Source organism: Triticum aestivum, chromosome 7D (assembly GCF_018294505.1).
Source record: "Triticum aestivum cultivar Chinese Spring chromosome 7D, IWGSC CS RefSeq v2.1, whole genome shotgun sequence".
In the NCBI taxonomy this organism is placed as follows: Eukaryota; Viridiplantae; Streptophyta; class Magnoliopsida; order Poales; family Poaceae; genus Triticum; species Triticum aestivum.
Window position 1 is genome coordinate 364328480 of NC_057814.1, and position 71826 is coordinate 364400305.

General features: G+C 45.7%; 2 protein-coding genes and 1 pseudogene across 4 annotated transcripts; 1 reads left to right on the plus strand and 2 right to left on the minus strand.

The window, feature by feature from the left end:
* The first annotated feature begins 28180 nt into the window (after positions 1–28180).
* Positions 28181–31517, plus strand: LOC123165489 (acyl-CoA-binding domain-containing protein 1). Of its 2 annotated transcripts, XM_044583148.1 has the most exons (4): positions 28181–28345; positions 30342–30465; positions 31163–31225; positions 31312–31517. In XM_044583148.1, the coding sequence occupies exons 1-4, from the start codon at positions 28334–28336 to the stop codon at positions 31395–31397; spliced, it is 285 nt and encodes a 94-aa protein (XP_044439083.1). In that variant the 5' UTR covers positions 28181–28333; the 3' UTR covers positions 31398–31517. The 2 variants fall into 2 exon arrangements, with proteins under 2 accessions (XP_044439083.1, XP_044439082.1); XM_044583147.1 differs by lacking the exons at positions 28181–28345; positions 31312–31517 and adding an exon at positions 28993–30201.
* Positions 31518–31762: 245 nt separating this feature from the next.
* On the minus strand, positions 31763–32807 carry LOC123163945 (uncharacterized; annotated as a pseudogene).
* A 7806-nt stretch (positions 32808–40613) lies between these two features.
* On the minus strand, positions 40614–42307 carry LOC123169153 (uncharacterized). Of its 2 annotated transcripts, none has more exons than XM_044587006.1 (6): positions 42078–42307; positions 41810–41995; positions 41378–41544; positions 41173–41257; positions 41026–41094; positions 40614–40908 (listed from the first exon to the last, which is right to left on the minus strand). In XM_044587006.1, exons 1-6 carry the CDS (start codon positions 42237–42239, stop codon positions 40738–40740), a joined length of 840 nt encoding a protein of 279 aa, XP_044442941.1. In that variant the 5' UTR covers positions 42240–42307; the 3' UTR covers positions 40614–40737. The 2 variants fall into 2 exon arrangements, with proteins under 2 accessions (XP_044442941.1, XP_044442942.1); XM_044587007.1 differs by having other exon boundaries at positions 42082–42289.
* Positions 42308–71826: the final 29519 nt, after the last annotated feature.

Genomic DNA, 71826 nt, shown 5'->3' on the forward strand with positions numbered 1-71826 from the left:
AAATACCTTCTAGTTTGATTATCAAAGACACAGTTTTACAGTTTCCTAAATGATTGTTGTTTCTTTTTTATATGTTTCAAATCCCCCAATGGGTGCCTTAGATGCGAATCCGTTTCGCCTAGGCTTAAAAAATCCTACCGAGTGGTGAGCAAGCCTCTCACTCAGAGGCTTAGCTGTAGTCCAGTACTCGCCTAAGTTTTTAAAAATCCTACCGAGTGGTGAGCAACCCTCCCACTCGGGGGCTTAGCCGCAGTCCAGTACTCGCCTAAGTTTTAAAAAATCCTACCGAGTGGTGAGCAACCCTCTCACTCGGGGGCTTAGCTGCGAATCCGTTTCGCCTAAGTTTAAAAAATCCTACCGAGTGGTGAGCAAGCCTCTCACTCGGAGGCTTAGCTACAGTCCAGCACTCGCCTAAGTTTTAAAAAATCCTACCGAGTGGTGAGCAACCCTCCCACTCGGGGGCTTAGCTGCAGTCCAGTACTCGCCTAAGTTTAAAAATCCTACCGAGTGGTGAGCAACCCTCCCACTCGGGGGCTTAGCTGCAGTCCAGTACTCGCCTAAGTTTGAAAAATCCTACCGAGTGGTGAGCAACCCTCCCACTCGGGGGCTTAGCTGCAGTCCAGTACTCGCCTAAGTTTTAAAAATCCTACCGAGTGGTGAGCAACCCTCCCACTCGGGGGCTTAGCTGCAGTCCAGTACTCGCCTAAGTTTAAAAATCCTACCGAGTGGTGAGCAACCCTCCCACTCGGGGGCTTAGCTGCAGTCCAGTACTCGCCTAAGTTTGAAAAATCCTACCGAGTGGTGAGCAACCCTCCCACTCGGGGGCTTAGCTGCAGTCCAGTACTCGCCTAAGTTTGAAAAATCCTACCGAGTGGTGAGCAACCCTCCCACTCGGGGGCTTAGCTGCAGTCCAGTACTCGCCTAAGTTTTAAAAATCCTACCGAGTGGTGAGCAACCCTCCCACTCGGGGGCTTAGCTGCAGTCCAGTACTCGCCTAAGTTTGAAAAATCCTACCGAGTGGTGAGCAACCCTCCAACTCGGGGGCTTAGCTGCAGTCCAGTTCTCGCCTAAGTTTGAAAAATCCTACCGATTGGTGAGCAACCCTCCCACTCGGGGCTTAGCTGCAGTCCAGTACTCGCCTAAGTTTAAAAATCCTACCGAGTGGTGAGCAACCCTCCCACTCGGGGGCTTAGCTGCAGTCCAGTACTCGCCTAAGTTTGAAAAATCCTACCGAGTGGTGAGCAACCCTCCCACTCGGGGCTTAGCTGCAGTCCAGTACTCGCCTAAGTTTGAAAAATCCTACCGAGTGGTGAGCAACCCTCCCACTCGGAGGCTTAGATGCAGTCCACTACTCGCCTAAGTTTGAAAAATCCTACTGAGTGGTGAGCAACCCTCCCACTCGGAGGCTTAGCTGCAGTCCAGTACTCGCCTAAGTTTGAAACACATCCCTATCCACAAGGACGACGAGGTGCAGGTCGACTGCAACCTTCTCCTCGGAGCTACGCCACAAGTATAACGTATGCTCCATCCCTATCCACAAGGACGACAAGGTGCAGGTCGACTGCAACCTTCTCCTCGGAGCTACGCCACAAGTATAACATACACTCCATCCCTATCCGCAAGGATGACGAGGTGCAGGTCGACTGCAACCTTCTCGTCAGAGCTACGCCACAAGTATAACGTGCGCTCCATCTCGATCCGCAAGGTCGACGAGGTGCGGGTCGACTGGAATCTCCTCCTCAGAGCTGCATCTCAAGTACAAAGATTATTCCGAGTGAAGAACAAATTCCACTCGAAGGCAAACACAATCATATTCAGAGATAAACCAAGTTCAGATAAATCCTAAGGTTCCGAACCACAGATCAAAAGTACTCGAGCATCAAGCCCGAAGAAGTTTAACGATTACACAATCACTCGGCATTCCGAGGCAAATAAAGGTGGAGCATAATGTTTTTTGGTCACTCATCGGGAGAAGGACTGGCTGGATCACAGAAACTGTCAAGGTCTATGCTGTCTGCGGTGCGAGTGGCAGCGTCAAGGAAAGTGTCCATGAAGGACTGGAAAGTGTGCCTTTTTGTGTTAGCAACCTTGAGCTCCGCCAGCTTGTCTTCTTTGACATCCTTGCAGTGCACTCGGACCAGGGAAAGGGCGACATCAGTGCCGCAGCGAGCAGATGACTTCTTCCACTCTTGCACTCGGTCAGGTATTTGATTCAGTCGAGCCATCAGAGACTCAAGGTCTTGAGACAGTTCCGCCTGAGGCCAGAGAGCATCAACCCGAGTCATCGCCGCCTTCAGGCGGGCAAGATAAGCAACCGCGCTTTCCATGCGAGATTCCAACCGCAGCACATTCATTGCGACGTCATCTTTGACTGGGCAATTTATGGGATCGAGACCCGTCTCGACCCGCCCAGTTTCCGCTTCAAAGTCCTGGCAAAGTTCTGCACAGTCGAGTAAGTGGTGAGTCGACAATATAAGAAGACCTGTCAATCGACCATAACAAGTCACTTGAACTTCAGTACCTTCAAGATTTAAGGCCAGTTTTGCAGCAAGCTGGCCCAGATAAGATTCCAACTCGCCCTTCTTGGCTTTGAGGCTCCCAATCTCGTCAGTCAGCTTGTCCTTGTCTTTCTTCAGTCGCTCGACCTCCCGATTGGCGTCAGAGACAACAGTCTTCAGTTTGGAGTTCTCTTCTTCTAACTTACCGACTGAAGCAAGCTTCTTGTCAGCAAGTGCCATTTTCTCTCGCGCTTCCTTCTGCGCGGCAGCAAGATCCAGATCCTTCTTCTCCAGAGCCTGCTTCATTTTCTCTAAAGAAATAACATTCTTCAGACGAGCTTGGAGTTGACGGTTTTCACTACATACATCTGCTCGAGTGGAGTCACTCGGTTCAAAAAATGGAAAGGAAAAGTGCCAGTCGTAAGATGGACAGTTGGCGATTGGTTACCTCCCATGGCAGCTACTTCGTCACGAGCAGTCTTGAGATTCTTATGGGCCAGTTCCAGATCAAGGTTGAGGCTGATTTGCTGCTTGTTCAGCGTAGAAATTTGAGCCCCAAGATCACAAGATTTCTGCAGTCAATATATAAGACATATCAGTCGACAGAAACAAAAAAACATCACAGTGAAAATTACTCTAAGACTACCGCTTAATCAAACATTCAACGACAGTCTCGGGGACTACACCCAGTGGGTGCACTTAGCATGCCCCCACTGGTTTGATTAAACACTCGGCATGGTCTGCCCAGCGCGAGTCATAAAAAAAAAGTCGTTCTCAGACCATAGTCGACTGCCTGCAGTCGACCACGGTCTCGGGGACTACACCCAGTGGGTGCACTTAGCGTGCCCCCACTGGTTCCAGTTCCACTCGACCTGGCCCGCCTAGGCTGAGTGACAAAATTCAGATTCTCAGACCACAGTCGACCGCCCGCAGTCAACTATGGTCTCGGGGACTACACCCAGTGGGTGCACTCAGTGTGCCCCCACTAGTGCAAAGACTCAATCGACTCAATCCAAGTCGACTCAGATTGACTTGTGCAACTTTAAAACAGTCACACCCCAGTGGGCGATCGGATGAGAAATAAGATCAGTCGAAAATCAACTAACCTGGACATTGGTCTGCAGAGCAGCGCCAGCGTTGAAGGCCACCTAACTGGCCTCATGCACCACTTTCATCTGCCCCATCACAAGATTCAACTGAAGAAGAGCTTCCTTGGCGGCACTCGGTGGATCGTCTGGAGTTTGATACGCAGTGAAAAGCAATGATGGCAGAGCAGTCGAAGCAGCCGTTGGGTCTGATGCGTGGAGTTGTATTGGAGCGGCAGGGGTCTGAGCAGTTGATCCTGACGGACAATCAGTCGACAGGGGGATAGGGAAAGTGACGTTGGTGCGAGCCGGATCTGTCGATCGCTCGACCGCCATCCCAGGCATCAGTGTCGACTGAGGAACCTGAACCTCAGGCGCTTTCCCGCTCAGTCCCTTGTCCCTCCTCCTCCTTTCCCTTAGGGGCACTTCTTCTTCTTCATCCGGAAGCACAACAACGTCTCGTGGAGCTGCAGCATATAGAAAAAATCAGAGAGACAACTGACGAACCATCCAGTCGACCAAATGAATTCGAGTCGGACATGCTTACTGGCTTTGGAAGTAGCTGCGTCATCGGTTTCCTCGTCGTCTGGGACCTTGTCGATATCCATATCAGTTGCGGCAGAGGCCGGGCTGGAAAAGTTCATCATCCACTCGGTCAGGACAAGAGAATCAGTCGGAACAAGAAAACACGGGAAGAACATTTACCCAGAAGCAACAGGAACATCCATCTTGATCTTAGGCAAGGTCTTCCGGGCCTACGAGGGATTGATCTTGGGCTGCTTGGTGACCTTCTCAACCAGTTCTGGAGTCGAAGACCGAGCGCGCTTTTGAGATGGAGCACCCGAGGCCACAGCCTTACCACGCCTGCCCGCGGGATCATGGTGCTGCTTGGATCGACGTTCTGAACGAGGCGGTGAGTCTACTACCTCCTCGTCGTCTGACTCGTCGCCCTCATCTTCATCATCGTCGTCTGGTGACTCCCATTCACCACTCTCCTCCGCGCTGTCCTCGCCCTCATGGTCCTGCTCCAGAGCTTGTTCACCATTGGGCATTGAGTACATCTATGTGTAAATCTACAAGACAAGAAGTCGAGTGGAAATCAGTCGGATTAACAAATAGTCGGAAAACGCATCCAAATGCAATCGGTTATAGGGGCCAAACCTTGTCTGGCTGGTTGCTGTCGCTGAAAGGGTCGACTCTCCTGGCGCCCCTGGGGTTGTCCTTGTTCCCGGTGATGCTCCTCAGCCATTGGGCCACTGTTTTGGCCGGCACCTCCTCTGGATGAACCCGAGCGGTGTCGCCGGCTCCGGAGTACATCCACATGGAGTGGTCACGGGCCTGGAGCGGTTGAATGCGCCGACTGAGGAACACCTCCAACAAATCCATGCCGGTGACGCCTTGGTTGATCAGCTGGACCACCCTCTCGAGCAGCATGCATGTCTCTGCCTTCTCTGCGGCGGTCACTTTCAACGAAGAGGGAGTCTGAACACGATCGAAAGAAAAAGGAGGAAGTCCAGTCGACTGGCCTGGAGTCGCGACGTCCTGGCAGTAGAACCAGGTCGACTGCCAGCCTCTAACCGACTCAGTAAGGGTCATCGAAGGGAAAGAACTCCTCTTCCTCTTCTGGATACCCAAACCCCCACACATCTGGATAACGTGGGTTTTCTCGTCGTTCGAATTTGCTTTCTTCACCATCTGGGATCGGATGGTAAAAATGTGCTTGAAAAGACCCAAGTGCGGTCGACACCCCAAGAAATTCTCGCACATGGACACGAACGCAGCAAGATATGTGATGGTGTTGGGAGTAAAATGATGGAGTTGGGCCCCGAAGAAATTCAAGAAACCCCGGAAAAAAGGATGCGGAGGAAGCGAGAAACCACGGTCGACATGGGTGGCTAGCAGAACGCACTCACCCGGCCTCGGCTGTGGCTCCGTCTCCCCCTCCGGCAACCGGGCAGCTTTGTGGACGATCAGTCTAGACTCGGCCAGCTCATCCAAATCTTCCTGCCGAATCGAAGATCGGATCCAATCACCTTGGATCCAACCTGACGGCAGCCCCGAGCGCGACGAAGATCCCCGATTCGTCTTCTTGCCTTTCGCCGCCCCCGTCGCCTTCTTCGCGCGTTCCAGCGCCTCCGTTTTTTCCTTCCCCATGGCGGTGGAGCGGCGGCGTCGAGAGTGGAGGAGCCGGATGCGGTGGAGGAACAAGAGGAGGAAGAAGGAGAATGGACGCGCACAGTGCAGATGCCTCGGCCTCGCCGCTTTTTAAAGACCCACTTCCGAGTGGCTGACGCATGGGCCCGGGTGATCCTGTCATATCCCTCAACAGTCGCACGCGGGATACATGGCGAAAAAGGTGGCGCGGAAATCGAAGCGTCCTGTTTATCCACTCCGCTTGCCACGGCGCGCTCCGCCTAGCGCGATTCCCCCAAAATTTCGAATCCCGTGAAATCCAGGATCTGTCGTAACCAATCACGCCAAAGATTTCGCGTCAAAGACAACACTCGATGGGTGACGTTATAAAAACCAATCGACAATTTCGGAATCGATCAAGGCGACTGAAACGAAGCCGAAGTTCCAACGCTGGTCTCCGTTCAGAGATGAATAGTTGAGAAACACAAGAGTCAAAGCAAGATCAACTTCAACCTTCTTTTCACTTGGACCTCAATCCATTCGGGGGCTAATGATGAGGACATAGACCTGGGGTAGGGTAATAGGCCTGACCTATACGTCCTACCCAAGGTCGCTATCTTAGAAACAAAGAAGCTCAAGAGAGAACAGGGAGGGGCCAGCAAAGGTGTCGAGTGCAATCCACTCGACCTACCAGTCACTCGAAGACCCCTCCTTCTTTAGGTCACTCGACCACTCGATCACTCGACCATGCAAGAACCCATTCAACCTGTTTGAAGACCAGGAGCCATCCAGAATAGCAACGGGCAAGTGTCCACTCTATAGTCTTTAAGGCCATTAAGGCATTTAAGGCTGGCGTTACCAGTAACGCCACCTCTTTATGTACATTGAACTCTTGGTAACGGAGGATGGCCGGGGTCCTGGTGCACTCTATATAAGCCACCCTCCTCCTCTAGCACAAGGGTTCGCACCCCCTGTAACACACACGCATAATCCAGTCGACCGCCTCCGGGCCGAGACATAGAGCTATTACTTCCTCTGCGAAGGGCCTAAACTCGTAAAACTCGTGTGTACAACTTCACCATAGCTAGGATCTTGCCTGTACATACATACCCCCCATTCTATTGTCAGTCTTAGATCCACGACAACACCCACAGCCCCTGCTGCTATACATACTGGACCAATTACTAGAGCTCGTGCATGCCAATTAAATTATCAGGTACTTTCGTTTCTTGGTAATAATTCTAATGTTCACGAGAATATGATGCTGCCTAAATTGGATACATTTGTTTTGCTTACAAATGAAGGGCCTGGCATGGATAAGAGGGATGAACACTGGAACAAGACCAAGCATGGAGATGATGGCATGCGCAAGGGGAACAAGAACGGACTTACAAGTGATGATTCCAGGACTTTGAAGCCACCATAAGGAGTGCAAGAAGCCTTGGACTAAATATACAAGATGCCACATCATAAATTTCGTCCAGAGGCTATTATAGGTGCTGCGTCACCTTATTATTGCGCAAGGCCCATGTAATTTCGAAATACTTAAGTATAGGCTGTTTTTAGACTCCATATGCGTGGGGAAACAAGAGTTAGGGTTGGTTTCGGACCCCTCCTCCAAGGGCCACGAAATTCCCCCCTCTTCCTCCATATATACAGCCCTTAGGGCGTCATTTAGACTTTGGGTTTTGTTCAGATTAGAAGTTCGCCATAGCTGCAACTTCACGTACTTCGTTTGTGTTCAACGACCAGACCAAGACGTCACAGAACCCCACTTGATCAATAAAGCTTTCCTCATTTATTCGCAATTTCCAGATTGCAAACTTAGTTTCTTGCTTGTTCTTCGTTGCTTACAGGAAATAAACCATCGTGGTCAGGTTGATCGTGCTCCGGCGTGGTCAATAACCTTGCGTAGTTGGTTTAGCGATTGCTAAGGCACGATGTCCTCGCACATTCGTAGTCAGATTGTCAAAGTCTACTCCACCCAAAACGATAGCCACCATCTCATCGGAAGACGGGACACCTTTGCCTCTATCAGTGTGTCCAAACTTTCGTCAAACATGCCAATTTTTTTACCAAATCATCTTGGTGGCATGACATTATATTACATCAACCAAGGTTTCATGTTTTCTGATTTTTTTTAATTTTTTCGAATTAAAATGCCATGTCACTCCATGCATACATATGCATGTGTCCATGTCGTGAGACAAATATGTTTGAAAATTCCTTCTAATTTACTGCACATGGAATTAACTCGCACGCAAGTACACAAATATGATTTTTCAAACCGTTATGGTTAGCCGTTGCATGTAGATGTAGTTCGAATTTGAATTACGGTCGTTAAATCGCTAGAAAATCACTTAAATGCCTTTAAAAGGTCAAATGACCCCTAGAATTTTCTAAAATTTCACATTACAGTTGTAGTAGTGCATGTTAAACATATAAAAAAATTGAAGGCCGTAAGAGGAAGCTATCTCCCGTTCGTCATCAACATGCATTGTTCCCTCTCGGAACCACGAGGATTCTCGTGAGTTGCTCCGGTTTGTGAGGGGTGTGTGTCCAAACTTTCGTCAAACATGCCAATTTTTTTTACCACATCATCTTGGTGGCATGACATTACATCAACCAAGGTTTCATGTTTTTCTGATATTTTTTAATTTTTTGGAATTAAAATGCCATGTCACTCCATGCATACATATGCATGTGTCCATGTCGTGAGACAAATATGTTTGAAAATTCCTTCTAATTTACTGGACATGAAATCAACTCGCACACAAGTACATAAATATGATTTTTCAAACTGTTATGGTTAGCCGTTGCATGTAGATGTAATTCAAATTTGAATTACGGTCATTAAATGGCTAGAAAATCACTTAAATGTCTTTAAAAGGTCAAATGACCCCTAGAATTTTCTAAAATTTCACATTACAGTTGTAGTAGTGCACGTTAAATGTAGAAAAAAATTGAAGGCCGTAAGAGGAACCTATCTCCCGTTTGTCATCAAACATGCATTGTTCCCTCTCGGAACCACGAGCCTTCTAGTGAGTTGCTCCGGTTTGTGAGGGGTGTGTGTCCAAACTTTCGTCAAACATGCCAATTTTCTTACCACATCATCTTGGTGGCATGACATTACATCAACCAAGGTTTCATGTTTTTCTGTTTTTTTTATTTTTTGGAATTAAAATGCCATGTCACTCCATGCATACATATGCATCTGTCCATGTCGTGAGACAAATATGTTTGAAAATTCCATCTAATTTACTGCACATGGAATTAACTCGCACACAAGTACACAAATATGATTTTTCAAACCGTTATGGTTAGCCGTTGCATGTAGATGTAGTTTAAATTTGAATTACGGTCATTAAATGGCTAGAAAATCACTTAAATGTCTTTGAAAGGTCAAATGACCCCTAGAATTTTCCAAAATTTTACATTAAAGTTGTAGTAGTGCACGTTAAACGTAGAAAAAAATTGAAGGCCATAAGAGGAAGCCATCACCCGTTCGTCATCAAACATGCATTGTTCCCTCTCGGAACCATGAGCCTTCTAGTGAGTTGCTTCGGTTTGTGAGGGGTCTGTATCCAAACTTTTGTCAACATGGCAATTTTTTACCACATCATCTTGGTGGCATGACATTACATCAACCAAGGTTTAATGTGTTTCTGATATTATTTTTAATTTTTAGGAATTAAAATGCCATGTCACTCCATGCATACATATGCATGTGTCCATGTCATGAGACAAATATGTTTAAAAATTCCTTCTAATTTACTGCACATGGAATTAACTCGCACACAAGTACACAAATACGATTTTTCAAACCGTTATGGTTAGCCGTTGCATGTAGATGTAGTTCAAATTTGAATTATGGTCATTAAATGGCTAGAAAATCACTTAAATGTCTTTAAAAGGTCAAATGACCCCTAGAATTTTCCAAAATTTCACATTACAGTTGTAGTAGTGCATGTTAAACGTAGAAAATAATTGAAGGCCGTAAGAGGAAGCTATCTCCCGTTCGTCATCAAACATGCATTGTTCCCTCTCGGAACCACGAGCCTTCTAGTGAGTTGCTCCGGTTTGAGAGGGGTGTGTGTCCAAACTTTTGTCAAACATGCCAATTTTTTACCACATCATCTTGGTGGCATGACATTACATCAACCAAGGTTTCATGTGTTTCTAATATATTTTTAATTTTTTGGAACTAAAATGCCATGTCACTCCATGCATACATATGCATGTGTCCATGTCGTGAGATAAATATGTTTGAAAATTACTTCTAATTTACTGCACATGGAATTAACTCGCACACAAGTACACAAATATGATTTTTCAAACCGTTATGGTTAGCCGTTGCATGTAGATGTAGTTCAAATTTGAATTACGGTCATTAAATGGCTAGAAAATCACTTAAATGTCTTTAAAAGGTCAAATGACCCCTAGAATTTTCCAAAATTTCACATTACAGTTGTAGTAGTGCATGTTAAATGTAGAAAAAAATTGAAGGCCGTAAGAGGAAGCTACCTTCCGTTCGTCATCAAACATGCATTTTTCCCTCTCGGAACCACGAGCCTTCTAGTGAGTTGCTCCGGTTTGTGAGGGGTGTGTGTCCAAACATTCGTCAAACATGCCAATTTTTTTACCACATCATCTTGGTGGCATGACATTACATCAACCAAGGTTTCATGTTTTTCCGATATTTTTTAAATTTTTTGGAATTAAAATGCCATGTCACTCCATGCTTAATTGTGTCTTAGCCGTTAGACCAATATGTTTGAAAATTCCTTCCAATTTACTACACATGGAATTAAATCGCACACAAGTACACAAAATATGAGTTTTCAAACCGTTATGGTTAGGTGTTGCATGTACATGTAGTTCAAATTTCAATTACGGTCATTAAATGGCTAGAAAATCACTTAAATGTCTTAAAAGGTCAAATGACCCCTGAAATTTTCCAAAATTTGACATGACAGTTGTATTAGTACTACAAAATTTCTCATACATTTAAAACACCATCCATTGCCACTTTAGTACAAATTCGTCTTTCACAGCTAATAAAAAATATCTACAACATCACACACAGTTGTTTTCTAGGAACGGTTTGCGATGAAAATATCTGGGTCTATTTAAGTCTCCCTCCTTAAGCTTCGCCGGCTTGTTTGATCCAGTGTCGGCAACCCCCGAATCCACGAATCCTGATCCCCATTCCCACACCCCCTTCTTGCAAAGATGACGCCGTGGAAACGCTTCGTGAAGGCCCGTACGGTGGCGGCGTCCCCCCCCCCTCGAGCGCCCCCGCCTGCGCCGAGAGCGCGGCCGCCTACGCCGAGAGTGTCATCGCATCCGCATTGAGCGCGGCCGCTTCCGTGGAGAGGGCGTCTGCGGCAGCCGACAAGGCAGCTGCAGAAGCCGAGACGGCTGCAGCTGTTGTTGCGACGGCAGCTGCAAACACCGAGAGCGCTCGAGCAGCCGTCCGTGCCGCCGATGTCGCCCTGGCCCGGGTCGAGGCCATCCACGCCAAGATCGAGGATGGACACTCCAAGATATTCGAGGCCACCTCGGACTCCAGCATGCAACCCACGTCCGAAAAGGCGGCGGTGGCCATGGAGCACCTGCTTCCTCATGAGGTCGCCGAGCGGGAGCTGGAGATGCAGGAGGCGGCGGAGATCGAGGAGCACCGGGAGGAGGAGTTGCGCATGGCCGAGGTCGAGGTAGATAAGAGTCTATCCGTCGAGGAATTGGCGGTGGAGTACCAACGCGAGCTCTGGTGCAGCCACTACTACAATCACTACAACCTTGAGGGCGGCGCCGAGGACGAGGATGAGGACGTGGTCGACTTTAGCATGGGGGACGCGGAGTCCACCAACGGCGGCATGTCGCCAGGACAAGTCATCGACATCTCATCTCACACCGGCGATGCATAGGCCGGCGCAGCGGCGGATTTGTTAAAATTATGCATACTTAGGCTTTGTTTTTAATGATGGTCTTTTGTTAGAGCAATGTTTAGGTCAACTGGCTCTGTTTAATTACTAAAATTGCTCGATTCAGTATGTGTGGCCTGTCAGCTGTACGCTCTTTTGTGTGCCCAAATTAGCAAGCGATGTTAAATTATGCAATTACGTACCCAGGGAAATTTCCACCAAAATTTGAATTATCAAACTCATCCCATGCGCGTAAAGCAGAAGAATCATTTGCAATGCACACAGTCGTTCAAAGTGAATGGTCCGGCGGCACCGCGCGCAAAGTTTCCCTCCACATTTCCAAAATTTTGGCCTACCGCCAAAATATCTACCCCCGCCCCCTCCCCCCTTCGCCACCCCCTTTTCTCCCCAACCACAAGTCACATTTCCCCTGTTTCCTCCTTCCTTCCTTCCTTCCTAAGCTATAGCCGCTTCCTCGCTCTCGCCGTCTCACATCCTACCGCCGGGGTCGCCATGGTCTTCTTCAAAGACCTCTCCAGCGGTTCCTCCTCCGGCGATGACTCCTTCACCACCCGGGTATGCCTCTCTTCTCTCTCCCGGGCTATGACTTGGAATGAAGGATTTTTACCCGGCGGTCGATTTGAGTCATTTCTTCCTCTTGTAGCTCCCTAGGACCATCAGTGGCAACGAATAGAGCGGGGTGGCTGAAGATCTGTCTGCTCGTTGTCACCATCAATCTCAATGCGTGAAGCTAGTTGCGTTTGATTCTTTGGACAGTGGGAGGAAGTTTCTGGCATGTGCAGAGAAGGTTAGACCCTCTTTCGTTGTTACAAATCATTTGTTAGATGTGATTCAGACACTGTCACGGTGCCAACCCATTCATACCACACCTTCAACCAAACGCATCCTAAGACAGTGTCACAGTTTGTACCTAGTATCTTAAATTGTTGCCATCTCATCAGCGGTGCCATTAGAAAATTATTTGGCACCGCTTCAGCAGTTTGTGCAGCCAACTTTGGTCCACACATTCGAGCAGCCAAGCAGTAAAATACTAAATCTTTATGGCATGAAGGAACTGGGCATCGGAGCAACTACGTGCTCCGTAGTCCGGGTCCCTGTTTTTTTCGCTGCATCGGCTCGCCAGTGCAGGGCACCGGTGCGAGATGTAGCAACAGTTGTCTTTACCCCAGTTTTGGCATACATAGTGGACGGCCTTAGTGCTATTAGTTCTATGTTACTAAATTTGTGCATGTACACACCTGTTAGTATCAATTTGCTGTCATCCAAACACTGTCGCTATGCTGTTGCAGTTATATTTACCTTCCTCATTTGTTATTTATTGTACATGAGTAAGAACTTGTAGTGTTGTTGTAGTTAATAATAACTTCTGATGTTCCAGAATTTGGTTGTTGTCTCAGTAGCAATTAATTCATTTGCACATTGATCTTTTTGAGAAGATATGTCATAATTAACATGTTTCTTTAGTTTTTCAAAATAAGCATTGGTGATTTTCTATGTTGCTATAAACCCATTTCCCCTACAATTGTTACTGATCTTGTTTTAAATATTATAGGATGAATGGAAGTGTTCTTACTTGGAGTGGGTTGATCAATAGTGGCCACAGTCTTTGAAGATGTGCCTAGCGAAGCTCTGGAGCATGTATGAGGAAAAGAACAGACGTAGGCTTAGAGAAACTATTGTCAACGCTGAAGAATATTTGAAGATGCGGAATAAAAAGTTGAAGGTGGAGAATGAGCTCAGATTTTTTAAATCAGACTTTGCTAAGATGGTGTTGGTGAAGGAGGAGGCACTTTCCCAGTTGGCCCGTGCAAAATAGGTTCTTACTGAACTGAAAGCAGAGGTGGATAAGACGAGCCTGGATGATCTCGATTAGGGAAATGAATATATTGTTCTAATATTGTTCTTATGAAGTTGAACTAGCTGTATGTTGTATTGTGTTGTTTTCATGTAGCTATCGTACTGTGATGCAATAATATATTTACGTGTCTGATATGAAACTGGCAAACAGCTGTTCGATATGAAATGTGAATTTGCGAAATACTGGAATTATTATTTGTAAACTAATAAACCTGCTAACTGTGTCATGGAACTTTGCTAAGGGTTCTAGCAGTAAATGCGCTTGTGATGGATAGCCCAATGCCACACAGTTTTCTTCATCAAATCGTGTGTGATGTAGTTGATAAAAGCAAACAGTTAACCAAGGCAGAGCGTGTGTGATAGTTACACCTTTCACACACGAGCCTACACATAAAACTGTATGGGATGTACATACGAACGGAAACGTTTTCCCTGGATTGAATGTGTGGGATGTACATAAGAACGGAAACATATTCCTTGGATTGGCTGTGTGTGATATACATACGAACGGAAACGTTTTCCCTAGATTGACTATGTGGGATGTACATAAGACCGGAAACGTATTCCTTGGATTGACTGTGTGTGATATACATACCTACGGAAATGTTTTTCTAGGATTCACAATGTGGGATGTACATACCTACGGAAATGTTTTTCTGGAATTCACCGTGTGGGATGTACATACCTACGGAAATGATTGGGTTTCGATGCCTCGCCCGATCGCACACTGCCCCAGCCTGTGTCCCAGGAGGGCCTATCCCCAACGATTTCTCGGTCGTGTGGGAAGGACCCCCCCCTATCGCCCACACTCACTTGGCGACGGTTCCAAATGTCGTCGCGGAAAGGGGTTAAAAACCGTTCGTATAGCACCGATGCGTACCAGTGATCCTTAAATTATTTCCTTTCTTATTAAAGGGTGATGCTAAGTTATGGTTTAATTCTGTTGCTCCTGGTTGTGTGTATAGTCCCCAGGATATGATTTGTTACTTCTCTGCAAAATATTTCCCTGCTCATAATAAACAAGCTGCTTTAAGGGAAATATTTAATTTTGTGCAAATTGAAGAAGAGAGTCTCCCACAAGCTTGGGGGAGGCTTCTCCAATTACTTAATGCTTTGCCTGATCATCTTCTCAAGAAAAATGAAATACTTGATATCTTTTGTAATGGACTAACCGATGCTTCCAGAGACCACCTGGATAGTTGTGTTGGTTGTGTTTTCAGGGAAAGAATTGTTGAGCAAGCTGAACTGCTATTGAATAATATATTGAGTAATGAAAATGATTGGACACTTCCTGAACCAACTTCGAAGCCAACTCCGAAGAAGATGGGTATTCTATTTCTCAGTCCTGAAGATATGCAAGAGGCAAAGAAATCTATGAAAGAAAAAGGTATTAAAGCTGAAGATGTTAAGAATCTACCACCTATTGAAGAAATACATGGTCTTGATAACCCGACACAGGTAGTAGAGGTAAACTCTCTCCGTAGATTGATGAAGGTGATATTCCTCATAATAAGTCTGCTAGTCAATGCTTTGATACGTTTGATAATTTTATTGTTAAAGAAGAAAACTTCAATGCTTATGTTAGTAGACAATTGAAACGTAATGCTTACATGCTTGACCACTTGAGTAATTATATGAATAGTACTGTTAATGATCTTAAGCTTAAGATGATTTGCTTAATGAGTTGAATAGTAAGAATAATGATAATGCTATCAGGGTTATGACTAGAGGTGGTAAAATGACCCAGGAAGCTTTGTATCATGAGGGCCATCATAAGAGAATTGAGCAAGATTCTCAGAGAACCAATACTGATGCACCTAGTCCTCGTACCAAAAAGAAAAAGAAAACTGATACGACTTTGCATGCCAGTGAACCTGCTATAGACATACCTGAGAATCCCAATAATATTTCTATTTCTCATGCTGAGACACAATCTGGTGATGAACATGAACCTAGTGATAATGTTAATAATGATGTTCATGTTGATGCTCAACCTAGTAATGATAATCATGTAGTGATTGAACCTGTTGTTGATCTTGATAACCCACAATCAAAGAATCAACGTTATGATAAGAGAGACTTCATTGCTAGGAAACATGGTAAAGAAAGAGAACCATGGGTTCAGAAACCCATGCCCTTTCCTCCTAAGCCATCCAAGAAAAAGGATGATGAGATTTTGAGCGCTTTGCTGAAATGATTAGACCTATCTTTTTGCGTATGCGTTTGACTGATATGCATAAAATGCCTCCTTATGCCAAGTATATGAAAGATATTGTTACTAATAAAAGAAAGATACCGGAAGCTGAAATTTCCACCATGCTTGCTAATTATACTTTTAAGGGTGGAATACCAAAGAAACTTGGAGATCCAGGAGTACCATGCTCCATTAAAAGAAACTATGTTAAAACTGCTTTATGTGATCTTGGAGCCGGTGTTAGTGTTATGCCTTTCTCTTTGTACTGTAGACTTGATTTGAATAAGTTGACACCTACTGAAATCTCTTTGCAAATGGCTGGTAAATCAACTGCTATACCCATCGGTATTTGTGAGGATGTGCCAGTTGTGGTTGCAAACGTTACTATCTTAACGAACTTTGTTATTCTTGATATTCCCGAGGACGATAGTATGTCGATTATCCTTGGTAGACCCTTTTTGAATACTGCAGGGGCTGTTATTGATTGCAACAAAGGCAATGTCACTTTTCATGTTAATGGTAATGAGCATACAGTGCACTTTCCAAAGAAACAACCTCAAGTTCATAGTATCAATTATATTCGAAAAATTTCAACTATTACTATTGGAGGTTTTGAATTTCCTCTTCCTACTGTCAAAAAGAAATATGATATTCTTTTTGTTGGGGACATGCATATCCCCGTTGAGGTAACCTAGTGTTATTCGAAAATTCTCCGGTTTCATGTCATTCAGAAGAAGTTTGTTAATAAGACATTATCAACCTTATTAATGGATTCCTTTTGATGAGCATGAGATGGATGAATTTAGAAAGCACAACTCTCCGTACCCATCTTTTACTTTCTATTAATTAGTTTAAATAAAGAAAAAATAGTATTATCGGTCTGTTTACTGAATTATCCATGCAATAAAAAAATGTCCAAAAAAAAAGTTCTCCAAATGCCTTGAAAATTGGATATGATTTTTTTGGAATATTTAAGAATTTCTGGTGCAAAGAATATACCAGGGGGCCTCACCAACTGGCCACAAGGGTGGAGGGTGCGCCCCCTGACCTTGTGGGCCCCACATGGCCCCCTCCACTTATTCCAGCACCCATCCTCTCCTTCTTCCTCCAGAAAAAATCACTCAATAGCTCAAACTCGTGTTCTTGCTCATCTTGCTGCCATTTTCGATCTCCTTGCTCAAAGATCCATTCACAAAACTGCTTTGGGGGATTGTTCTTCGGTATGTGACTCCTCCAATGGTCCAATTAGTTTTTGTTCTAGTGCTTTATTCATTGCAAATTTTTACTGCTGTGGTGACCATGTTCTTGAGCTTGCATGTCAAATTTATATGGTCCAAAGTTGTTTTGATGCATGATATAGCTTCTAGACACTTGTAGGAGTAGTTGCTAACAATTTTGTTGAGTTTGGTTCACTTTTATTTTGAGTCGCTAAAAATTTCAGAAAATTTCAGAGGAAGAAAATGTTGATGAGATTGTTGAGAGGCTCCTCGAGCTGAGGTTTGAAGGAAAAGGAAAATGAGGAGAAGGAAAAGCCCAAGTATAATCTTCCTCGCGCCGCGGAAATTTGGCCATGCGAATGGCCATGCGATGCGTTCTTACAAGCGGCCGGAATTTATGAGGATTTATATTATTTGGCTGGGAAAGCAGGCATCACCGACTTCCTCCTCGACCGGTGCAATCAGTATCTCTTACTCACTAATACTTTCGTGCAAAATTTTCACTTCCATGCTAGAAAATCACCACCCACGGTAGACTTTCACTTATATCATGAGTACAAAGAAATGATGCTTTATGACTTTTTTGAGGTTTGTAAATTACCTTCTGAAGGTGGCGTCGAGGAACCACGTCCTAGCGATGTGGAAGGACTTATTCATGAAATCACCATAGAGGAAGGTAGAGGAGTGTCAGGAGCGAGAGTGTCTAGTATTCATCATCCTGCCATACATTATTTTGCTCTCTTTATCGGTAGATGTATTAATGGTAAACATGAGCTTTGCCATGTTTGCGTCCCAGATCTTAGTGTCCTCAAGTGTGCGGCGTTAGGTGATAAACGATATAATTTGGGGGCCATCATTGCTAGAAGGCTACATCTTAATGCTAAAGATGGAGATTTATTTGGTGGGATTTATGCAACTCGTTTAGCTAACTATTTGAATGTACCTATTAGAGGTTATGATATGGAGTTGCCACCTGCTTTTCTGGATTATGAGGCTATGGTACGCCACCAGTTTCTTAAGAGGAACGAACATATCCTCCAGTACCGACTAATCTTTGATAGACGGCGTGCCGTCCTTGTTACTCTTCCTGCTCCTGCCCTCTTTAACTTTCGGGCAAATGGACGATATTTTATAACTAGAGAGGAGGCAAGCGAGTATGAGAGGACAGCTGAGGCTGCTCGTCTTCAGGAGGCAGCTCGCCAAGTGGTAGCTGCCGCAGCACAGTACAACCCCGACTTCAACTTTGGATATCCACCAGGCCAGCCATGGACGTAGACCAACTTAGGCCAAAAGCCTAAGCTTGGGGGAGTACGTATTTCTCACCGACATTACATCCATGTTCACACACTCATTTCAGTTGTCGGTGCTCATACTTTTTCATTGTAATATCCATGTTAGTTTATTTCTTTTTTTCTGCTTTCTTCTTGTGTGTTTGATAAACCCTAAGAAAAACCAAAAAAATGTAGTCATTTTACTTTCTATGCATGCTTAGTAGTAATATTAATAGAAAACCCAAAAGGATTTCTCGTTCTTCTTTTGCTTGTTGGGAGCTTTGCCGTGTAAATAGTTTTTTCTCGTTCTTTTTCTTCTTTCTTCAGAAAAACAAAAACTCCAAAAATATTTCAGTGTGTTTCTTTGAATTTCTTTTCTTTTCTTTGGGGGTCGAGAGGAGAAGACCACGATGAAAATGTTGAGTGGCTCTCATATGCATTATTGTTGATCTAACAAAGAGCCCATATTACCTTGTCTTCTCCATTAACTAAATGTTTGCAGATTCCAGCTTAGTCCAATGCACGTGCACTATTATTATTATCCACACCGTTCGGTCGTGCGAGTGAAAGGCAATAATGACGATATATGATGAAATGATTGAGATGAGGAAAAGCTAGCATGAAATCGACCTATCTTGTTTTCGTAAATATGATTAGTTCACCGTTCTTGATTCAGCCTATTATGAATGAAGCATGTTTGCAATGACAATTAGAGATTATAGTTACTCATGCCATGCTTAATCAGCTAGGAGTGTATAATGGTTTACCTTGTGTGCCAACATGGAAATTAAAATAGTTGTGATGTAGTATGATAGGATGGTATCCTCCTTTGAATGATACGAGTGGCTTGACTTGGCACATGTTCACGCATGTAGTTGAAACAAAATCAACATAGCCTCTACGATATTTATGTTCATGGTGATTTATATCCTACTCATGCTTGCATTCAATGTTGGTTAATCTCAATTCATGTTTATGACTATTGTCGCTCTCTAGTTGGTCGCTTCCCAGTCTCTTTCTAGCCTTCACTTGTACTAAGCGGGAATACTGCTTGTGCATCCTCTTCCATAAACCCCAAAGTTGTTCCATATGAGTCCACCATACCTTCCTATATGCGGTATTTACCTACCATTCCAAGTAAATTTGCAAGTGCCAACCTCTAAACCTTTAAATGATAATCTGTTTTGTATGCTCGAATAGCTCATGTACCAACTAGGGATGTCAATATCTTCCATGCTAGGTGGGTTATTCTCACGATGAGTGGACTCCGCTATCATTCACGAGAAAATGGCTGGTAACCGGGATGCCCAGTCCCATCGTCAAAGCAAATCAAATCAAAATAATTGCAAACAAAACTCCCCCAAGATTGTTGTTAGCTGGACGATACCCGTTGTTTCGGACCAGTCGTGGAGTGTGCTTGTTGGTGGTGGGGGAGTATAAACTTTACCGTTTTGTTTGGGAACCGCCTATAATGTATGTAGCATGGAAGATACCGAGATCTCTTAGTTGTTATGTTGACAATGAAAGTATACCGCTGAAAATATTATTCAATCTCTATTTCAAAACTCGAGCTCTGGCACCTCTGCAAATCCCTGCTTCCCTTTGTGAAGGGCCTATCTATTTACTTTTATTGTTGAGTCATCATCCTCTTATAAAAAGCACCAGTTAGAGAGCACCACTGTCATTTCTATGCATTGTTATTAATTTATATTGAGTATGACTGTGACTAGATCTCTTTTACCATGAATTACAATGTCTAGTCAGTCCTTGATCTTCAGAGGTGCTCTGCATTTATGTTTTGCGGTCTCAGAAAGGGCTAGCGAGATACCATCTTGTTATATCATATCATGATTGTTTTGAGAAAAGTGTTTTCATCCGAGATTTATTATTATTGCTTGCTAGTTGATTATGCCATTGATATGAGTAAATGTGAGACCTAAATGTTATTGTGAATATGATTAGTTCATAATCTTTGCTGAAAACCTGAATGCTGGCTTTACATATTTGCAACAACAAGATCAAACAGAATTTGTAAAAGTGTTTTCTTTATCACTTTCAGTTTATCAACTGAATTGCTTGAGGACAAGCAAAGGTTTAAGCTTGGGGGAGTTGATACGTCTCCAACGTATCCACTTTTCCAAACTCTTTTGCCCTTCTTTTTGGACTCTAACTTGCATGATTTGAATGGAACTAACCCGGCCAGATGTTGTTTTCAGCAGAATTGCCATGGTGTTATTTTTGTGCAGAATAAAAAGTTCTCGGAATGACCTCAAAATCAACGGAGATTATTTTTGGAATTAATAAAAAATATTGGCGAAAGAATCAGCAGCAGGGGGGCCCACACCCTAGCCACAAGGGTGGGGGAGCGCCCACCCCCTGGGGCGCGCCCTCCGACCTTGTGGGCCCCCTAGACCTCCACCTACCTCAACTCCAACTCCATACATTCACTTTCGAGGAGAAAAAAATTAGGGAGAAGGATTCACCGCGTTTTATGATACGGAGCCGCCGCCAAGCCCTGTTCTTCCTCGGGAGGGCAGATCTAGAGTCCGCTTGGGGCTCCGGAGAGGGGAATTCGTCGACATCATCATCATCAAGCATCCTCCATCACCAATTTCATGATGCTCACCGCCGTGCGTGAGTAATTCCATCGTATGCTTGCTGGACCGTGATGGGTTGGATGAGATTTACCATGTAATCGAGTTAGTTTTTTTAGGGTTTGATCCCTAGTATCCACTATGTTCTAAGATTGATGTTGCTATGACTTTGCAATGCTTAATGCTTGTCACTAGGGCCCGAATGCCATGAACTCAGGTCTGAACCCTTTATGTTTTCATGGATATATTTGTGTTCTTGATCCGATATTGCAAGTTATAGTCACCTACTACGTGTTATGATCCGGCAATCCCGGAGTGACAATACTCGGGACCACTCCCGGTGATGACCATAGTTTGAGGAGTTCATGTATTCACTAAGTGCTGATGCTTTGGTCCGGTACTCTATTAAAAGGAGGCCTTAATATCCCTTAGTTTCCAATAGGACCCCGCTGCCACGGGAGGGTAGGACAAAAGATGTCATGCAAGTTCTTTTCCATAAGCATGTATGACTATATTCGGAATACATGCCTACATTACATTGATGAACTAGAGCTAGTTCTGCGTCACCCTATGTTATAACCGTTGCATGATGAATGCCATCCGACATAATTATCCATCACTAATCCATTGCCTACGAGTTCATTTCATATTGATCTTTGCTTCGTTACTTTTCCGTTGCCACTGTTACAATTGCTACAAAACTGCTACTGTTACTTTTGCCACCATTACCGCTATTTCCATACTACTTTGTTACTAAATACTTTGCTACAGATATTAAGACTTCCATGTGTGGTTGAATTGACAACTCAGCTGCTAATACTCAAGAATATTCTTTGGCTCCCCTTGTGTCGAATCAATAAATTTGGGTTGAATACTCTACCCTCGAAAACTGTTGCGATCCCCTATACTTGTGGGTTATCAGCGGACGTCTTCCTTCCTCCTGTCCCTCAATACTTAGTGTTGATCTTGGTGGAGAGTCGTGGGTTAGATGAGGCCATTGACGCCTCATCAGGGTCATCGACGTCTTGGGGTTGATGAGCTCGCCGTGGTTACCCTTGGGTGGGCTGCCGCGGAGGGGACTGCACTATGGGCGTGGTCCTCTCAACTTGGCCACCAGCGAAGGCTGCCGGCGTCGCTTGTGGGCGCCGTGAAGACTCCGCACGCGGTGACTTGTTTTCTTCAGCAAACCCAATGAGACTTTGGATGGTAGCTCTCCATTCGTCCATCTTGTCTATTGCCGGTGGGAGGTTCAACAACAGCTGAGCCCTGTCCATCGCTTCCGCCACCGTCCCTCGCATGGCGTGGGAGGCAAAGCGCGACACCGCTCGACTCCTGGACGAGCCAAAAGGAGTGTTGTTCTGCTCCTGCCGTCTTGGACGAGTTACCAAGGTAGTCTGGCTCGGCGGAAGCTGTTCTTGAAGGCCAGGTTCTTGATCAGCTGGCCCTTTCCCATGTGGACGCGGTCGTTGTGGATCGACGGTGCCGCTCGTGTTCTTGTCGCGCTCGCCCAGTGTGGGATGAGGCGCGTGCTTTGACGTTGGCCCCTGCCGGCGCGGCTAATGGATCTTGGCTTGCGCCGGAGTGGGCGTCGACACTATGTTGGTTGCGCTCGCTGGTCCAGCGGGGAGGCAGAAGCTGGTCGTCGCCTTGGCCCGCGCCACTATGACCATGCTCACCAGAGGGATGGGGGAGCAGGGACGTGTTAGCGGCCCCGGTCCTTGCTCCAATCACAGCGGGGACGACGGCCGCACCATCGGTGTTGGTAGCGCCGCCCACAACATTCGCTCCACCCATCGCCGCAGCGGTGCTTGCGGTGCTTGCAACCGCGAGCGGTGGAGCTTTAGAAGCGGACGGTTGTCCCGTCGCGCCGCTCTTATTCTTGGGAGTCATCGACGGAGTAGTTGGTGATGAAGATCGACACTCTGGTTGCTGCTTCAGGTTCATGCATGCGACGCCCCCTACCTAACGCGCCAAAGATGTCAGCGTAGAAGCACGATCACCTATGGGGCAGGGGTGCCCCTTTGTGGTTCAGCAAGGGGGCGGTCACATTGCACAAAGGTCAGAAACGGCAGGCGCAACGCGGTGATGAACAATTATCTTTTACCTAGGTTCGGGCCACTTTGCAGCATAAAACCCTACTCCTACTGTGGTGGATTGATCCGGAGGAACATGAACACACGACGTGCTCTAGCCCGGCAAGGGTGCCTCGGGGGGAGCAACATGTACGTACAAGTGTTGGGGGATCTAAAATTCGAACCCCTTCCTAGGTTACCTCGGGCCTACTTTCATAACTTAAGGGGTGACCACAGTGGAAAAATAGTCATTCTGGTATGATTAGATAGCTAACAGTGTTATCATACCTAACTCTGGCAGTTAGGACAGATTGCATTAAAATGCACTGCTAGGTGTCATGCTGAGGTTGAAACCCGGCAAACTTGCCGTGCCTCTTATCCATCTTCTTCTTATTAGCATGACACCCCTTCAGGATGGGTGTCAATAAAGCTAATCGCCTCTCCACCATGCTGCTATGTGCCTAACAGGATCCACCTAGTTACTTGAGAGCTTGACACCGCATTAATCAGCGGTCAGTGTGTGATGAGGTGGAGCGATGTCGTCTTGGTGAAGGCCTTCCGGCAAGGAGCTTGGCGGGTTCTGATCTTGACGGCCCCGAAAGCCTTGTCGGGGCGAATCTGGTCTCGTCCCTTAGGTGCAGCCTCGACCCAGCCAGGCTCTCCTTCCCGGCAAGGGAGGCCTCCCTAAGGTGATCTCATGTCAACTTGATCTTCTTAATGCTCTCCTTGATCTCATGAAGAGCGGTTTCTCTGGCTTATCCTTGTGTATGCATTGGTACTGGATATATGATCGACAACACGCCTGTGCACGAGTCCGCGCAGCAAATATGAATGTTTGTTGCACTGACACCAGATGACTGATGATCCACTAGTGGCCATGCCGTTTTCCTTGGTGATAATCTAGTTGCATGGAATTCTCGGAAGCAACCTACTGTTTCTCGATCAAGTATGGAGGCCGAGTATACGTCCGTAGCAAATGTAATAGCAGAGCTCATGTGGATACATGAGTTACTTGGAGAACATGGCATTCTAGAGACCATACCACCGTCCTTGTGGTGTGATAATATTGGCGCGACGTATCTATCCATGAATCCAGTTTTTTATGCTCGCATAATGCATATCGAGATTGATTATCATTTCATACGTGAAAGAGTTGCGAAAAAGGCACTTGAAATTCAACATATCTCAACTCATGATCAACTCGCAGATATACTGACCAAACCATTGATGACGCAGCAATTTAAAAGGTTCAGAAGCGATCGCAATGTGCTCCTTGCATTTCGATTGAGGGGGGATGTTAAGATAACTAATATGAGGTAGTGCTGCTATAATCATGAAGTAACAATGGGAAATTAGTGCTTAGTGCTAGAATATAGAACGACTAGAGTCCTCTCTTGATTATCCATGATTTATTCATTTGTAATTGATGTTGTAATTCAAGCTATATAAACAGAGCACTGGCCAGGAAGGTTGATCACTGCTTAAACAACAACACTAGAGTTTACATGGCTTTCATGCCTTATCGGAGGCAGTTCAGTTCCCGTTCGGAGGATATGGTATGCAGGTGTTGCGCCCATGGCGATCTTGTTGTCCCAAACGGTTCATCCCCGGAGACGGCGAGGTATAATCTGAGCGAAGGCTATGAAGGACCCGGTTGCATTTTTATTTTTTACGACTTTTGTTGTAAATTTTTATTTTTTGGGTCCTGATATAAAGTGTGCTTTGATTTGTATCTATACCAATATAAAAATACCTAGTGAGGCAGATCCAACAAATCTCGGTCATTCATTCGCCTTAATCCAACTATCATTATTGTCCTGATGGTGAGCGACTAAACACGTTTAGCGCTAACCAATCATCTCTCCATCCTGATCCCCTCCCTTCCATACCCTTTCGTAGAAAGGAAACTGACACAAGTGAACCGCCGCAATTATTGTCCTGATGGTGAGCGACTAAACATGTTTAGCGCTAACCAATCATCTCTTCAACCCGTTCCCCTTCCTTCCATACCCTTTCGTAGAAAGGAAACTGACACAAGTGAACCGCTGCAAGACGCATCACATCGAGCCGCCGGGGACGCCCCCTAAACCGCCTGGGGCCCAACCGTCCGGGACACCGCCTGTCTGACCGTGCCAGCTGATGGGGACTAAACCGCCTAGGGCCCGGCCATGCCGGCCATCGGGAACGATGGCTGCAAGGTCGCGAAGAAGATCAGGTCGAAGGACAAGCATGGGTGGAGAAGATCAAGGCAAACGGCAGCCTGGGTGGCCACCGATGAGGGCGAGATGGTGGCGAGGATGGCCAGCGGCCGCCCCTGACGTTCAAGGTTAAGGGCATCGTCCTGCATCTCTACAGGTGTGTTATACCTTTAACGCTCAACATTTCGTGTCATTGTTTGTCAAAATTTTAATAATGCATCTAATCGGCCAACTGCGGCACGAGGCAATCCCCTAATCGGTCAAACGCCCATAATGCATCTAATCATTCATGCCATAGTAAGTTGGTAGGGCATGCAATCGCACTCTGAAGTGGCAGTGTCCTGTTGCATATGAAAGTGTATCCTGCCATGTGAGAAATAGATTATTATCACCTCACAGCTTATATTTTGAAACCTACAACTTGAAAAGATTGGTTTGGTTTGATTACAACGAGTAAAGTAGAATAAACAAAAACAAATCTTAAGATTACACGTGCATTGCACGTGCGCATTTACTAGTCTAATAAAAGTTTTGATCCTTTGGGACCCAACCACCGTTAAAAAAATTGGTTGGCGCCCTTGGTATATCTTGTTGCAGGGATGAAAGTGAGATGCTATCCGGCACCAGCAGGGAGGGCCTTGTCGTTGTTCTTTGTGGCCTTCTGCCTTCTTTGCATGTTGCAAAGATGCTCAACCATCGATCATCTGGTCAGTTCGGTGCCATGACCTCAATGCCGAAATCACTGTTTTGATATTAAACACAAAAACTAGCACGATTTCACCCTTTTGGATTTTTTTCGGATCTGATCTTTTATGGTCATGCCAGCAACCCTGGCGTTTTGGTTGCAAGGTAAATACCATCGTCCTTGGTGTTTCCTTGTGGCCCACCACCTGGATTTGTCGATTGGCCGACCGTTGTGGCAAAGGAGGAAACGCCAGGACTCCCAACGTTTACCCCTCGACCGAAATGCCAAGCACCGTGAACGTTTGGCAATTAGACAAACCGTCTAACTCACCTAATTTTCGGTCCTGTGATCTTTAACCGAGGAGGTAAGAACCAATCTCTAATGAAGTAACAATCACTGCCAATAGTTAATTAGAAAATCAGAATTAGGAGTAGGAACCAAAGTTAATTAAAAAGAAGGACTCGCTAAACATCCGACGAGACGATGTCGACGAGTCTAAAATTTGAGAAAGAAGACGAGGAAGGCAACGTCGGCACCGCGGCAGCGGCCTGTCGCGCTGTCGGCCTGAATCCGAATTTTGATCGATCTAAGGACCAGGGACCGAGCCACCGAGGGACGAGGCATTGAGGGCCCCAGGCGACGAGCGGACGAGACGTTCCTTTCCTGTAGCGTAGCCAAGATCCCGATCCCTGTAGCGATCCAGTTTTTTTAGGTAATGTAGCGATCGAGGAGTCCAGGAGAAGGATCCCTCGTCACTCTTGCTCAATGGCCTAGTCGCCTGGGAGCAACTAGTTAACGACCGCTCCTTCGGGAGCCTCGCAACGATCAGCGCCACTTGGCGCGCTCTCAGCCATTCGCCACGTGTCGCGCTCTGGACGCACCCTTCGGATTATGGTTTTTTATTTTTCCGCACACGTTTTCGGCTTTTTAAACGGTTTTTTTGGGGGGTTTTGACGTTTTGGTTTTCCCCCGGTCTTCCTTAGCTTTTCGATCAAAAAAAATTTTGCGCGAAAAAAACACTTTTTTTTCTTTCGTGAAAGTCACGGTTTTTCTTCCGCGGGAGGCACGGTTGTGCTTCAGCGAGAGTCACGGCCGTGCCTTTCGGAAACGGAAAAAAACGCGTTTTCTGTTTTTTTCTTTCGCGAGAGTCATGGTTTTGCTTCCGCGAGAGGCACGGTTATGCTTTCGCGAGAGTCACAGCCATGCCTCTCGGAAAGGGAAAAACAAAACGCGTTCTCTGTTTTTTTTTCTTTCGCGAGAGTCACGGTTTTGCTTTCGCGAGAGGCACGGTTGTGCTTTCGCGAGAGTCACGGCCGTGCCTCTCGGAAAGGGAAAAACAAAACGCGTTTTCTGTTTTTTTTCTTTCGCGAGAGTCACGGTTTTGCTTCCGCGAGAGGCACGGTTGTTCTTTCGCGAGAGTCACGGCCGTGCCTCTCGGAAAGAGAAAAAAATACACGTTTTTTTTTTCTTTCACGAGAGTCACGGTTTTGCTTTCGCGAGAGGCATGGTTGTGCTTTCACGAGAGTCACGGCCGTGCCTCTCGGAAACGGAAAAACGTGTTTTCTGTTTTTTTTCGTTCGACGAGTGTCACGGTTTTGCTTCCACGAGAGGCACGGTTGTGATTTCGCGAGAGGCACGGGCGTGCCTCTTTTGGAAAGGGAAAAAAACCATGCCCCCGGTGCGGTTTTTTCGCCCGACTTTTTGTAAAAAAAAATTCGTCAAAACCTATTAACATGGAATCTAGTTTTGAAGATCTCGACGCGAGGTATCCAATGGCGAAAACGGTTCGAGATTTGGACGCACGGTTTAAGAGATAAAATGTTTTGAATAAACGAATCTACGAAAAATGGAAAACTCCCAGGTTGCGACAAGTGGCGCGCAACGTGTACTCCTCAATTAGTGATTTCATGGTCGCCCGGCCCAGTAGCGCTTAACTGTTACTAGGCCTATATACAAAAATTGGGGGCCCCAGAATTTTGGGCCCTGTGCGGGCCGCATATTTTGCACCACTGTGGGCCCGACCCTGGTTTGAGGAAATGTTGCACTAAGGTTATCCTTATGAACACAATGGTTCGCACGTAACACCTTCAAAAATACTATCAGGGCCCTTTTCTCACTAAAACGGCCTAGTCAGCAAGACACCTCAGCATCAGTGAGCTGTTTGCACATAAACTAAAGTCTTGTGACCACTTTATAACATTTTGAAAGATGGATGAGCAAAGTACTCATCTTGCAGGAGTTGTGTGACTAATGTTGTGTTTATCTCATGCAGGAAAGCCAAATCTGAGTCATGCTGTAAATTGCGTTTGGAATCCTAATCTGTATTTTCCTTACAAAATTTGATTTATGTAAAGACATATCCACACACACAAATATACAGGAGGGCCTCTCTGAAAAATGCTCCTGTACCGCAGGGGAGAAGTTCGTTATTTATTACAGTACAAAAGACCAGGGAGTCTGGCACTAGAAGAGTAGGCTATATATAATGAGATGAGTTGGATCTAGTCCCTCTCCCATGGTCTCGGCATCATCATCGTGAAAACCAAGAAACGAGGAAGAAGAAATTTCCTAAACCTCTTAAGCCATGGGTCTGAAGGTATAGGAATCTCTCTCCCGAAATCAGCATTGTTTTGCCTCAGTCCATCCAGCTAAATATGAAATCGTGAACCATCTCGCATGGCTTCAATCCAGCCCACCCTTTTAATTTTCTTGGCATGCATTTGATTGTGTCATGTTGGATGGATCTAGGCTGAGCGCCCCTAGGCCTTAATTTTTTTTTACGGATTTGTGGATTCGCCTAGATCTGTTAGATCGATTACACTGTTCTTGTCCTCTCGAAAATAAATAAAACAACTAGACTCTTATTGATTTGATTGCCTTGCGGTCCCGCACATGGTCTCGCCATGATGATAGTATGTGCAGTGTATTTGACTCTTTTCCGAGGAATTGTCGATGATTTTAGCTTCCCTGTTCAAGTGTCGATGCATCCGGACGGACTGTGATGCTGCGCTTAGACGCATGATCCTGGCCCAGTGGGGGATTTCCTTATTTTCAGCGAGTATTCTTCGGAGCCGTGAGGCCTGCGTTGTTTGTGCAGATCAGTTTGCTTGCTTTTATCGGGGGAAACGTTCGCAGCCGGTCGACCGGCTGCCTGTTCCGCCGGTCCCTCGCACACATGGCCTGCGTACGCAGGGTCGTCCCCACATCCCTCGCACCTTTCTCTCCCCACGCGTCACTAGTGGGCCCCGTAAACCGCTCTCGTATCTCGTTTATTTCTTTCTTCCCGTCAACGCCACACATCTCCTTTCCTCCAAATCAAACACAGATCAGGCTGCTCCGGCGAGCGACCACCTCCACCACCCCCCGCGCTGCTCGACGAGCACAACCCCATCCCTTGCCCCACGCTGCTCCGACGAGCGGCCGCCTCCAACTCCCCTTGTGCTGCTCCGACGAGCGTAAGGCCATCACTGCCCCGCTCTATTCTAGCGAGCAGCCGCCTCCACCTGCCCCCGCGCTGCTCCGACGTGCGCCGTCCTCCACCGGGTGATGGGCCGGCGGTTACGTCTTGCATGAGCAAACGAGATGCTGGAATCAGCCTCGGCGGGTGCTGCAATCGGCAATCTTTTTGCTACAACCGGTTTTTGTTTTTGCTGGAAACAGCAACATTTTTTTGCTAGGATCCACATTTTTGGAAGTGCTTTTTTGCTACAACCATTTCAAATTTTTGCTACCATCGTTTTGTTTTTTGCTACCACCATCCTTTTTTTATTTTTGGCACCCATCTTTGATTTTTTTTTTGTTGGATCCATCTTTCTACTAGAACCACTCCATTTTTTGTTACCAGAGTCTTTGATTTGTGCTACCACCGTCTCCGCTTTTGCTACTACCCCGTCTCTTGACTTTTTTTGCCGGATGCATCTTTTTTACCTTTGAACCACTCCAAATTTGCTACCACTGTCTTTGTTTTTTGCTACCAGTGTATTTGAGTTTTGCTACCATCCTTTTTTTGTTTTTTTCTGCTGGATACATTTTTTGCTGGAACCAGCAATTTTTTTGTTGGAACTGGTGTTTTTGTTAGCTACTACCCCATCTACAAACAGCGACATCGATGAACTTTCACTGAAAGGCTGCAACTGGAGGCCGATTTTGCTGGAACCGACATCACAATTTTGCTGCATCGGTGTTATTTTTTGCGACAACCGGTTAATTGTTTTGCTACATGGCGACGGCTCGGTGCAGCGATGGTGTCCTGCCAAGATCCAGCGAGGACCAATGCTGCGGGGACCGCGAGCCGACGGTGCTTCGAATCAGCGGCACGCGCGGCCATGGCGGGCTGCGTGAGCGGGGCGGGTGCACCGGAGATTCCTTATTTTTTTGTTCTGGCATGATGTGCGAGACGAGGAAGAAAAAAAAGGCCCAGATCCAACGGCAGATGAAACTGCAATCGTACGGGTGCGCGCTGACCGGCCGAAATTCGGCGGGCGCACCGGCGCCTAGTAGCGCCCTTTTATCGGGGTGTAGGTTGGGAGTCGGGACCAATTGAGTGTAGCTTGATTGAACAGTGATTTTGAACCAACCTATGTATGTTGCAGGAGGATTTCGAAGAGTATGCCGAGAAGGCAAAGGCCTTGCCCGAGACCCAGAGCACCAGCAATGAAGACAAGCTTATCCTCTATGGACTCTTCAAGCATGCCACTGTTGGGGTTGCGAATACAGGTATGCATGTTTGTTAACGCTTTATCAAGTTCTTTTGCTCTTGACTCAGTATGTGCCACAGTTCAATTCTATACGTCTGACATGATATACCGATAAATTATCGTGGAAAATTGTCCGCAAGTTTTTCAAATTACTGACTCGTGAGATCCAAATCCTACCAAAAAGATTATTAATGTAGAGTTCCTATAGCAAGCAAGTGAAAACAAAAAGGGGACCTACTTTCTACTGCATTTATTTCGTTTTACTGTTCATTCTTGAATTTGGTCTTCAAATTGCAGTATATTGCATTGAGTTTGGACTGAAAAACCAAATAAGCTAGTTTGTAAGAAGTAGAAATCTCTTCTATTCTTCAGAATCAGTCTGTTGAGTTGAACTATGGTCTATTGGAGAACTAAATGGGTGGGATGTATTAGATATAGGATGAAAAACTTGGTAGAGTTACAACAAAGTGCAACAACGGCCTCAATCATTTTTCCTTCGCCGTGCGCCAACTTCATCTAAAACTTACACCTGCTGATAAATTTTGCCGCATCGAGCTTCTAGCGAGTGTTCTTGTTGAGAGTGCTAGTTTCAGTTCTGTGCCTGAATCTAGTGGTATTAAATCACGTGCTATTGCCCACTTTACATCATATGTTCATGATGGTGCTCACCTCCCTTGTACTTATAACTCATTTTCCGTTCTTTTAATCTTCTGAAGCTCGGCCTGGTATGTGCAACATGAGGGAGAGGGCCAAATGGGATGCATGGGAAGCTGTTAAAGGTCCATTTATTTTTCAAATCCTTGTATTCTGTTGTCTACTCTGACACCCCTGCAGGGCGTTGCTAAAATTCTTATGATGTCAACAGACAAATCTAAAGAAGAAGCCATGAACGACTACATTACCAAGGTGAAGCAGCTCCAGGAGGAGGCAGCTGCTGCAGGCGCCTGTTAATTATTTGGTGCAATCAGCTATTGTCAGCGACGAACCCTTTGTGCTATCTTATTATGATAGCTATATCATTCTGTCCACCGCAGTTTACTATCATCTATGAAGACTACTAAATATTTTCTACTCCCTTCGTCCCATAATATAAGAGCGTTTTTTACACTACACTAGTGTCAAAAATGCTCTTATATTATGGGATGGAGGGAGTACCAAACATGTCTCTACTAGTGTGCTGTGATGTTTGCTTAGCAACCCCCCCCCCCCCCCCCCCCCCCCGAAAACATCATTCTTGAAAAGCAATACTAATTGCTTAGTAAACTGGATGTCAATGCAAATCAGTTCAAGGCTAGCTCCTTTGGAATCACTAGTGAACTGTTTACACCCTCACATCACAAAGTAAATTGGTGGATTCTCAAGAATAAATTTAGAAGGTCAAGAAGTTTCACTTAGGTGGCCAAGCTCTATCCGGAACAACAGAAGAGAATAGAGATACGACAAGCAAATCAACTCGACGAAGAACAAGCAGGGGACATGAGATTTTAACATGGAAACCCCTCCAACACGAAGGGGAAAAAAGGTGTCAGCCAACCAAACATCACTATATCGGGGGAGGTTACAAACGCTCGGGATTTACAACTGATCAACGTATCCCGTGCGGCGGCTTACAAGAGGTATATATAACACAGGTGACCTAGGTCAATACTGATCCGTACCGCGCCATGTTTTCAGAGGAGGGGGGCCGCCGGTGGATCCCAGGTGAGCTCGCTCGTCAGAAGTTAGCCTCCCTATTTATACTTGAATTTGAAGCATAACATAACATCTTCAAATGTATTCATAGCCTAAGACTTTGCCACCTGCGAAGAGGTTGAGGCAGAGCAGGCATGCAGCCAACAGCACCCTGGGATCCACCAGCTGCCCCCCTCCTCTGAAAACATGGGGCACAACACCAGGCAAAGTAGCAGCAGCAGGTAGAACCCCAGCCCAGAGCCTGTCCAGTCATCGTCGGGGTTGGTGAGATTGCCGCTGCCACCGTAGCCCCGATGAGGTGGGTAGTAGTATATTCCGGCGAAATACACCGCCAACAGCAGCAGGAACGCGGCAACAACGATGTTCTGGATCAAGAGCATGACCAGCACCAGCACCGTCGGCACCAGGACCACTTCCATCCGGCTGCTAGGGAGGACGACCGCGAGCAGCAGGAACCAGAGGCGAGGATGAAGATGAGGGTATTGTCGGTCACCGTCTCCTGCACGTCAGTCACCTGCACATACCACTCCATCAGGGTCTCATTGCAGATGACCCACCCAAAGGCCAGGACCACCATGAGAGGTACCATCGGAGACGGCACTGGCGAGGCACCTGGACTTCCCCGGTAGCTCATGGCAGCCTCTTCTTTCGGTTTACGAGGTACCTGGACTTCCCCAGTAGCTCATGGCAGCCTCTTTTTCGGTTTACTCTCTATGTCACTTGTTCTGGCAACTAACAAATATAGAAGATGGCAATGCAGGTTTTATAGCTTCTTCTGGTTTCAACTAATCTTAACTAGTACCTGCTTGTGTGTGATGATGTGATGTCTACTGTCCTGGAGTGTAGTTGAGGCAAGGGCCTATCTGGTAGATGAAGAAATCCTAGAGAAATACACTAGGGGGGTTGTTGGTCAGGCCACTTTCATGCATGACTCCCACACTTTGATAGATAGGCTTAGGGTTCAGTGGGGTAAATATTCTTCTTCTATTGCCCCTCCATTTAGACATAGAAAGGATGATTAAGCAGCTGAAAATGATGGCTGATATGATGAACTGGACCAGGCATTACATCACATGCCTCAAGTCCTTAACCACACAGAAGAGTAAATTGCAGAAAACCACCAGTTTGAGGGCTAGGTTAGCAGAAATCACTACGTTACAGTTTCTTGGCAAAAAACACCAACTCCCTCGTAAACAATTTGCAAATACCAATGATCGGCGGATCGGGCACCGATAAGTGGATTTATGACAGGTGGGGCCCGGTTTTTGCCGACGTGGTGCTGTCAGCTGGTCGGACAGCCGTTAGACGCTGTTAGACGGCGCTGTTCGTTCTGTTTCCTCTTATCCCCCGTCTTCTTCCCCCGTTTCCCCCTTATTCTCCCCTGTTCCCGGTCGTGCGGCGCACCGTCCCCGCCCCCCGTCGCAGACATGAGTCCGGCGAAAGTCGAGCGATGCTGGCGGCGGCGCCCAGCCATCCACTGGCGAGATGTGCGGGAGCTCGAACCCTACGAAGGCGACGGCAGAAGAAGAGGAGGAGGAGGACCCGCAGTACTCGGTGGAATTCAGGGCGGCCAGATCATTCGCCGCGGCGGTGAAGGCAAATCCAGTTGGAAGCCAGCACATTGCTTCAGCTTTCGGCGGCGTCTAGTGAGATCCCAGTCCCATTCCCCTCCCCAATCACATTCCCCTTCTGTTGCTAGGGTTAGGGTTAATGTAGTTCTAGGGTTTGTGTGTGTTGTAGTTCTAGGGTTTGTGTGTGTTATAGTTCTGTAATTAGAATGATATAGTTCTTTAATTAGATGCTTACAACGAGGGTTTCTGTAAATAGAAGGATATGAATTGTTGCACTCAAATGATGTTCTGCTCTGGTCTATACTAGCTTGCTTCAGTTTTCCTTAAGTACTTATAGTGCACTATTGTATTATTATTTGCAGTCTTGAAGATGAGGTTTGGGAATTGAGGATGCATTTTCATGACAGAGATAATATTGAAAGGAGTATGATGATGTCAGACATCACATATTACAATTTGGTAGCACTTATGGAGACAGAAGGGTATGGTTTTAGAGATTATATGTATTATGTGAGGGACCCTGGGCTAGGGATTGAAGGAATGGAAGAAATAGATGATGATGATAAGTTAGAGGAAATTTTAGACCACATAGCAGAGCAGAATAACAAGATATTGAATGTGACAATAGTTAGGGCCAGTGCAGAGAAAGTTCCCAATATAAATACCAGTGTTAATGTCATTGAGATGCAGACCCCAATAGAACAAATTGGAGAGCCCAAACTGTATCAGATTGATGATGAAGGAGTGTTGTTCAATGCTGAAAATGTGCATGTAGAAGCTGAGAGTTGTGATGCAGGAGGAGAACAAGAGCCAATGCCCTTGCAGTTTGACACACAGCAGAGCAGAATAAATGTGAGCCTGGAACCTGCTTTAGGTGATGCAGTAGTGGAAGAATACCATGTGACTGACAATTCAGAGGAGCAACTGTTAATAGAGCAAGAAATGGAGGAGAAAAGGAGAAATGAAATTGAAATGTTTAGGAAGAACAAGAAGGAAAGAGCGAAGGAGACTTGTTTGAACAGGAAAGCAGCAGTGATGGACAATGAAGAGGATAGTGATGATGATGATCTGGTAGAATATGGTGATATCTTAGCTAGGCTTGAGGAGATGAGAAGACAGAGGAATGACCCAGAACTTCATTTTGAAGGGGACACAGATGTTGAGGAAATGTGTGACTCAGAGGTGGATGATGAGCTGTATGTGCCACAAGGTGAAGAAGAGGATGTAGAGGAGGAAGAGGAGGAGGAAATGGAGGAAGAGGAACAAGAGGATGAGCTAGGGCAAGATGTACCAAACAAGAGAAGGGCCAAGAGACAAAGAAAAGGCCCAACAAGCAATTCACATGGGAGTATAGAAGACATGTTTGAGGAGGACTGGATTCCATCATCTGATGAGGACAAGAAACCACAAGACCTTGGTGTGGAAGATGATGATGGTGCTGAGGCATTGGCATATGTGTTGCCCAATGGTAGAAAAAGCAGAGCAAAGAAGATGAAGAAGAGGTTATGGTTTGATGAGCACAGAGCTCATCCAGAGGAGCAATTTGTGAAGCATCTTTGCTTCTTAAATGTGTACCAGTTTAGAACTGCACTTCAAACCCTGCACATTGCTCAAAACAGGAACTTTGTCTACCATAGAAACTGTAGTGATAGGGTGATAGCACAGTGCATAGATGAGCAATGTCCCTTCTATATAGCAGCTTCTCAGATTGCAAATGAGAAGTCATTTACAATTAGGAAGGTGTATTTAGTGCACACATGCCCTTCTATGTTAGAGAACACTAAAGTCACTGCTAAGTGGGTTTCAAAATTCTGTGAGGAGGCTATCAGAAATGACCCATGCACAACAATCACAAGTATTATTAATACTGCAAAGAGCAAGTATGGTGTGGACATATCAACACACATGGCATACAGGGCAAAGAGGGCAGCAAAGGCTGTTGTGTTAGGAGACCAGAAAGCCCAGTACACCAGGATTAGGGATTATTTACAGGCTGTGTTGGATACAAATCCAGGTTCAAGATGCATTGTGACAACAAGATATCTGAAGGAGCATCCAAGCACTAACCCTAGGTTTCATGCACTGTTCATATGCTTGAATGGATGCAAAGAAGGGTTTCTCAATGGCTGCAGACCATTCATAGGTAAGTCAATAGTATTTGTGCTAAGTGCTACTAATGTTTGATTTCATGTGCTAATCAATTGTGATTTCATTTATTTGTTGTAGGTCTAGATGGTTGTTTCATCAAGCTCACTACTGGTCAACAAATTCTAGCTGCAACTGGAAGAGATGGGAAAAATAATATTTTTTCCATTGCTTTTGGAATTGTTGATAAGGAGGACACTAACTCCTGGACCTGATTTTTATACGCAGTTGAGACAAGCATTAGGTGGAGAATCTGGGAAGTTTGGGAACTACACAATAATTTCAGATAGGCAGAAGGTAATCAGTTGTAATTACTTTCTTTATTTACTTTCTTGTATTTACTTTCTTGTACTTACTTATTATACTATCACACACGCAGGGCCTTTTAAAAGCCATTACCAGAGTGTTTCCCAATTGTCCCCAAAGGTTTTGTCTTAGACATATCTACCAGAACTTTCAAAATGCTGGGTTTAGAGGGCCTGAATTAAAGCAATACATGGATGCAGCTAGTTATTCATACACTGAACATGGTTTTAAAACTGCAATGGCTGAATTAAAGAATGAGAGTGAGGCTGCTTGGGAATGGCTAAGCAAAATACCTAAACACACTTGGGCCAGACATGCAATGGATATGAACTGCAAAACAGACTTAGTTGTTAACAATCTAAGTGAGGTTTTCAACAAGTGGGTTCTAGATGTCAGGGCTAAACCAATTAGGACCATGGTGGATGGAATTAGGACAAAGTTAATGGTCAAGTTCAATGCAAATAGAACAAAGACTGAGACTGTAAGATGGGAAATTTGTCCAACATATGCTGAGAAATTAGAGGAAGCAAAGAAGTTTGCAAGGAACTGTCATGCTTTGATGGCTGGGCCTAATCTTTACCAAGTCACTAGTGGGGAGAGAACTTATGCTGTGAACCTACAACATAGGACTTGTGGGTGCAAGAAGTGGGATATGACAACAGTTCCTTGCAATCATGCTGTTTCTGCCATACACAAGGCTATGCTTCAGCCAGAGGACTTTGTTCATGATTTCTTCAAAAAAAAGATGTACCTGGCAGCTTACAATCCCATTATATATCCTGTACCTGGACCTGATATGTGGCCAAGGACAGACAGTATGGACATTGAGGCTCCAGTTTTCAAAGAACACAAGGGAAGGGCACAGACTAAGAGGAGAAAGGGCCAATATGAGAAGCCAGCTCCCAAAGACACCTCAAGAATGGCCTCAATTACCTGCTCTAATTGCAAAAAGGTTGGCCATAGATACACCAACTGTAATGTTGCTTTGAATCCATCACTGGCAATGAGAAAGAACATGCATGAGGTAACCAATGTCCTAATATTGACTATTTGATGTTGCTTTGAATTCATCTTCCTGTTCTTACACTATTTGATCTTTTTGTAGTCAAGCAGCAGCTCCTATGAACCTGATGCAGCCATACCAGCAAGGAGGGCCTCTTCTGCTGCTGGTGGTGCTGCTACTGCACCATCACCAGCACAGAGGGCATCTTCTTCTTCTGCTACAGCACCTGGACCAGCAAAGAAGAGGGCCTCTTCTGCTTCTGCAACAACACCTGGACCATCAAAGAAGAGGGCATCTTCTGCTTCTGCAACAGCACCTGGACCACCAAAGAAGAGGGCCACTTCTGCTGCACCACCACAAAGGACAACTGCTGGTAGTTCATCATCTGCTGCAAAGGGTAAAACAGCAGTAACTAGATCTTCAGCTGCTGCAAAGGGAGCAAGGGCATCTTTCTTGCCTCCAAGGACAACTGTTGTTTCCCAAAGAATCAGGAAGCCCACCCAGAAAATTAGAGATTACTTGACTGCTTCAGGTGCTCCATGGGAATGATGCATTTTAGGTGTGTGAAAACTCTTGTGATGATGGTCAGTTTGGTTGTGTGTCAAAATACTGTCAATTTGATTGTGTCAAACTACTGATGAGATGTTTGGTTGTGTCAAAATACTGTCAATTTGGTCAGTTCGGTTGTGATGATGGTCATGTAGTTGAGATGTTTAAGTTAAGTTGTGATACTATAATGCTTCAGATATCTTTTCTGGTATTTTGTGATGATGAGTTTATCATACATTTTGTGATGATGAGGCTAGATGTCAACAAAGCCATCAAAGATGCCAAAATACCCTAGGTGATGGCTAGATGTCGACAAAGCCATCAAAGATGCCAAAATACCCTAGGTGATGGCTAGATGTCGACAAAGCCATCAAAGATGCCAAAATACCCTAGGTGATGGCTAGATGTCGACAAAGCCATCAAAGATGCCAAATACCCTAGGTGATGGCTAGATGTCGACAAAGCCATCAAAGATGCCAAAATACCCTAGGTGATGGCTAGATGTCGAAAAAACCATCGAAGATGCCTAAAAACCCTAGTGAAGGCTAGATGTCGACAAAACCATCCAACATGCCTAAAAACCCTAGGTGATGGCTAGATGTCGACAAAACCATCAAAGATGCCTAAAAACCCTAGTGAAGGCTAGATGTCGACAAAACCCCCAAAGATGGCTACAAACCCTATTTGATGGCTCAAATACATAAATTCTAAACAGATCAGATTTCATCCAAATACTCTAAATACCATCACATTTAGCATTAATTCAAATCCATACATAATCATAGTACTAGATTAGTACTTTACAGATCCATAGTTCAGGAAATTAAAACCATAATCTCATTACAGCACAGCCAACCACACCCTACAAAAGGTAAGCAAATGCCAAATGATAGTGCCCTCTTCCACAGCCAGGTGATCATTCATTTAGGATGGCCTTCATCCCCTGCAGCTTCAAATTGCTCTCCTGCAGCTTCACATTACTCTCATGCAGCTTCACATTGCTCTCTTCAACACTCTTCTGCAGCTCATCAATTTGGATCTGCAAGTTCTTCCTCTCTTCAGCTAGCTTGAGCTTCATGTTCCTAATGACACTGGCCTGAGCAGCTACCAGGTTCTTCACCATCTCATACTTCTCCTCCAACTTCTTGGTATCAGCATCTGTCTTTTCTATCTCTACCCTACGTTGCTGGGCATCCACAAGTGCATTGACATCTTCAACCAGCTTCTCATAGCTGGCCTGCAGCTTTTTCTTCTCTTGTGTCAGGTTATGAACTTCAAAAGAATTCATCAGAGTGTCCTCAGCCCTCTGTCTCTTGTTGTCTTCATACATCAACCATAACTTGTGCAATGCATTCTCAAGGGTATTGGGCCAAGCAGGATCAATCCATTTAACTAGTCCACAGTCTCTACCTTCCTGAAATAAGGTAGTATTCAAAACCATATTAAAACCTTTCATCACAACCAAAGCTAAAGATATTATATTTAAAAACTCCCAAGATAAAGTACATCAAAAAGAAAGCACTGATGTTCTGCTCTCAATTATACAATGATGTGCTGCTATTAGGAATAAACTAACCCATGCATCCACTGTACTTTAATCTAATTAACATTGTTGCCAGAGTAAAAAATGACTGCCTAAACACTCTCCTCAGAGTAAACAATGACTGGCTCAACACTCTCCTAAGAGTAAACAATGACTGCCTCAACAGTCTCCCAACTTAACAATAAATAAACAATGGCCAAATCCTAACAATGATTGTGCTGTCACTTAGAAGCATATACCTTCTCAGCGCAACAGAGAAACCTCCTCCCAGTTAGAATTCCTTCAAAAGCAACGCGCCTCTCTGCTAACTTCCCGTGACCATGGCACAAAACCTGCATTTCAACTTCAGGGCCCTCGAAATCGGAGTCATCAGTTGAAGCAGGGACCTGGGAGTGCAAAGAAATGCATAACATTTCATAAGCTAACACAGCTAACACACAAGCTCCTTTGAGAAAAATATCCCCAAATCATAGAACAAACCCTAACCCTAACCCTAGGAAAATATCCCCAAATGCATACCTGCATCCTGCCGTCGTCAGAATCAGAGCTGATGTACTGCCTAGTGTGCTCGCTGCTGTCGTCGCTTTCACTCCAGGACACCATGACGATGCGGCGGCGGCGGCGGCGCGACACGGAGCGGAGCGGCCGGCGGTGGCGAGCAAGAACAGAGCGAGAGCGAGAGCGAGAGCGTGCGAGAGCAAAGTGAGAGTGAGAGACAGAGGAGCGAATCACTTAAGTTCACGTGCGAGAGCGCCGTCTAACGGCGTCTAACGGCTGTCCGACCAGCCGACAACGCCACGTCGGCAAAAACCGGGCCCCACCTGTCATAAATCCACTTATCGGTGCCCGATCCGCCGATCAGTGGTATTTGCAAATTGTTTACGGGAGAGTTGGTGTTTTTTGCCAAAAAACTGTAACGTAGTGATTTCTGCTGACCTAGCCCTCAAACTGGTGGTTTTCTGCAATTTACTCCCACACAGAACCATAGTGGAAGCAGTTATGGACTTTCAGTACAACTGCCCATATTATAATGGTTATAAGAGTGGGTTATATAATGATTATCTAAGAGGGCGTGACAAAGCTTAGCTAATCGATCTCACAAGAAAATGCGCTTCATTCAGAATTTCTTCAAATTTTACGACATCACTTCATCAGCAACAACTCATCAAAGGGGCTTCTGTCTTACATAGTAGTGCATGCCAAGATGAGGCATGTTTTTCAATACCAACACCACATGAATGCCCACAACCATTTTGCAGAAAATCACCACTGCGTTGAGAGCAATATGACTCCAGAAACATTTCTGAAAAGTGACTGGCCTCTGGTGACAACATGATCCAAAGAATATTGGACTGCAATTAGCCTCAAACATAACATGTTGCATTTTACCCCTTCATTACTGGAATTTTCTGTTAGATAGAGTACATGAGCAATCGGTTAAGCTTGTCGACCAGAACAAAATTTCTGAAGAGACGAACAAGCCTATTGAAGGCCATATACAAGTAAAGCCCCTATTCCAGCGATGCCGATAACCAAACTGACTATCACCGTAAGAGGTGGCAGTGCACCGCCAATGGGCTTCCCAGACTCTACGTCGTATCTCGCGAATCGCTTCTTTGGCGCATTGCACTGGGGACAGCCATACTCATCAGGCTGAAAAAAAAAGTATATGAGAAAACCGGTCATAAGTCATCAGGCTGGCAAACTACAAATGAGCACATAAAGCTGATTGGTGCTAATGGAATTAAGGAAAAATATGTCTGATCTTACCTGTTCTTCAAAAGCCTTGGGTAGAAAGTATATGTATCCACAATCAAGGCAGATGTGTGTTGCTCTAGCCTGGTAAATTGAAGGTATATATTGAGTGAGGCCTATAAAAAGTCACACTGTAGCGACCAGGGACTATTTTGATGTTACCTTCTGTGAATCAGATAACTTCCGGCCAAACCGAGGGGGCGCCGGCCTCTTGGGCAGGCGCTTCACATCAATATCACCACCACCCCTGCCATGGACCAAAATGAGAATCTTGTAAACTCCACCTTACAGGGAAATTCAGTTTCCTGAAATCCTGATATCTGAACAAAAGCTTCGGAGGCAGAAAATGAGGAGAAGAGATGCATACCTGCTTACTACAAAGTATACAGAGTCTGGCTTTGCTTGGATGGCTGTCTTGGTGAATCCCAGCTTGTCTGCCGGCCACAATTCATCACCGAAGAAGCTGCTTGTGTAGAGCACTTGGTCACCTGACTTGAGCCCTGCTCTTGCTGCATTCCCTCCGGACTCCACACCCTACCGTGATTAAATCACAAACCAGTCCGTTCCCTTTTAATCCCAGCTGCTAATTGCAATCCTTGTGTATTAAATTTCTATATCTAGTTTAATTCAGTTTAACATTCATCATATTGTTCTTGTTTTTTCTTTCCTTTAAATAGTAAAGTATAAATAAAGTATATAAAAAGAAGCAGCTAAACCTAGGTCATGATTCGGATCCGATATTTTCTGGAAGAGAAGCCAAGGTGGAGGAAAGGAGAGGAGGGCGGCTGGTAGTACTGACAGTGATGACGACGCCGCCGCCGGACTTCTGGCCAAGGGTGAGGCCGAGCGGCTTGTCGACCTCCACCTCGATGTTCTTGGCCGCGCCGGCGGTCTTGGCATTCACCTGCACCAGCCTTCGCCGCGCGCCGCCGCTGCGCAACCACCTGCTGTCCACCAAGGAAACCCCATGGAAGGCAGTTTTCTTCTGCACCATCACAGACGAGAGCATCAACAAGACAACACAAAGGATGAAAGAAACATCAAGAGGGAGAAAAAAAAAAGAGCACCCACGGCTGGTGATGTTGTGAGGATGGAAGGAAGTGGCGAGTGCTGAGCCCTGACGACGGAGCAGTGCTTGGAAGAGGCAGACACGGAGGAGAGCGTGGCCGCCATGGTGCTGGGCTGGGAGGATGACTGGTGGCGGTGCGGAGGAAGATGATGCGCGCCATTTGGATGGAGATGCCGTGGCTAAGACAAGAGTGATGTTTGTGGCCTCAAAATCAGGAGGTCGTGTGGAAAACCAGAGTGAGCATGACACTGACATGAAGAAATCACAGCCAGCCATCCGGTTTTCTTTTGGACCTCCGTTACTTTCCGATGATTTACAAATATCCGATGATAACAGGATCGGCGATCCCTCCCGTGACGTGCCCCGCGCGCGTCACGTGAGGTAAAACTAGCCGCCGCCGCCGGGGATCCCCTCCTCTCTTCCCTCCCTCGCCGCCGTCTGCGGGTGCAGCCGGGCAAAGCCCGGTCGTTACCGGCAGCGGCGGGTGGTCTCGTCTCCTTGTGTGGAGCTTCTAGCGCGGGTCGAGGCTGCCAGGTCTGGATGCTGCGTTGGCGGCGGGCGCAGCAGCGCGGCGGCGCGCCGGAGGGAGCTTCGCGGCGGCGTGGCAGACGTCGAGGTGGTGTGCTTGCATAGCGGTCGGGATTGCCGGCTATTGCGATCTGGCGCAGCTCGGGCTGATCTGGCCGCTCAAGCGAGGCGGGCTGAGGGCGGCGTGGTTCGCGGGCGGCCGACTTCGCCGTGGCCCTCGGCTGGTGGAGTTAGCGGCGCGATAGTGGTGGTTTGGCCCTAGCGCTTTTCATATGCCAATTCGTCTTTTTGCCATATGCCAACCTCTTCGATATGGCCACTGATGAGGTCCGATGTTCCTCGTCGGAGATCTATACAAATTGGCCTATGTTGGCTCTGGATATCCAGATCGGAAATGCATCGGTCGTGCGCGATTATCAGCCATCACGGTCTTATGATAGCGCGGCGCGAAGCTTCGCTTTCTTATCGGTGTCATGGAACATGTCTAAATCAAGATTCTCATCGCATTGTTAGATGTGGAGAAAGTCATGGCGGCTATGATTGGAGATCTTGAAGCTTTGGCGAAAGAATATGTTGGTTGCGATGAAGACTGTGTGCCAGGTGATTGGTGACTTGTAACAGCGGTCTCGGCAAGCGGGGGCGGCAACACTGGAGGACTACATTTTTGGTGGCGCTCCTCGAGTACTGAGTCTCGATTCTCAGGGTGAAAACCCAAGGTCTGGCCTTTATTGGTTGTACCTGGCAATGGCCTTGTTGAAGGCATTGTTTCTTAGATGAATCAGACTTTCTCCAGGATGAAAATCTAAGATCTTCGATCGGGCAACGACAACGCTTGTGCATTGTTTCCTTCTTGAAGGCGTTGCTTTTGGAGAACTTTTTTTGTAATCCGGGTGTTGTCTTCGGTGGTGGCTAGAGTGCTGCTGCAAGTGCTTGGCCATCGAGGCGGTTTTTTTTTCTATTCTTTTTAATTTTTTTGCTGTGTGTATCCTTAATGTCTTTTGACATCTTGTTGATATAGAGGCCGGATGTAATTGGTATCTTCGCGATATTAATATATTCCCTCTATCGAAAAAAATCACGATGACTTGCTTCCTATATTATTAGTGTATGTAGTTTGAGAAGAGTTAGAATCATGACATTGGTGTTAGAAATTAATACCACACTGTCAAATACACACTCTGTTTACTAGCGTATGACATTTTGATAGTTTAAAATGAACTGCCAAAACGTCCCGTATTAGTGAACATAGGTAGTAGAGTTTTGGTGAAATTAACTCGTTCTTCCATGTTTATGTCACCGTTAACATTTATTGAAAAATATTCATGCTCTACGTATATTGTTCTTAGATTTACAATATTAGTTTTTTTATTTGACTCCAACATAATATGTTGTTGTAGGCCACCTTGTGTCCATACCCTGCCTAATCCGAGACCCTTTCAAGGAAAAGCGGAATAGAAGTTGCAGGTGGTTTCTGACTCGATAAGACGATGACGATCAATTAATGACTGTTCGCATGTACCGAACGTGTTGTTTCTCTAAATGCAATTATAGTCACTGCATGGTCTTTGAGCGGGATCCTAGCTTCTTTGGGCCTTCAGAATTTTTTGACGGAAGACCGGTAAGTAGCCTCGGCACACGCTCTCTATTTTTCGGATTGAATTATCCGATTAATTAGGAGATCACCGATGGCAAGGATCCTTATGGCAGTGCGGTTTCGTTCATCAAGCAAAATTGTGTGTACACAACATACCATGCATCTCTCTATGCACCATATCCTGATATGTGCCGCCACACCTTGCAACCCAAAGTAGGAGAGAGGGCCGCAAGAATCGGGCTTCGACCTGCTGGCTAGATTCTCCCTCACCGGGCATCTATTTTTTTGACTATTTATTGTAGAGCAACAACCCCACAGTCCTTTTATTCCAGAAATTTTTTCCCGGTCCTGTTTAAATTCGCTCCCACCAGGAGTCAAACCCAGGACCTGGGGTGCTACTAAGGTCGCTGCAACCACTAGGCTACAAGCCCATTCGCCGGGCATCCATTTGGTTCAAGCCTTCAACTAATCTCTGCAGCTTAATAGATAGTAACATCTACATGAGCCACTTAGTGCGTAGACTTGATGTAACAGAATCTTTATTGAGTTTGATGTGCACATTTGCTTTACGTAGGTAGCCCTTCTCTAATGTTGGGTTATGTTTGGTTGGAAGAGAGAGTTGCGTCTTTATTCTTCAATACCAAGGTTGTTTTAGGATTATGTAGGGCTTTAGTTTGATGTGAAACTCTAATGGTTTCTATTAACAAAAAATTCACGTCAAACCCCTTTTACTAAAATAAAATACAAAAATCGAGTCATGAATGATGCTGGTGATTTGAATGTATATTCGGCAATATATTTTGTATATTGGTTGAATAACTAGTGGCACTTGAATGATAAACACAATGCATGTTTGATTAACAACTATTGTAGTATCCTTTGGTGCTGCTTGTAAGGTGTTACATTTATATTTCCCTAAAGAACATAACCATAACCACATCTCCATCCTTAATTCCAGACTTTGCCACAAACTTCTTCCACCCAGTAGTTAGGTTGATGCAACCATCAAAGTCGATGTGGTAGGCAACTTCCATCAACTGATACCCATTCTTGGCTGCTGTCTCCATCTTTAGTATCCCCGAACTAGGAGCAATAATCCTGATTCTGGATGTCATTTCATACATATGGGCATGGGGTAGAAAAAAAGTGAACACCTGACATAAATAAATATTTGCACAGATCTAGCAACCGTTACATAACAAGTGAAAAGATCTGAACCCAAAACAAAACAAAAAACTAACTATTGCTATTTCCTGACCAAACTAAAGAAATATACGTAGGAATCCTTACAGTAAACTTCTGACAAAACCGAACAAGATATACAAAGGAATAAATATTGTTAACTACTGAACAAGTATACATAGGAATCCCTACTGTTAACTACTGACAAAACCAAATAAGAATTATAGACGTAATTATTGATAAATCTAAAATAGTTGATGAACATATAGATTCAAGCCATGGACTTCAAAATGAGACCTACAAAGCAGAGAACAAAAAAATTAGGAAACACATACCCATGATTCCTCCAAGTCCCCAGCCGTCAGGCGACAAACATAGGGAGCATGAAACCCATGGTTGATGTACAACAGCGACGAAAGTTGCCCACGACGCTGACTCTGGGTGAGCTCCAACCCAGATTCGTACACACAAGCGTCAGCTATGGGCACCATCCTTGCGAAGCACCCGCATGAACAATCCTCCATGGGCACCACAGGCAAAAAGAAGAAAAGAACAGAGAGAAGAGAGAGGAACCTATATCTGGAGGAAGGAAGAAAAAGGAGGAGGAGACTAAGCCACGCACCAACATAGATGGATAGAATTTATAGTCGGGATGACTAGCAGATTATAAAAATAATAAACAGGCAGGTGGGCAGCCAGTCGGTAGAAAATAGTTATTATGATGTCGTCACACAAGTCCACACAACATTGACCGCAAAAACAGTTCAAGTATAAATACAGTAGCAGTTCAAAGGATCATGGGAGAGCACATACGATAGCAGTTCAAATTGCACATACCAAATATGTAGATAGAATAACTCAATGAAAGATAGACAGATGCATTCATTCAGTCATTCAACTCTATGCTCTCTCCCAACATAATCTTAAAAACATAAAAATTTAGTACTTCTATCATAACGATCAAAGAACCGACGCCACTTGGCCCTGGTGGATGGATGTGGAGCCATGACCTCTCTTCCCCTAGCCCACCTGATGATTAGTAGAGAGTTCCTTCTCCCGTCGTCTGGGAAAACTAGATCCAGTTCAGTGGAGTTGCAAGTCTCCAGCACTTTGTCGGCAAGGCGTCTGTTGAACTCTGCCTCCACTTCCTCCTCGGTCGCATGTTGTGCCCTCTGCCTGCGCCTCCTCCTCATCCTCTGCTCTCACTACATGAATCAACTGATTTGACCAGAAAGCTGATGGCAAAGGTCTTTGCCGTCAGCCGCAGACGACAAACATTTCCGGCACTGTAAGTTAGGTAGTGGCTTCTTTGTCGTCTGCTAGCGGACGACAAAGAGGTGGGGGTGGGCTGTTACAATAAGCTGGCCTCCACTGGACCCCCCCACCTCTTTGCCGTCTGCTAGCGGACGACAATGTTTCTTTGTCGTCCGCTAGTAGACGTCAAAGAGGTGGCTGATGGCAAATAGTGTCTTTGCCATCAGCCCGTTCGTTGTCGTCTGCTAGCTAAAGACATGTAGACGAGAAGATTGATGTGAAGGAATTAGCCCCTCGAAAGTTTACTGCTGAAGCGAAGCATTTGGTTTGGAGTTGTTCTCCGAAGAAATTGACTACAGCGAATGGAAGTCAAAGAAAAAGTGAAGATGCAGTATTCATTTCGTTGTTGTTCTTTTGTTCAATTGAGTCATAGGACCTCCGTACTATTAGGAGGGGTATAGGTTCTCGAAGCTTAGATCCCTTGTGATGCTTAGCCCAAAACCTATGAAAGATGCGAGAGAAATCTCTTTATGCTCCGAATGATTACCTGGCAGCAGTAGACGTTGTTCGTCATGCTACAGGAGATATCTTTCGGACTGAGGAGTTAGCATTACTTGCTCCACAAGAAATGTTACCGTTGTGCTCAAATTCCGACCATTGGACTTGTGTCGTTCGGCCATTGGCTGCTCCACATGTCCAATTTGGTCATTCCCCATCAGGGAAGGCTGCGGCCATAAATAGCCACCCCGCTCCAACATTGTCCGTTGACTGCTCCGCTTGAGATTTCTGAGAAGATTGATTTGAGCAACCCCTCTCTGAGTGATTTGAGTTTAAGATCTACCAAGAGAAAAAAACAAGAGCCCAAACTTAGACAATGGTTTAGCATCCAGTAGTTCTGAGTTGGAGTTCTTGTACCTATTACTCTTGAGAGTTGCGCACTCTCTAGACAGATAGGTGTTGTCTCGAGTGTTGAAGAGTTGTTGTCTTCACCGAGCAAGATCTTCAGCAACCAAGAGTGATTGTGGTTCGCGAAGGTTTGGATATCGCCGACAAGTATCTACCGCGAGTGAAATCAACTGGATTCTGATCAACTTAAAGTTGAAGGAGAATAGGGTGAAGAGAGTTTATCTTCCGTGTTAAGTCACAGCCCCTCCAACCAGACGTAGCCCTTTGGCAGAAGGGTCAACTGGTCTACCAAATCTCTCTATTGCCATCGAGCACCACTGCTTCAATTTACTTCACTGCAATACTTTCAGCAGTTTATATTCGTGCTCCGTGACGATAGTTTATCTGATCATTCATTCTCTGTTGCATATCATTCGCTCTTATTTCTTCTGTTATTCCCATCAGTTATCGTTCGATGCCCACATTGTTGCACCCTCTTCATTCTGTTATGCTATCTTAGTTCATGTCATCTTTCTGTGTTGTGATCTGTTACCTCACTGTGATTATTCCTCGAAGTTTTCTATTGCAGTTCTTTACCAGCTCTTTGTCATGATATTGTATCTGTTGGCATATTGCATTACTATCATTCTCATCAAGCCTTTTGTAGACTATGCTTGAACCATGATTGCATCCTACATCGATGGTTTTATTCCTCAATAGTATGCTTGATTGAGTTCATTTCTACCAAACCTTATTGTCGCTGCTGTGATTGGGTTCTGTTCAAAACTTTTGAAAGAAATTTTGAATATTCCATTCACCTTCCCCCCACTGGTCGATATACTCTCGGTCCTAACAATTGGTATCAGAGCAGGTACTCCCTGTCTCTGTTTATTAAAGGTCTAAGTATGTCATATGTAGGTAGATCCTCGCAATCTGAAAGATTTCTTATCTTTGATGGAAATGATTATCTCTATTGGAAAGAAAGAATGAGAATCAGAATTCAAGCCATCAACATAGACTTGTGGGAGATTGTGGAAAACGGATACACCATTCAACAACATGATGATCCCACTTCCAATGACATGGAAAATCTGCGGTTGAATGCTCAAGCAAAAGATATCATCTGTAGTAGTGCGTCGAAAGACATTTTCCTTCGATTCCAAAAGCTCGACACTGCAAAGCAACTCTGGGATGCCATAAAAAATGCTCATGAAGAATTCATCGCCAGAACGGATCCCCACACTCAAATGCTTCATGCCATGTTTGCTAGTTTTAGAAGTCTGCGTGAAAGTGCTATGGAACTCACTAATCGATTGACAAACATTATCTAAAGACTTCATCAACGAGGAGTAACTAATATCACCGATAGAGATGTGGTTAACAAGCTACTGAGTGCTCTTGATGCAACCTTCGATTCCATCATAGATGAAATCAAGCAAAGACCAGACTACGAAGAACTTCACTATGTTGAGATCATGAAGCTGTTGTCCATTCACGAAGAAAAGATGGAACTTGAAAATGCAGATCAAGACTCTTCTTCAGAAGGTGAAGGGGAAATCCTTTATCACTATGGCGGCTCACAAGAAGAAGAAGATGTCGAAAATCAACACACCATCACAAGAGAACTTGAAATGCTCACAGAAAGTGTCGTGGATTTGTCACGGCATATGTCCTGGTGTGAGGACTTAGTCGTGAGGCCAACGCATCTATGTGGTAGCTTGAGAGGGGTTGAGCGGAATCGAGAGACGCAACACAAGACAAGGATTTAGACAGCTTCGGGCCCCGGGAAACATCATCCGGTAATAAGCCTACATGCTGTTTGTGGCTAGGTCTCATTATCATCACGAGAGAGTCGCCGGTAAACCGGCTCTTTGTGTCTAGCCCTAGAGATTATTTCTTCTTGCCCTCTCCCTCTTTGGGGAGCCCTGCCCCTCCTTATATATGTTGAAGGGGCGGGTTACATGTGGAGTCCTATTAGGATTAGGACTAGTCTATCTCTAATACAAACCGGATACAAGTCCAGGTCTTAACTCCTTGTAAGACAAATATTCCTCACGCCTTTCCTCTTAAACCGGCCCACCATAACATGAGCCGGCCTTCTAGGCCTTGGGCCTTGTCACCGTCTGTCCCGCCCGCCGGGTTACCAGTGAATCATAATGTTCAGTCTGGTTGCTTGTAAACCGTCTGGTCTGTGCGGGTCGCCGGTGAATCGCCAAGTCCGGCCGGTTTATACTTCCGGCCGGGTTACGCCACGGGGTATATCCCCGACATTAGCCCCCAAGTTTAGCTTGGATTTATCCATGGTAAACTTATGCTGCAAAATAAACACAAGAACAAATTTGACAGGTTGTGCTCCATGTTAAGAATTCTTGTAAACCGGCACCTAATCATCCTTAAGTCCTTGTCATTCCTCCTTCTAGAAAATCCGGGTCAATAACCAGCTTCATACTCAAATTGCTGACGTTGGTTTCTCATAGAAAAATATTGTGAAGAACAATCCACTTGAGTCGGCTTCCAAAGCACCGGCTTAAGAAATATGGTCTTGAAATACTCAACTGATATTCAGCCGGTTTGAAGATGCAAAAATCGCCGGTTTATATGGATGGCACCGAGTCATAATTGTTACCGATGCCGGGTCATAATTGTTGCAGACACCGGGTCAATCTGGTTTGCTCAGAACTGAGAATTTGAAGATTTTTCTCCCTTATATCCATATTACCTGTAGCCCCCAAGTCTTGAGCAGAACAAAGTGATGGCTTAAGACTTGTTTCCATATAATTACTGCCACTTTGAAGAAATCCATGTTGTTCATCTCAGTCACTAGTAAAAACTGAATACTCCATATATGTAGCCCCCAAGTGCCGGGTCATTATGCAATAATGAGCAGGGACTTTATAAATATGATCATGTAGATTTGAACAATAATGTGTAGCCCCCAAGGGCCGGCTCAGTAAGATGATATTGAGCTGATACTTTATATATACTTCTTTGAAAAGAACATCATATAATGTAACCCACATCATGGGGCTTGAACCCACGTCCACAAGGTTAAGAGCTTTGTGCTTTACCAACTGAGCAATGGACCTTTCAATATAATGGTTTTAAGACTTGTGTACCTTGAATTGTTGACAGGAGCAATTGATAGCCCCCAAGGGCCGGCTCATTATGATGTGATGAGTCGGGTCTTCAATAAGGCCAATAAAAATGACTTTGCATTAGCCCCCAAGTGTCATGGTGCATGCTTGCAGTGACATGAGACTTGCATATTTGATATAATCTCAATTTGAATAATGTAGCCCCCAAGTGCCGGGTCGTAAGCCTGCAGCGACTCAGGACTATTCCTTCCATTGTGGAATAAATCATATCCATCGATAAAATAATATCCATTGCGCTAAAGCAATTTGAAAACCTCAATCATAATGTTGGTTATTGATAAAAATCCAGCCATGTTGGCTATTTGAATAATATAACCCAATGATTTATAAGCGCATGATTCCGATGGCGCAATCCAAATATATACTGGCGACTTATAGTCGAAAGCCAGGCCGGGTTAACAAACACCGGATAATTTCTCATCATATACTGGCGACTTATCGTCTTAAAGCCAGGCCGGTTTAATAAACACCGGATAATTTATCATCATACTGGCGACTTATAGTCGAAAGCTAGGCCGGGTTAATAAGCGCCGGTGATTTATAATCATGCTTTATTCAACCTGTTTTTGCATACAACAAGTTTAAAGTGTCCTGTGACATTGAATCACATCGTTGGTTTACCAACTTTTTGTAGTAAGGGTGATAACCCAAATTTTGAGTACTGATAACTCCTTCCATATTATGCCGGTTTATGATAAAACCGTACCGGGTTGTAATAAACACCGAATTAACCATATATAATATTGGCGACTTATAGTCGAAACCAGACCGGGTTAGTAATCTCCGGATTATAACTGATCATATACTAACAACTTGGAGTTGACAGCCTAACCGGGTTGATGAACACCGGTTTAAAAACATCACAAATCTTGTCAAAAGAGAGAAAAACTTAGCAAAAAGCGAATAAAAACCCTTGTAGTCAAGGCTTTTCATGGGCTGCCAGGCCCCAAACTCGAGGCTTTTCATGGGATGCCAGGCCACTGAGTTAAACCATTTCACAAAGCCTTCTAAGATGGTCCTCAATCCTTAACCAATCATCGTTTTAACTTGACAAGTTCAGGGTCTTTATTTTAGAGTAACTTGTCAAAGTTCGAAGGTCATACCAGGTTTACCTGGGCGGAGTGACTTACTTAAATAGGCAGGTTAACCCGGGGTTTTAGGTGTATACACCAGGCTTCCAAACCATGGCTTGATAGCCTATTACAAGTGTAGATTCTTTGTTCATTTCGACAGCAAAGAATCCCCAAGTAACATTTTTGAGCTGTGCTCAGTGGGTGCCTATGTTTGAGTTGTTGTTTTACAACACTCTCTTTGGCCCCGGAGTAATTTGGCTTTGAGCCGATCAAGAGGTGTGACTATGGTTCGGATACGACCAAGCCCCCAAGTGATGTTGTGGCATTGCGCCGATCAAGAGGTGTAGCTATGGTTCGGATACGACCAAGCCCCCAAGTGATATTGTATAAAGCTTTGATAAGTTGAATCAAGGGTAAACCGGATGCCGCTTTATGAAATGGAAACCCCCACGTGATCAATAATATGATAAGCCAATAAGGCAGGATACCCATGTTTGAACCGCGCATCATGGCAGCAGGTCCTCTTCGGCAACCTTTAACTTTTTGCAAGAGATAAATTCTTCTTGAACCGGGATTTTGAACCGGATACTGAGAGCTTCAAAGCTTGTGGGAGACATCTTTCCCTTGAACCGGATTTTAAACCGGAATCTTCATTTTCAGCCGGAAATTTTCTGACGGCCTTTAAACTCGAACTTGCGAGAAGTTAATTCCTTTTTGAACCAGACATTTTTAAACCGGATTTGAGCGCTTCAGAGCTTTGTGGGAGAATAGATTTCCCTTGAACCGGATTGTAAACCGGATATTGAGAGCTTCAGTGAGACTGACTTCCCTTGAGCCGGTTTTTAAACCGGAATCCTTTCTGATGACCCGGAACATCTTCATTGAACCGGGATTTCGTAACTGTCATATACTTTCTAAGCCGGAAATTTCCTGACGGCCTTTAAATTTTCATCAATATAACAGTAGCCTTCGGGACCGGGTTATCTTTCCCTCCATCGTCCTGGGGTTCTTAAATTTGCTGAAACTTGTATATCATTGGTGTTAATAGCACGGTGTGAATCCACAGAAGGTTGAGGTGACTGCGGCGGGTTACAAATGATCCCGTACGATCCGTGTCAGCAACTCGCCAATGGTTCCTTCCAACTGGTGATTTGTAGTTAACCAAACTATAGTGGTGGCGACTTGTGCGCCTGCCCATTGAACCACCCAGTGCAGACGGCGGTTGATAATATATGATAATTTTCCTCCATTTTGTTGAAAGAAAACTGGGCTACCCAAGCTGTGACTTGCTCATACTCAATAAACAGCTCATGCAGACAGGTGCGGCCCGGTATGTTGATGTACACCAGGCCGCGAGAAACAGACGACAAAGACGACCGCGGCTTCAGAGGCGGCACAGACAGATGAGTCGACCGCGGCGTTATAAACCGGCGCAGACGGGCGAGTTAACCACATCATATTGATGTAAACCGGTCTGCAGAATGGCGGCTTGCACATATGTTCATCGAGCTTGATGGCATGGTAAGATACTAGAGCCTTATGGTGGCGCGAGTTATTCATCCATGATACAACCATAGCTTTTGCAGTGAATAATTATCCTGCATAAACAATATTGCAGACCAAGGCAAAGATAAATGGTGAATCGGCTGCAGGAGCAGACAGATGAATCGGCCGCGGTGTTATAAGGCAGCGCAGACGAGCAAGTTGCCCTCCGCGTTGTAAACCAGTGTGGATGCGTGAACTGGCCGCGAAAGCAGACGGGCGAGTCGTCCGTGGCGTTGCAAGCCGGTGCGGACGCGCGAGTCAATCAGAGGCGCAATCCCGGCTAGTGGATGTAGTTCGGGGCGACGACTTGCTCACGTATCCGTCTAGAAGCACGGCACGGACAAGCGCTAATGCAAAAATAATATTGGCGCACCCCCTTGCGACACCCTTTTTAACAAATAATGGTCCTACAAAAAAATACCACAGACCAGAGTAATTGTTCTCAAACAATTTAATATGTGCTGATAAAATACACAGAAAGGATTGCACCTAGTTTTTATTTGGCGAACGCGGATGTTGGTACTGCACATACTCAGATCAAAAGATAGCCGGATAGGTGCATGTCTGATGTAGCACTAAGCACTCATGTGAGTCTTCGTTTGTCTTTTCCTCAAAGTGTTGAGAAAATTCCTTTGAAGTAAACACCATCAACACGTGCCAGGTTAGCATCAACCTGTTGGAGCTCATCCTCATTGTCAAATTTTGTCTGCACCTCTGTTCCTTTTAACAGCACATGATTGATCTGCCTGTCCTCCCACCAAGCAGGTGAACAAGGCGGAGGTGGCGGCTCACAGCAAGCGCGGGTCAGCAGTGACCCGGAGCAGAGGCGGTCGGCGGCGTCCGGTGACTCAGCGTGCGGCAGCTGAGGCGGCCCGCGGCAGCGAGACCCGGCAGGGCCACCGCCACGTGACGAAGCCAGCTCACCCCAGCAAGTAGGCGACTCAGCAGGGCCGAAGCGGTGCATTTGACAATTTCTGACTGGCATGGTTTGATGTCCACGGGCTAGATTCCATCGTCTGTCTTTGCTAATCCCTGTCTTTTTTCTTTTGACCACTTGCGTACTAGCCATCACATCTACTCCCTCCGTTTCTAAATGTAAGTCTTTGTAGAGCTTCCATTATGAATCACATACGGATGCATATAGATGCACTATTAGTGTAGATTCATTCATTTTGCTCCGTATGTAGTCCACCTAGTGGAATTTCTACAAAGACTTATATTTAGGAACGGAGGAAGTAGTACTAAGATTGACTTTTTGACCATGTGAGATCTTTTAGTCTTCCTGGTAGTATATACTCTGTGTAGCAGCCTTGAGGCTGATTTAGCAGCCCCCAAGTTGTAACCTGTTGAACAGACCGGGCCGTGGCCTTTTTTCCCTTATAACGCCACGGTGGTTTTCTAGATTTGACTCGGTCTTCAGGCCAGAAAAAGTAGTGGCAATGATAACTTGATGATTTGACGCGTACCCTGCTAGCCTTGCCTCTGCTGCCATGGTTTATCCTTGGGAGCAACAACCATCAGGGTCACTCGTACTGGGTCAGTACGTCTGGATTTAAACGCCATAGAGGAAAATAGACCTCCGAATTGGATTTAGATATGGACACGGAGCCGTCAAACCTCTCGGACTCGGCGGGACTTCGGTGACTTGTATATCGTATCTATTGTTTTCGGATATGAGACTTCGACTTGCAGCGGCAGCGAAAATTAACTTGGCCTCGACGGATCATCTGGTCGTGTGCGCTTGCACCTAGACGCAACCCTAATTTTCTCTTGATCTTAAATCTTGTATATGTCGCTTTGATTGTTCGTCGGACGTCTTCTGCGCCGGCTCTTTTTTCATCTAACATACTGCGAACTTCTCAATCCCTGAGATAGATCCCTCCAAAAACTCAACACCACCGTGCGCAAGCCCCACGGTGGGTGCCAACTGTCGTGGATTTGTCACGACAGATGTCCTGGTGCGAGTACTTAGTCGTGAGGCCAACGCATCTATGTGGTAGCTTGAGAGGGGTTGAGCGGAATCGAGAGACGCAACACAAGACAAGGATTTAGACAGCTTCGGGCCCCGGGAAACATCATCCAGTAATAACCCTACATGTTGTTTGTGGCTAGGTCTCATTATCATCACGAGAGAGTCGCCGGTAAACCGGCTCTTTGTGTCTAGCCCTAGAGATTGTTTCTTCTTGCCCTCTCCCTCTTTGGGGAGCCCTGCCCCTCCTTATATATGTTGAAGGGGCGGGTTACATGTGGAGTCCTATTAGGATTAGGACTAGTCTATCTCTAATACAGACCGGATACAAGTCCAGGTCTTAACTCCTTGTAAGACAAATATTCCTCATGCCTTTCCTCTTAAACCGGCCCACCATAACATGAGCCGGCCTTCTAGGCCTTGGGCCTTGTCATCGTCTGTCCCACCCGCCGGGTTACCAGTGAATCATAATGTTCAGTCCGGTTGCTTGTAAACCGTCTGGTCTGTGCGGGTCGCCGGTGAATCGCCAAGTCCGGCCGGTTTATACTTCCGGCCGGGTTACGCCACGGGGTATATCCCCGACAGAAAGGCTAAGGGGCTGTTTGGATTGTGACTATGTTTGCCATATATTACCACATTATTTTTGCCACACTTGCCTAACTTGAGTTGCTCAAATTGTTAGCCACACTTTGGCTTGCCTAAGGAAATCTTGCCACACTTTTTGTGTCTATGACATGTGGGGTTCACTGCTCATAAAAAATTATTGCCTTAGGTGTGGCTAGAGCCAAACACCCACCTAACTTGATCAAACTTGTCTAAGGTGAGGTGTGCCAAAGTGTGGCAAGATGTGGCTAGAAACCAAACAGCCCCTAAGTGATCTCAAAAGACAAAATCTATGCCTCAGAAATGATGACGAATTTGGTCTGCCTGAATCTTCAAGAAGGCTACCTCTGAAAGAAATGAAGTGCTTCAAGTGTAAACAATTCAGTCACTCATAGTTGATTGCCCCTGCTGAGAAATGCCAAGCAACATATGGAAATATCTTCATTGCAATGGATTTACTTGAGTGGATCGTCATACTAAGCTCCCAAAGAAGAATGAATCTCCATCATCCTCTTCGATGAGACTAGTCACTGATGTGCAAGCCAAAGCTACTATCGAATCCAACATGAAGAAAATCTCTCAGATGAACAGAGTCTGTTCTGAAATGAAAATGGTTTCCAAAGATGAGACATCCAAATCAGAATCAGATGATGAAGAGCTTCACAGAAGTATAGGAAGAAGCAATGCTTTCATTGCCTATGAATCATCAGACAATTCACTCGAATCAGACACTGATGAAGATACTTCAAGCGATGATGAACAAATTGCATCTTGTCTCATGGAAAAATCCCCAAAGGATCAGGTATCAACAAAACATCAAAAATCCATGAATGGATATTCTCCTGAATACAAACTTGTTAAGATTGCAAAATCTCAACAAGATGAGCTTGAAATGCTTGAGAGAAATCTCAGGGAAACTGAAGGATTACTGGTCAAAGAGATGGAGAAGAATCAAAAGTTGATCGAAAGGCATGACGCTTTTTCTTCAACTATTGATGATCTTACCAATCGATATGATTCCCTTTCAATCGACTATGAGAGTTTATCAGATGAACTCCTTAATAGGAATCAAGAACTTGAGTCACTAAAAGAGTCTCACAATGAGCTGGTGAAAGAAAAAGCTTCTCTCTTCACCGAGCAATCTGTTCAACTTCCTTATGATTTTGTTCCTCCTTACTTAAAATGCCTAGAACATAGTAATGCTGATTCACATCCTGAAACTTCTAATGCTATCATCGAGAATATTGCAGCAATTACAAATGGTAACACTAACCCCTCCTCCAAGGAATTTGCTATTATTACTGATGAAAATTGCAGGGTAAGGAACTTGCTTGAGGCAGGAATGCTAAGGAGCCTAAAAGGGCATCAAACTCTCTGTGATGTGCTCAAGTAGTCAATACTACACAAAAATCCTTGAAAGGAAGGATTGGGTTTTGAAAGAAAGCTCAACGTTGATGGAACCTACTGGACTCCCGAATAGTATCCTCGAACGAGTTGGGTTCTTGCTAAAAGCAAAACACTCAAACTTGCAATTCTGTCAAGATATGATACTTCCGTTACTGTTGTTTCTGATGAGTCTGATGACTTCAACTACAAGTTGTTCAAACAATAGAATGGTAAGGTTTTTGCTCGTTATGTTGGGACTAACTGCAGGTCTGGTTCACCCAAGAAACAAATTTGGGTGAAGAAGTGCATCATTGAAAAACTATCTGTCACGGCTAACTTTAATATGTAAAGTAATTCTCTTAGAGACAATAATTATCATTCGCAGAATAGCGCAGGAAAATTCTCAAATGAGTATCGGTCAAACCCTCAACAGAAGGAGTACATGCGTACCTCCTCAAATCATTATACTCATATCTCTGGAAATAACTTCAATGCATATTCATATGATTACTCTCAATGTGCACATGTGTTTTACAGATCCCGCCGAAAGAATGTTCCTGCTCAGATGAAGAAAATGAGATCCTTGTTGCCCACACAAGTGTGGGTTGCGAAAAAGAACTAACCGTTTCATGCAGATATTATCTCAGGGATTCTTCGCGTCTATCTTTTATCCTGAGATCTATTCTTGGTTCTAGTTCTTTGTGTCTTCATTCGTTCTCCTTGCTTGTTCATTGTGTTTGTGTTTTGTCTGATTGTCAACTCACTCAGAGCTTCGTGGTTTTGTTTTTCTGTCGTTTGGCTGAGTGTTATGATTCGGACCCTATTATCCCTCTATTCCTTCTCATCCAATCTATGTTGTCCGTCATAAACATGCAATTTGATCTGAAGAAGATTTCAATCCGGCGTCCTTGGTCACGAATCAAATCAACTTCGAACATTAATCTGTTTTTGGTGTTTGCCGTTCTTCAAACCTTTCATCCTCCCGACCAGTTTCTGAGATTTTCGCAGGAAACGGTTGCCACGTGCGCACGATCCCCACGATCGTTATCGTGTCCGTTGAATGTGGAACGTCTCGCGTTTGCCGGCCATAGATTTCGGAGGAGTTGGTTTCGCCTGCGGGCTATAAATACCTCTCCCGGCTTCTTCTTCCTCATTTGATCCTCAAACCCTATCTTGTTCCTCTCCCGAGCCTGAGCTCGAAGCAACACCATCGAAGCTCCTCGCGGTGCAACTCCGATGAAGTCTCGCTATCGTTGGTTGTGCCAGTGCGGTACATCCTCTCCTCCGCATTGCCGTAGTTGATACTTGCTGCCAAGTTAGGGCGCCTGGATCTGGAACTATCCCTGTCTACTCCTCTGTTCTAGGGCTGTTCTTACCGACGTGATTTATCTTGCTTTATTTTACTCACGGTAGATCTTTAGGGTTCCCTAAGTTATGACTGCTATGGTTTGTAGTTTTTCCCTCGTACTTGTTATCTTTGATCTAGGGGTTCATGTGTATTATTTCGAAAGATTAGATAATTGTTACTATGCCTTATATGGCATGTTGCAATTCTGTCGATGATATCTTCCAAAATGTATATTATGGATTCCTTTGTTGCTTCTGAAAAACTCTCTGTTTTCAGTCAAAATGCTTATGTGCATGTTTATGACCCTATCCTGTTTTTCCCTCGCATCTATTCTTTTTCATAGGTTGGTCATGGCAGCAAGTTTGGAAGAGCAGTCTGGTTCTGAAGAAGAAATGCCTCAATTGCCTCCCTTGTTTGAGCATAAGAGGTTGACTGCTGGAGGAAAAGCATCTAAGCCACCAAAGATACCGAAGAAGAAGTCTGAGTCAGAATCTGAAGAAGAGGAGGATGATATTCCCTCGGCTCACAGTCAGCCCGAGGATGAACTGGTCACTGATGCAATGACTCTATTCTCTGATGGAAATCCCAAGAAGGGTGGTCGTGGCAGAGAGAAGAACATCACTGCCGAGATGTCTGATCCCGAAAGCTATAAAACTCCAGCTGGAGTTGAAACCACGACTGAAAGAAATAATAGGCTGCAAAGGATTCGCCATCACTGGGCAAAGAAATGATTTAATCATGAGAATGTTTGAAGGAAAAATCAAATCTTGTTTGCATTCACTCCACCTTCGAATGACTGTATTGCTGAAAATTGCCTCGGCCCGGATGATGAAAAAGCCAGGCTGCCTCCAACTAAAGATGCTCATCCTGACTCCCTCAAAAAAATTGTTGATTTTCCCGAACAAGTGGAAAAGAAAGCCAAGGCCAAATCCAAACGTGAAGCCAGGGCAAAGAAGAAGAATCAAGTTGAGTAGAGAAACGTCGAGCTGACCCAGCAAGACATACAAAAGAAGAAGGATCGTGCCTCTGCCCGAAAGGAAAGCAAGGCAAGGAAGTCAGTTTCCCCTTGAGCTCCCCGAAAGAAACCAGTTGCCAGAAAATCCAAGAAGGCAACTTCTGCCTCGTTTGATGAGTCCACCGATGAAGATGCTCCCGATGAAATACCCATGTATGATCAACAAGCTCTTCTTAACAAGCCCCTCACCAGTGAAAGTTTCACCCCCGTTGAGAGTGTCACCAAGGCTTGCACCCGCACCAGTCTCAGACAAACCTTCGGGTTCTGTCGCCCCGTCTGCGAAGAGAAAGCTGCTGCCCGAAGAGAAAGCTTTTGCGTCTGTCAAGAAAGCTAAAACCAGTGTTTCTGCTTCCAGAGAGGAACAAAAATATGACTTTGATCTTATGATTGATGTTATTGAAAACTGCCTACGATGCAAAATCAATTGATTTGAGAAGTCTCGGACTTCCTGATGATGTTAACAAGCTGGTAACAAAACATTTCGCTGAGCTGAGGAAGATAACCAAAAAGGTAAATTAGGCTGTCGAGGATAAGAAACCCCTCGAGCAAATGAGGAGAGATGCCAGCAATCAATCCGAAAGGAAAAGTCTGAACAAGAAAATTGTTGAGCTCACAAAATCTCTCAGTGTTATGAGAAATGACAAAATTGAGTGACACTCACGTCTAAAAATGGAAGTTTCTCAGTTGTGTTACCGAAGGAATGGTGAGATTGACCGTCTGGAAGATCTTGCTCGACGAAGAATAAAACAAGAAAAGCGTCATAAGGCAAAAGCAACACTACAAAAAAAGACACATCCGTGACATTATGGGTTGAACGAAAAAAATTTATGTCATGGTTATGACACTTCTATGACGATAATTGTGACAAAACCACATATCATCAAGATGTGGTGGGCTCCTACTTCTATGAAAAAATCATGACATAAAATGGGCTTTTCGTCCTGGGTGGGCCGGGGACGCACCTGCGGGACATTATTTGGGCCATCCATGACGAAAAAAATCATGGCAGAAACGAGGGCGAAGACAATATCAGGGAGTTCCCGGTTACGGTGGGTGGTTGGGGCCGAGCGATGCACAGAGGTGAAAGGATCGATACGGTCGACTAGAGGAGGGGGGGGGGTGAATAGGAGACTACAAATTTTAATCTTTCTTGTCAATTTTACGGTTTAGCGGATAAATAGGGTTCACTACATATGCAACTAGGTGAACACAACCTATATGACAAGCAAGCTACAATCTAATTAGCAAGCCAACAAGCATACACGGCAAAGTAAGGTGCGGTAAAGGATTAACCACAAGTGAGGCGAGGATGCGGATTTTATCCCGGAGTTCACTCTTCCTTGGGGAAGAGCTACTCTCCATTTAGAGCGGTGCCAGAGCTAAAGCTTGCGGAATGCCACGAAGGCTCACCGTAGTCTCTTTCGAGTCACCCCCAACAGATGAGCCTCGAATCACTCGGGGTTGGTCTTGAAGGCAACCACCACACCTTTACAAACTTCTCCTGAGCACACCACAAGCAAGGAAGCTTCTGGAGGAACCTCTAACCGCCTAGGAGCCCAAGCTCCAAGAGTAACAAGTCAATGCGGAAGAAATGTTGTGGGGAACGAGATTTGGTTTGGTCAAGATGTAGATCGGGTCTTGATCTCCCAATCCCCAAAGTTTCAACAAGTTTGGGTGGAGGGATTGAGAGTATTGAGGAAAATGAGGTGTGGCAATGGTGGAGCTCAACAAGACATTAGGGTTAGGGATGGAGGAAGAAGAAGGGGAGTTTTATAGTGTTTGTCCAGGGGTGGTCGTTTCTTCCCGTTGGACCCCGTGCGCACGGGCTAAGTCAGCCCCATGCGCACGGGGTACTCAGAGACTTTCACACCACCCTGTGTGCACGGGGGTCAAAAGATCCCGTGCGCACGGGGTACTCAGAGAGTTTACACAGTACCCCGTGCGCACGGGGTACCTAGTAACTTTCTGTTGTAGTCTTTCTGAGTACCACATGCACGCACACTAAGAATTTGGGTGGAAGGAAAGGGTAGGCTAGTGTATATGGTTCGACAATGGCATTCCCACACAACTTTCATCCACACAAACCCCTCTTAATAGTGCGGTCTTTCCTACGACTCGAAGCAAACCAAAAACTAAAACCTTCGACTCACCGGTAGGCCACGCCTTTGTCTTTTTTGAATTGGGGGGTCGCACATCTCCATCACGAAGCACTTGGAACCAATATCCTGAGATTAAAACTAACAACCGATATTAGTTCAACTAACCACATTGTCATCACACCAAAATATAGTTTAAGTGCCACTTACACTTTCAATCTCCCCCTTTTTGGTGCATTGATGACAACGTGGTTAGAGCATGGCATAAGAGATGAGAAAATATGAAAAGCCATGAGACAACGAATGATCATAGGAGCTCCCCCTAAATGTGTGCCCGAATAAAATGAATGCTTGAGAGTGCATCAAGTACACACATAGGAGGCTCCCCAAAGATCATCATTGTTAAGACATGAGATCAACAAAATAAACCTATAACGATGCCTAGATCTCATGAAACGGTGTGGTGAGAAAATATCATGAGACACATAATAAGGATGATATGATCATAGCATTAGGTCTAAAATTAAAGCTAGAGTTTCACAAGCACAAACGAGTAGCTCACAATCACACAAGCGGAAAGCAAATAAAAGTATCTCAAGCCAGCTAAAAACAACCAACAAAGAGAAACATGAGGCTTGACATCTCAACACACACAAGAACACCAACACACACCACTTCTCAACCTTTGTCGTTAAGATAATAAAAAGGAGACAAATGGCGACACACAGACCCACTAGACAAGAGGATGAGCACTCGAGGCATCATCATGATCATCAAAATGCCATCCTGTCATCGGAAAGGACCGAGCTGTGGCCACACTGTCGTTGTCCTCTAACCCTGGGCCGACCTCCTCACCAGCTGCAGCCCTCGCTGCCTTTTGCTCACGCCTCAGAAGCTTCTCCTTGTTGATCTCCTTAATCTGATGGTGCTGGATGGACTGGCACATCTTGAACATGTTGCTCAAAGTCTTGAACATGGACTTCTTCTCCCCTTTGGCGAAAATGGCCTCAGAACCAACGGACTTGGCCTTACCACGAGGGATCCGAGCAGTGGAGGACATGCCAGGAGAGAATGTGGCATGATCCTCAGGCCTAGGGTTGCGCTCCTTCTTGATAGGCACATATGGAGCAGGAGCAGCTGGGGTCCAATTGGAGTTGCGCTTGGGAATAGAAGTCTTGTTTGAAGCAATATACTTAGCTGGGCAGATGGACTTAATCAACGCCTGGATGAACGGAGCATAGATCAAGGACTTGTTCTCTTGCACACACTGACGGAGCTCATAGAACATGAAGTCCAGAACATCCACCCTCTTCTTCTGATGCATGTACACAAAGACATCCAACATGGAACTCCGAATGTTATGGGAATCATTGGTGAAAGGATCGATATAGTTGACTAGAGGGGGGGGGTGAATAGGCAACTAACAGTTTTTAGCTTTTCTTTACCAAATTAAACTTTGCATCAAAATAGGTTGTCTAGATATGCAACTAAGTGAGCAACCTATATGATGCAATGACAACAAGCATGCAAGCAAATAAGAGATATAACACGAGTAAGCTTGCGAAAGTAAAGGGACGAGATAACCAAGAGTGGAGCCGGTGAAGACGAGGATGTGTTACCGAAGTTCCTTCCTTTTGAGGGGAAGTACGTCTCCGTTGGAGCGGTGTGGAGGCACAATGCTCCCCAAGAAGCCACTAGGGCCACCGTATTCTCCTCACGCCCTCACACAATGCGAGATGCCGTGATTCCACTATTGGTGCCCTTGAAGGCGGCGATCGGACCTTTACAAACAAGGTTGGGGCAATCTCCACAACTTAATTGGAGGCTCCCAACGACACCACAAAGCTTCACCACAATGGACTATGGCTCCGCGGTGACCTCAACCATCTAGGGTGCTCAAACACCCTGGAGTAACACGATCCGCTAGGGATAAGTGAGGGGAATCAAATTTCTCTTGGTGGAAGTGTAGATCGGGGCCTTCTCAACCAATCCCGAGCAAATCAACAAGTTTGATTGGCTAGGGAGAGAGATCGGGCGAAAATGGAGCTTGGAGCAACAATGGAGCTTTTGGGGGAAGAGGTGAGTCAACTTTGGGGAAGAAGACCCCCTTTTATAGTGGGGGAAGCAATCCAACCGATACCCCCCACTTCAGCCCCGCAGAGAGCGGTACTACCGCTTGGCCAGCGGTACTACCGCTTAGCCAGCGGTACTACCGCTTAGCCAGCGGTACTACCGTTCCCTCCCGCGGTACTGCCGCTGGGCCTCGAGCGATACTACCACGGTGGTCAGGGCGTACCACCGCACTCGAGCGGTACTACCCCCCACTGCCGCGGCAAGTACCGTAAAACCCGACATGGAAAAGACCCCTCGAATCGAGGCGGTACTAGCACGAAGCCGCAGCGGTACTACGGCTGGGGGCTACAGCGGTACTACCGCTGTGGAGCGGTACTGCCGCTTGTAGCACCCAAGCGGTACTACCGCTCCGGCCCGCGGTACTACCGCTGGGACCAGAGAGGGCACACTGAGAGAGGGGAACAAGCTCATCAACGAAGTGGAAAGGCTCGGAGGGTGTGCAAAGGAAGTGTACGTGATGATTCCACCCTAGCCTTTCCAAAGCGGACCTCCTCTTGATAGTACGGTGATCCCTACGAAACTAGTCCACCAAAGTAATTCGAAAGTACTACACCGTCTTCGCTTCAAACTCCGAGGGGAGGGAATCGTCTCGTGCTAAAGGATGAATCTCTGAAAAACTCAATGCACACGATTAGTCCGCAAAAGCATTGTCATCAATCACCAAAATATCTTAGGGATAAATATGCCCTTACAATCTCCCCCTTTTTGGTGGATTGATGACAATACGGGATTTGCACAAACGGGAAAAGACAAAGGACATAAGCAAACCCCCAAGTCTCTAAAATATAGACGGGCTCCCCCTAGATGTGTGCCATCAAGATAAGTGCTTTGGACTGCACGACACACATACTAGGATCAACACTCCCCCTGTATTTTAGAGACCAACAACCTAAGCGTGATTCAAGAGAGCAGGATATATAACATAATAAGCATGCAACTCATGAGATACCAAAAGACTAGAGACATAGATAAAGATATGATAAGGATAAGGTAGCATATGTCTCACACCATATGACTGGAACTTAGGTCTCACGGAACACAAAACCAAACAAAGCACAAGGTAGCAAACACAACGAAAGCACAAAGACAAAGACACACTCGCAACACAACGACGCAAATCCCTAAACTCTCTCCCCCTTTGGCATCGAGACACCAAAAGGGGCAAAGAGCTAACCTACGGCTCCAGGTGAGAGCATGCTGAGGATCTCGAACATCAGGACTCTGCGTGATCATCTGCACCACCATCCTCGGCCGGAAACTGCTCGGCATCTGAATCGGTCCACGGACAGTGCTGCTGGATCCACTCCTCCTCCTCAGTGATCTGACCCTCAGAGCCGCTGGTGACTGTCGCACCCAACTGACGCATAAGCTCCTTGTGACGTCCCCTTGCCTTCTTCTCAGCCACATGAGTCATGTACTGACCGTGAGACTCCATGCAGAACAGCTTCTTCATCTTGTGTTTGAGCTTCTTTGCCCAAGAGGGCTCTGCCGCAGAAGGCTCTGTCCCAGAAGGCACATAATCCTCATCGTCATCATCGGCCTCATCCTCGCCCTCGGTCTCCATGGCAGCAGCAGAAGACGGAACCCCAGATGTAGGAACGGAGGTGCCCCAATTATCCTTCTTCCTCAGACGCTTGATCTCATGAGAAACCAACTCTCCAGTTTCCAGCTGCTCCGCGGGAAAGGAACGTCTCCAGGCCTTCTCAATGAGCAACATGATGAATGGACCATAGATCGGGCACTTGCGCTCAGAAATGGCAGTGAGAAGTTCAGACCACATAACATGAGAGATGTCCAGGGACTCGCCAGTGTTTGCTTCCTTCTCACGCTGGCAGAAGAGAAGCATATCCACGAGATAGGAGTGAACCATATCCAGATTCCCGATGCGAGGAAAGAGGGTCTCTCGAAAGATACGATGAAGGATGTCCAGGTAGGCGGACAACTCATAGGTCTCCTTCTTAGTCACAGGGTGAACCTTCACAGTGCAGTAGGGCCAGAGGGCTTGCTTGTGAGTGGAGTTGACGTTGTGGTGAGGGCGAAAGCCAACAGGAGTCTCAAGCCCGCGATCTTCCACATGAAGTAACTCCATGAAGGCCTTCCACTTGACAGACAGTAACTTGCCATTTGTCATCCAGGTCAGAGTCCTTTCTTCATCAGTTCCAAGATGGACAGTAGCAAAGAACTGAGCCACCAAATCTGCATCAAAGTCCTTGTTGAACTGCATGATTCTGAGAATGTTGAGCTGAGTACACATCTGAAGAGCTTCACCAAAGTATTCGGGATCCTTCTCCATGGCATCCGTGTCGATGGAGCGAACATTAACAAAGAGATTCTTCTTGGCCTTGATCACATCAAAGTAGATGGCAAACTGAAAGCGGTTCCAGAACGGGCGGTTGACCAAACTGGGTTCTTGGTCTTCCGCATAGGGGTTGCGGCGACGCTTTGCCCAGAACTCCTTTGCAGACATCTCAGTCACAGTCTTGGCCCTTGGCTTCGGCCTGTTGGCAAGTTTCTTCTGACGTTGAGGATTAGCACTTGAGGAAGCACCCACTGGCGGCGGTGGAGCACTGGAGGAACCACCAGCAGACTCAGATGTGCGGTACCGCTTTGACGTTGAACGCCCGGGGTTGACACGGCGGACTTGCTGCTCAGGATGTTCATCACCTGGAACCAAACACACGAACAGAAAACCAACACGAAAGAAAAAAGCGTAAGCCTCCAAACAAAACAACATGGATCAAACAAAGGTAGGGAATGATGGAATCTGGCAGACAGCGGTAGTACCGCTGGCCATAGGCGGCAGTACCGCCCAAGCGGTAGTACCGCCCCAGCGGGAGCGGTAGTACCGCGCAAGACGGGGAACCGGCGGTTCCTACTGCCGTGGTCAGATCCGGCACTACCGGACTGCCAAATTCAAAAATAATCCTACCAAAACTTAATCCACATAGTCTAGACGCCTTCTCCAAACTACTCAAGCCGAGATTTAGCCAAAAATCTAGAGATGCAACCACTATTGCCCCAAAAACACTAGATCTGAGAACTAGACAAAAAGAGAGAAAGAACGAGGGCAATACCGGCATCCATGGCAAGAGGACGAGGTGGGGATCGACTCCACCGAAGGGAATGGAGAGGGATGGCCCGGAGACGGCGGCCCGCCGGAGCCCTCCCGCGGCGAGGAGTCGCTGGAGAGAGGGAGAGGGACGAAGGGGTGGTGCGAATGGGTATGGGGGAGGAGAAACCTCCCCCTGCCCCGACATAACCCCCTGATCCCGCCCCCAGCGGTAGTACCGCTCGGGTGGGCGGTAGTACCGCTTGTCCATATAAGCGGTAGTACCGCGCACCACCAGCGGTAGTACCGCCCAGCCAATACTCCAAAGACTAGACACAGAGGCTTAGCTCAAAAGAAGAGAGAAACAAACGGCAAGAAAAGAGAGCAAAACACACAGCAACAAAAGCATCAGCACGAGGACAAGAACCACACACCTCTACAAGAGAGGGCGGTGGCCGAGGCCACCTATGTTTGAGTCAATTGGTATGGCACCGCGAAGAATTATCCTTGGGCCCATGACCAAAACTCGTCTTTGAAGCACAAGTACCATCAAAAATGGCTAATGTGAAAGAGTTGATCAATTTATGCATAATAAGGGGAGGGAGAGTTCATTAAGAGAACAACACTCCCCCTATGTCTATGCCTACACCTAAACAAGATAACAAGTCGAGTATGGTGGGGAGTGCAAGTGCTCAAGCAACATTGCTCGAATCAATGATATTTAGCTCATGCCTTAACTCGCGAAATCTTGCTTCATCCAATGGCTTCGTGAAAATATCTGCAAGGTTATCATGAGTGTTGACATAGTTGAGCTCGATCTCCCCTCGCCTAATATGATCCCGGATGAAGTGATACCGAATCTCAATATGCTTCGTCTTGAAGTGTTGCACCGGGTTGAGAGAAATCTTGATGGCACTTTCATTGTCACACCAAAGAGGCACTTTGTCACAAATGACACCGTAATCCTTTAAAGTTTGCCTCATCCATAAGAGTTGTGCACAACAACTCCCGGCCGCCACATACTCCGCTTCGGTGGACGAGAGAGACACACAACTTTGCTTTTTAGAAGACCAACTTACCAACGAGCAACCAAGAAATTGACACCCTCCGGAAGTGGACTTCCTATCCACTTTGTCTCCCGCCCAATCGGAGTCCGAATAACCTACAAGCTTGAAGTTTGCTCCTCTTGGGTACCATAAGCCAAAGTTTGGGGTATGAGCCAAATATCGAAAGATTCGCTTGACCGCCACAAAGTGGCTTTCCTTAGGTGCGGCTTGAAACCGTGCACAAATTCCCACACTCAACATGATATCTGGTCTAGATGCACAAAGGTAAAGTAATGAACCAATCATGGAGCGATATACCTTTTGATCCACTGCTTTACCATTGGGATCGATGTCAAGTTGGCACTTGGTGGGCATTGGAGTGGACGCCGGCTTGACATCACTTAGCTTGAATCTCTTGAGCATGTCTTGAGTGTATTTGGCTTGGTTGATGAAGGTTCCTTCTCTTCTTTGCTTTACTTCGAAACCGAGAAAGAACTTCAACTCTCCCATGGAAGACATCTTGAACTTTGAGGTCATGAGTGCGGCAAATTCCTCATTGAAAGCTTTGTTAGGGGAACCAAAGATAATGTCATCAACATATAGTTGGCACACAAACAACTCCCCTTTGACCTTCTTAGTAAAAAGAGTGGGGTCGATTAGCCCAACTTCAAACCCACGATCTTGTAACAACTCGGTAAGGTGGTCATACCACGCACGTGGGGCTTGTTTAAGGCCATAGAGTGCCTTATCGAGTTGATACACATGATCGGGAAAGTAGGGATCCTCGAACCCGGGGGGTTGTTTGACATACACCAACTCATTAATAGGTCCATTAAGAAAAGCACTCTTCACATCCATTTGTTGCAACTTAAAGTTGTGATGAGAAGCATAAGCAATCAACAAACGAATAGATTCAAGGCGAGCAACGGGAGCAAAGGTTTCACCGTAGTCGATACCCTCGACTTGGGAGTAGCCTTGTGCCACCAATCGTGCCTTGTTGCGGATGATGGTCCCATGAGCATCTTGCTTGTTCTTGAATATCCACTTCGTTCCAATGACATTGTGGTTCCCCGTTGGCCTTGGCACTAATCTCCACACCTTGTTGTACTCGAAGTTGTTGAGTTCTTCATGCATGGCATTGAGCCAATCCGGATCTTCGAGAGCTTCATATACCTTTTGGGGTTCCACACAAGAGACAAACGCGTGATGTTCACAATAGTTTGCCAATTGTCTACGAGTGCTTACCCCCTTTTGAATGCTTCCAAGTACATTCTTCATGAGATGACCCTTGGTGGAGAGCTTGGAAGCAATCTTGGCGGCACGACGCTCCAATTCCTCCTCGGAGGTGAGTTGAGGAGCGGTCACTTGATCATCTTGAGCGCCGTCTTGAGCTTGTTCTTGATCTTGAACTTGCTCGGAGGAGAGAACTTGACCTTGGTCATCACTTGGTGTGTCTCCACCGTCTTGATCATGATTTTGCCCTTGGTCTTGTTCATGAGGTTGAGGGCCTTCACTTTGTTCTTCGGAAGCGTGTGGGCCTTGGGTTGGTGATGGCTCCACTTGAGTGGAGCATTGTCCTTCTCCTTCGGCCACAAGGGGTTCCTCAATGGGTAGGATAAAACCAACACCCATTCTTCTTATGGCTTGAGGAGGAATTTCATCACCTACATCACAAGTGCCACTTTGCTCCACTTGGGAGCCGTTATTCTCATCAAACTCCACGTTACACGTCTCCTCAATAAGTCCCGTGGATTTATTGAGGACACGGTAAGCATGAGAGTTTGTAGCATAACCAACAAATATGCCCTCATATGCTCTAGCCTCAAATTTAGACAATCGAACACCTTTCTTGAGAATGAAACACTTACACCCGAACACCCGAAAGTACTTGAGGTTGGGCTTGTTACCGGTGAGTATCTCATATGGAGTCTTGTTCAAGCCTTTGCGGAGGTAGAGCCGATTGGATGCATGACACACGGTGTTGATGGCTTCGGCCCAAAAGTTGTATGGAGACTTGAACTCCGCCATCATGGTCCTTGCGGCATCCATCAACGTCCGGTTCTTCCTCTCCGCAACACCGTTTTGTTGAGGGGTGTAAGGTGCGGAATATTGATGCTTGATCCCCTCATCACTAAGAAACTCATCCAAGGTGTAGTTCTTGAACTCGGTGCCGTTGTCACTTCTTATTGTCAAGATCTTTGCATTGTGTTGACGTTGGGCTTCATTTGCAAAGTCAATGACGGTTTGTTGGGTCTCACTCTTCCTCTTGAAGAAATACACCCAAGTGTATCTTGAATAGTCATCCACAATTACCAAGCAATACTTTCTACCCCCAAGACTATCAAAGGATGGAGGTCCAAAGAGATCCAAATGAAGGAGCTCCAAAGGCCTCTTCGAGTAAATGAGAGTCGTGGGAGGGTGAGCCTTCTCATGAAGCTTTCCTTCGATACAAGCACTGCAAGCACGATCTTTAGCAAAACTAACGTTCGTTAGTCCACGGACATGGTCCCCCTTGAGAAGACTTTGCAAAGATCTCATATTGACATGGGCTAAACGGCGATGCCAAAGCCATCCCACGTCAACTTTAGCCATTAGGCATGTCGCGGTCTTAGTGGGTCGCTCCGAAAAGTTAATCACATAGAGACCGTTCTCGACATGCCCAACAAAGGCTACTTTAAGAGTCTTGCTCCACAAGAGGGCCACGGTATCAATATCAAAGAAAGTGGCAAAGCCCATGATAGCAAGTTGACGAACGGAAAGTAAATTGTATGCAAGGGACTCAACTAGCATGACCTTCTCGATCGTGAGATCATGAGAAATGACAACTTTGCCGAGTCCCAATACCTTAGAAGACGAGGCATCACCCCACTCGACATTGGTGGGCATAGATGGAATCTTGTGCACGTCCACCACCAAGTCCTTGCTTCCGGTCATATGATTTGTAGCTCCACTATCGAGCAACCATGATCCCCCACCGGAAGCAAACACCTACAAGAGATCAATGCTTGGTTTTAGGTACCCATTTTGTAATGGGTCCTTTGATGTTAGTAACAAGGGTCTTAGGAACCCAAATGGACCATTCAATATACTCATGAGGAGAACCAACAAATTTGGCATAAACATGCCCATCACTAGCACGGCATAACACATAAGAAGGATTAAAGTCGCCGGCTTTGTTGGATGGGGTGGTATTGCCCTTCTTGACACCGTCACCCTTCGCATTGTTCTTCTTCTCCTTGGAAGCACCCTCTCCCTCCTTCACAAAAGTTTGCTTGAGAGGAGGAGGTCGTTTGGTCTTGTCATTCTTCTTCTTGTTCTTGGGCTTGGGTGCGAACCCAATCCCCTCCTTGGCCACAACTTCCTTTTGGTTTCTCAAAAGGTCGTTGAGGTTCTTCTCACCTTGTATGCATGACACAAGGCCTTTCTCAAGTTGCTCCTTCAACTTAGCATTCTCCTCAACAAGGTGCACATGCTCACAACAAGGGTTAGTAGCATTTGCATTATCAATTAACACCATATGAGGAAAGGTGGCTTTCTCCTTAGTTAGCTTTACTTGGAGTTGATCATGAGACTCCTTGAGGCTAGCATGAACACCCTTCAAGACTTTGTGAGCCTTGTCGAGAATGTCAAACTCCTCTTTAAGTCTAGCAAGATCAACCCCAAGTTTTGCCTTCTCGGAATTTAGCACACGAGACACAACAAGAGCATGATCAAGATCTTTCTTTAACTTAGCATGATCATCGTTGTATGACTCCTCAAGAGCCAAACGAAGACCACGCTCTTCATCAAGAGCATTGGAAAGATCCGAAATCTCATCGGCATAGTCACGACTATGCCCCTCCATCTTAGAGATGGTATCTTCGTGAGCCTCGATCATGTCATTGGC

What these genes read in the sequence shown, in the direction of transcription:
- LOC123165489 (XM_044583147.1), top strand. Translation starts at nt 29,969, where the DNA reads ATGGCGACGGCTCGGTGCAGCGATGGTGTCCTGCCAAGATCCAGCGAG. An exon ending in ATGAAACTGCAATCGTACGG is followed by an intron (nt 30,202 to 30,341) that starts GTGCGCGCTGAC and finishes TGTATGTTGCAG; the next exon opens with GAGGATTTCGAAGAGTATGC. An exon ending in TGTTGGGGTTGCGAATACAG is followed by an intron (nt 30,466 to 31,162) that starts GTATGCATGTTT and finishes AATCTTCTGAAG; the next exon opens with CTCGGCCTGGTATGTGCAAC.
- LOC123169153 (XM_044587006.1), bottom strand. Translation starts at nt 42,239, where the DNA reads ATGGCGCGCATCATCTTCCTCCGCACCGCCACCAGTCATCCTCCCAGC. An exon ending in AGTTATCTGATTCACAGAAG is followed by an intron (nt 41,095 to 41,172) that starts GTAACATCAAAA and finishes TCAATTTACCAG; the next exon opens with GCTAGAGCAACACACATCTG. An exon ending in CCAAGGCTTTTGAAGAACAG is followed by an intron (nt 40,909 to 41,025) that starts GTAAGATCAGAC and finishes TTTTTTTTTCAG; the next exon opens with CCTGATGAGTATGGCTGTCC.